The sequence below is a fragment of the Pipistrellus hanaki genome (genome assembly GCF_964339955.1).
Source record: "Pipistrellus hanaki genome assembly, chromosome: 10".
In the NCBI taxonomy this organism is placed as follows: Eukaryota; Metazoa; Chordata; class Mammalia; order Chiroptera; family Vespertilionidae; genus Pipistrellus; species Pipistrellus hanaki.
This window is the reverse complement of record NC_140512.1, coordinates 14,659,092-14,710,395: the sequence shown is the minus strand read 5'-3', so window position 1 is coordinate 14,710,395 and position 51,304 is coordinate 14,659,092. Positions and strand designations below refer to the sequence as shown.

The 51,304-nt window shown below is 40.9% G+C and overlaps 2 protein-coding genes across 2 annotated transcripts; one reads left to right on the top strand and one right to left on the bottom strand.

The window, feature by feature from the left end:
* Positions 1-4,359: 4,359 nt before the first annotated feature.
* Positions 4,360-16,674, bottom strand: SFRP4 (secreted frizzled related protein 4). Its single transcript, XM_084896812.1, has 6 exons — positions 15,974-16,674; positions 14,303-14,383; positions 14,138-14,203; positions 12,148-12,346; positions 7,969-8,032; positions 4,360-5,344 (listed from the first exon to the last, which is right to left on the bottom strand). Exons 1-6 carry the CDS (start codon positions 16,416-16,418, stop codon positions 5,159-5,161), a joined length of 1,041 nt encoding a protein of 346 aa, XP_084752938.1. The 5' UTR covers positions 16,419-16,674; the 3' UTR covers positions 4,360-5,158.
* Positions 16,675-19,098: 2,424 nt separating this feature from the next.
* Positions 19,099-38,462, top strand: EPDR1 (ependymin related 1). The gene is made up of 3 exons (XM_084897169.1): positions 19,099-19,633; positions 35,568-35,776; positions 36,942-38,462. The coding sequence occupies exons 1-3, from the start codon at positions 19,335-19,337 to the stop codon at positions 37,136-37,138; spliced, it is 705 nt and encodes a 234-aa protein (XP_084753295.1). The 5' UTR covers positions 19,099-19,334; the 3' UTR covers positions 37,139-38,462.
* Positions 38,463-51,304: the final 12,842 nt, after the last annotated feature.

The following is a 51,304-nucleotide window of genomic DNA, read 5'->3' as shown; positions in this document are numbered from 1 at the left end:
CAGCAGCATTATGCATAATATCCGAAAGGTAGAACGCCCCAGTGCTCATCGACAGAAGAATGGATGAACAAATATGGAATATACATATACACAATGGCCTATTATTTAGCCATGAAAGTGAATAAAGTATTGATACATGCTACAAAATGAATGCATCTTGAAATATGCTAAATGAAATAATCTAGACGCAAAGGACAAATATTGTATGATTCCTTTCATACGAGGTACTAGAATAGGCAAATACATAGGAACGGGAAGTATAGTAGAGGGAGGTAGATGTGGGAGAAGGGAGACATTGGGAGTTATTGCTTAATTGGTAAAGAGTTTTTTAGTAGGGTGATGAAAAATTTTGGAAATACATTGTATTATAAAATGTACAAAATCTAGTCAAGTGAATTATCAGTAAGGATGTTTCTCAAATTTTTAAAATTGCATTTTCTTCAGAAAGCATTTTTACAAAAAAACTAGGGTAAATGAACGATCAACTTTCTTTGGATTATGCAGAGGAGTAAGCATTGTGAAAATCTTCACCTTTTTTCACTTACTTCACATTCTGTACTCCTTCAAATCAAATACCCTCATCTGCTGTTTATATGCTTGAGAGAGTTTGGGTATCCATAATATAATTGTGTTTTTGGTACACTGGTCCAGAACTTCAAGTGTTAAAACAATAAGCTCTCTAAAAATTAATAATATACCTCACCAGCAGATGGCAGGCTTTACTCAGTTGTCTATATATGTGTACAGTCTGTTCAAAGATTTTATAAGCAAGATATTGAGAAAGGTTATTTCTTTTAGATTATAGAATTGGTCTTGAGGTAACTAGTAGAAATCTAATAATTAATAATCAAAGAGATATAGTTAATTACACTTGAGTTTTTGTTGATGTTGGTCTTAAGGGTATTGAATTTAATGGGTGGGACACTACAACATGAGGCAGGCCTATGAGGGCTGGGATTAATCATACCTGGAAATATCTCCTGGCCCTGGGAGAAAGGTTAGAAAAGGCTAGAAATTGTCAGGGCTCCAGCTAAAGGGGCCGATTTTGAATCTCAGCTGGACTTTAGGTAGAAAAACCACACGTGTTTTGGACTACTGTCACTGAGGTAATTGAGGACTGCAGTATCAGTGGGCACACAGGAGAGCTCTGAGATGAGTTTTGTAAGAATGACGAGAAGCATCTACTAGTGAGGAGATGGGTCCAAATACAAGGAGTAGCTCAGAAGGTAGGCCAATGGTATGCCTGTGAGGGAAGCACTTCAATCTCAACAGCCAAGCAGAGCTGTGTCTTCATGAATTTCACCATTCAGAACAGTCACCATTATGTAGTACAGGCTTAGACATGCGCCTTGACTCTGAAACCAGTGTCTTTGAGTGCCCCACTAAGCCCCTCTGGTGTCTTTCCAAGATAGGGCACCCGAAGCATTCCTGATTTGATACTCATACAATTCCCTCTCTGGATCCTGTTCCCTGTAGCGGATGCTCTGTAGAAAATGGAAACATTTCCTAAAACAGGCTATGACCTATTCTGTGGTCCTCTTTTTGGGCTCTCTTGATGCCCTTTCTTTTCCCTGGAAGGACCCCTGATTCGGATCGTTTCCTGAACTGCGTCTCAACTGGTTCACCCTTGGATGAACCTCGCAGCCAGTTATTGAAATGCTTTTAATAAAGAAATAAACTTTACTGGGCCATTTTCCACATGTTATTCAGCTGCTAAAACATTTCAATGACATAAGAAATGTTTGAAAATTTTAGAGGACTGAAAATTGAAGAAGAAGAAAAAAAGCCATCCATAAGATTCAACAACAGTATTTTAGATATTTCTCACTACCATCATGGAATTTTATTCATAATGGCATGTTTTGCTTAATGTCAGTTCTTTATACCGCATTGTATTATTCGTGTTGTTACAAGTTTGTGAGATTTGGTTTCAGCCCTCTGGTTGTGAGTCTGCTGTCAGCTAAATTTTATTGTTAATAAAGTATGATCTTTTCCCTCTCAAAGTATATCACCAATGTGATCCAAACTTCTAATTATAAAATGGCTCTCACCTAGATGTTGCAACTACATATATTAGCATTATTGGATTATAAAACTATTCTCATAGAAATATTGCAGCTAGGTATATTGGGTTTATGTTTATGTTACCTGAACAGGTAAAGGCAAACTTACACATCATAGTATTTCTTTCTTTTTTTTTTTTTAATATATTTTATTGATTTTTTACAGAGAGGAGGAGAGAGGGATAGAGCTAGAAACATCAATGAGAGAGAAACATCAACCAGCTGTCTCTTGCACACCCCTACCGGGGATGTGCCCGCAACCAATGTACATGCCCTTGACCGGAATTGAACCTGGGACCTTTCAGTTCGCAGACCGACGCTCTATCACTGAGCCAAACCGGTTTCGGCCACATCATAGTATTTCTTTCTTTCTTTCTTTCTTTCTTTTTTTCTTTCTTTCTTTCTTTCTTTCTTTCTTTCTTTCTTTCTTTCTTTCTTTCTTTTTTTTTTTATATATTTTATTGATTTTCTTACAGAGAGGAAGGGAGAGAGATAGAGAGCTAGAAACATCGATGAGAGAGAAACATCGACCAGCTGCCTCTTGCACACCTTCTATTGGGGATGTGCCCGCAACCAATGTACATGCCTCTGGCCGGAATCGAACCTGGGACCTTTCAGTCCGCAGACCAACGCTCTACCGCTGAGCCAAACCGGTTTTGGCATCATAGTATTTCTTATTGCCATTAAACACCTCTAAAATATTTGTGGATTTTTAAAAAATTTTTTTTTGCATTCTAGTATAAAGAAAACTTTCTTCGATAGAATAAATATGTAAAATCTGTAGTAATATTCAACACATTTTCTCTTCAATAAATTTGAAATCTATACTAATAAAAAGATAATATGCTAATTAGACCAGACATCTTCCAGATGTCCTTCTGGAAAAAACCATGGTGGCAGAGGTGGTTAGGGGTGATCAGTCTGGCAGGGAAGAGCAGTTAGGGGCAATCAGGCTGGCAGGCAGAGGCAGTTAGGAGCGATCAGGCAAGCAGGCAGGTGAGTAATTAGGATCCAATGGTTGTGATCCAGATTGTGAGAGAGATGTCCGGGATTGGAGAGAGTGCAGGCCTGCTGAGGGACACCCCGCCCCCAAGCAGGAATTTTGTGCACCAGGCCTCTAGTAAAATATAAGAGACATAAAAGTTTTTGAGGTTTAGGGATTTAAATAGTGTATTGATGACAATTACAAAAGTTGATGGAGGCATTTTGTTGCCTAACTCAACCACTTTATAGATTTTGCTGGAAATGTAGTGGCAAAATCTCAATATTTTTATCACTGTCATACTGTGATGGCCATGAGGTTGTGAGTCTAACACAGGGGCCATAATTATCCAAGTATCCGGACACCACAGTCTGAAATCTATTGCTACTTTGCATCAAGACCAGGCTGTCCCTGTCCCAGTCAATGACAGAGAAGTAGGATACAAAGGCAGAGCCATCATAGGAGATGAAGATGTTCCCAATAGACTTGCCAAACCATCTTTAATATCGAGGCAATCTGAAATGCTTCCTTTCCTCTTTCCAACTCAGCTCCTGCCTATTCTCTTTCAGTGTTTTCTCTAATAGAATCCTTTCACATGTAGTTTAATTCCCTTTTGATGTCTGCTTCTCTGATACATAGATTAACACATAATCAATGAAACAGTTTTCATGTTTGCATGTCTATGTAGCTTAAATTTATCTCTCTTATTTTTGTAGTATCTTCTATGCAGCAGAAACACTACCCTTTTGTGGGCCCATCTATTGGATTCCTTTAATTCCGTTGCCCTGGGGCAGCGGTGCAGGCACAGTCACACGCTCAGGAGGAGATGAGTGCCTGTCCTATCCTTCCACTCTCCCCTGGCTTACCCACACACCTCACTCCTGTGTCCCCATGGCTTCAGGTATGAAACAAAACAATTTCTTTAATTGTATTGTGTGACTGCAACGTGCACCTTATCCCTTCTTCTGAAAACCGGGGACCATGGCACATCCTTTAGAGGAGATTGAACTCTTAAGCTGAATCAGGTTGTTCTTTTACGTTCCTGAGGAGTGGATGGACAAGTGGCCTTTTCCAGGTGTGGAATTGGTGTGTGGCAGCAGTCTCTTGGCAGGCTGGCAACCCAAAGCTTTGGATCCTGACCCTCCCACCTCAGGCCCAAGGCCCTTGTAAACATCTGCAAGAGACTTGGCCTCAGAAAGCCTAGGATGTCCTGGGAAGGGAGACAAGTACCATACCCACAGGTAAAATATTTGGGGTTGGCTAGCTGGTACCTCAGAAAGAAACTCTGTTTCTGGTGCTACTTAAATTATGGATGAGAAGCATGAATGTAAAACCAGAACCTGCCCCCCCCACCATGGCATGGTAACCAGAGAACAAGGACCCAGACATTGTTTGCCCACCTTTCCTTTTTATTTACTCATCATCGTTGTTATTTTATTTTCTAGAGTTTATAGCTAACCACAGAGGAGAAAGACTTCTTTGTAAAAAACAAAAAACAAAAACCCCCCCCACACACACACGAAAAACAACACCACACATATAAAAATACTCATTACATTTTTCCATATCCTACTTTTCTAGATTGTTTAAAATTCCCCTTTTATTACAAAAATTCTTCCACAAACAATAAAGATCTTTTAAACATTCATTCCTCTTTTATTTTCAATCACATTTAAAAAAATTGCTAAGATTCTTACAACAGAAGTCAAAATGAAATAAAACATACTGTAAAAAAAAAAATTAGATGCCCTTTTTTTTTTTTTTCAATATGGCATTTATTTTACAATGCACCTAGTAGGTCACATGAAAAAACAAAAGCATATTTCCCTACCTGGACCTCTCATAGAATATGCACACAGGCTGTTCTGAACATGACACGCTTTCTTTGTGAGCAGCTTTCATAGACCTTCCATACCATAGGGCACACCTACCACCACGCTTGCAGTGGTGTAAAAAGAAAAACTGAAGCATATCACGAAGAAGAATGCTGCAAGATGTGCCTAGGAAGAGTACCTTCACCGTTGAGACGCGGGGTGTGTGGCCTTCCACGGGCTGTCTGGGCAATGCCGGGCCTCATCCTGAGAGGAAGTCTCCGTTTGGGAAAGCAGTTAGCTCACGCTCGTTTCGAGTTTGTTCTCCTTGGAGCGCTCCTCGCTTTAATGTTCTTCCTGGGGCTGGCTGGCCTGGGAGCAGGTGGCTTTCCCTTCGGCTTCGGAGGATGACTGCGACTGGTGCGCCCGGCTGTTCGCTTTTTGTCCTGGATGGATCTCTGCTGTTCCTGCAGCCTCTCTTCCCACTGCTGGGAGGTAATTGGTAAACATGACTGTCAAGTACATCTCACCCCTTTATGCTACTCCACTAATATCAGAACTAATGACATGTCCTTCCTCCCTCCCTCCCTCCCTCCCTCCCTCCCTCCCACTGTTACATACTAATCACGACAATTGTTACAATAGCTACCCTCATTGTTGAGCGCTTATTGTGTACCAGACACTTGTGATGAAGTTTGGACATGCATTCATTTCAACAGCCCTTCTAGGTGGGCACCATTGTCATGACCAGGATTCCACACACCCAGGTTATTTGCAGAAGGCCACACAGTTGATAAATGTCAGAGCTAGGATTCAAGTTCACCAGTCTCTCTCCAGAGCCCAAGGCCCTCTAAGGCAACATTCCTGCACAGCCAAACTTTCTAAAAATGGCAGCCCTGGCTAAGAGCAGAAATGTATCCAGCCTAACCAGCAATCAGGGGTTATGGGTTCACTTGTGGGTTCACTTAATTCTCTTCTATCCAATAGAAGACAGAAGCACCACCTACATCTAGCAATCCCCCTCAGTGTTAGCTAGCCAGAGATAAATGTGTCATTCTGAACCATCAAGTTTCCTTTATAGAAAAGGACTTACTACTTTTAATATAAATAAATACTATTTATTTCAACAGTGGCATAAAGAAAAATAATGAAAAAGTGAGGCCGCTTAAATTGACATTGCTTTCTATTTTAACACACATGTTGCAACTTTGTTAGAATATATTTCAATCAGCCAAGAGTTTGAGCACCACCATAGGCAGGCATTCTCCTAAGCACAAGAATTGCAATGAAGTGAACACCCTCCTAAGGTGTTCTAAAATAGTAAACTCTTTACTGTATGTTGCTATTATATGTTGGTATTTTCAAATTCTTACGGAAGTGTATTGTAAGCCTATCTAATAAAAGAGTAATATACAAATTGACCATCACTCCAACAAGCAAGATGGCTGCCCCCATGTGGTCAAAGATGGCTGCCCCATGTGGACACAAAATGGCTGCCACAAGATGACCAGCAGGGGATAACAGTTGGGAGGGAACAGGTCTGCAAGTTAGGGGCAACCAGGCCTCCAGGGAAGGGCAGTTGGTGGAGACCCAGACCTGCAGAAAAGCAGTTAGGAGTGACTGGGCCTACAGAAGAGGGCAGTTAGGGGCAATCAAGCTGGCAGGGGAGCAGTTAAGCATCAATCAGGCTTGCAAGGGAGTGGTTAGGAGGTGATCAGGCTGGCAGGCAGAAGCAGTTAGAGGCAATCAGGAAGGCAGGCAGGTGAGCAGTTGGGAGCCAGCAGTTCTGGATTGTGAGAGGGATGTCTGACTGCCCATTTAGGTGGGATAGGGCCTCAATGGGCAGTCAGACATCTCTTGAGGAATCCCAGATTGGAGAGGGTGCAGGTTAGGCTGAGGGACACATTCCCCCCTCCAACCCTGCACCCCCATGCACAAATTTCATGCACCTGGCTTCTAGTGTTTGTTACAAAAGTAAATGGTCCAAACAGCTGATTCTTGAAAGATTTTTTTCTCCTTCAGGTCCTCATGTTGGACTTACCTTCTACATTGGTGGTTCTAATCTACTGTACTCTTGGAAACCAGATAACTAATTCTTCCATAATTTTCTGTCCAGTAACACTCAGGCTTACTCCTGAGCAATTAATGAGATTTTAGCTCATATATAACAGTGGTGTTTGGTTCTTTTAGTCAGAAATGCACTGAGTAGAAGAGGCTGTGTTACATAAGTTAGTATTAATATCACTCTCCCCTTAATCAAGTATTTTATTAATGGAAACAAGGAAATCATAAGCAGTTGCAATACCTTTGTGAACCTTAAAACACAAATTTCCCTGAATACATCTAGACATATTTCAGGAGAACATATAGTTTAAAAATTTCAAACCAAAGACCTTATTTCTTTTTAAAAAATATATTTTTATTGATTTCAGATAGGAAGGGAGAGATAGAAACATCAATGATGAAAGAGAATAATTGATCTGCTGCCTCCTGCACCACCCCTAATGGGGATCAAACCCACAACCCAGGCAAGTGCCCTGACTATAAATTGAACTGTGACCTCCTGGTTCATAGGTCAACAAATAACCCTTGAGCAACACTGGCCAGGCTCAAAGACCTTATTTATTAGGTTCTAGTATGACTTTAGTTCTAGTCTGGGCAAAAAATTACCTCTTCTAATTGAATTACCAATATTTCTATGGCATTACCACTAAAATCACAAATAGTACAAAATACAAAATAATTAAGCACAAGGAAAAATATTATGCTTTGTATTGTGATAGGATGAGTTTTAGAACTCATCCTATCACACCTCTACATGTATATGTCTGCTTTAATCCCTCTGGATATAAACTATGCTCAAGTACCTGACTGTTTGCTAAAGCAATTACATGTAATACAATAAAGAAACAAAAAAATTCATTTAATTTGAAAATAACCAGTAGGTCAGTATTGGATGCAACCAAATTGTCTTTGAAGTAGAAGAGAGATTTATGATAAAAAGTCCAAGTGATAAATACCTATCCAAAAGAATGGGAAGAACCCCTAAATTCTACAGATTTCCTTTACATACACTTAAATTCATATTCCTAATATTGTTAATTATACTTACTATGGATCTTTTACTAAGCTGGTCTCTCCATTTTTCAACTAAACAATTTTCAAGAAGCATCATCCTGAAAAAGAGTAATTTATCTTACTAAGCAATTTCTTTTTATGAAATAGTTTAAAAATACAAAAAATTTAAAAAATGTTCTTCAATAACCTCACAATCCACCATTTATATTTTGTTGATTTTTTTCATTCCATATATATATATATATATATATATATATATATATATATATATATATATATATATTTTAGAGCACACAGTATATTTATATCATATAGTATATTTAATCATTATATTATGCTAGAAGCCCAATTCTCAAATTTGTGCACCAGTGGGATCCCTCGGCCTGACCTGCAGGATGAGGCCAAAACCAGCTCTCCAACATCCCCAAGGGGTCCGGGATTGAGAAAGGGCACAGTCTAGGTCAAGGGATCCCACCTGTGCACAATCAGGGCCAGGAAGGGATGAGGGAGGCTGGCCAGCCAGGGAGGGGCTGCAGGAGGGCTTGAGGGTGTGTCTGGCCTATCTTGCTCAGTCCTGATTGGCTGGATCTCAGAAGCAAGCTAACCTACTGGTGGTCAGTGCACGTCATAGTTAGTGGTTGAGCTACCTTAGCATATCATTAGCATATTATTCTTTGGTTGGTTGAATGGCCGACTAGATGACCAGACACTTAGCTGTTATTATATAGGATAGGGTGGGGCAAAATAGGTTTACAGTTGTGAGTATGCAAAACAGATTATTATTGTATAATTATTTATTAATTATTGTATTATTTTCCATACGAACAACTGTAAATTATTTTGCCCCACCCTGTATGCATTTTGTGATATAATTAGAATTCAAAAATATAATTTTAATAACCAAGTAATATCACAACTATAAGTATCTATAATATATTCTATTTCTCTCTCCCTCTCTCTCTCTATATATATATATGTGTGTGTGTGTGTGTGTGTATGTGTGTGTTTTTACAATGCATAGTGCCAAATTGTTGTCAAAATGATTAAACTTTCATTCAATTTACTAACATTAAGATTATGTAAATACTGAATCTTGTTTTATTTGGATTGGAGAATTAAGGAAATCATTTTTAAAATATGTTTTTACTCTTTGTATTTCTTCTGGATCTTGTCTCTATAGATTTAGGTACATATATGTCTATGTTGCAGGCTTACTGTTGAAATATTTTATGAACTCTTTAGAGAGTAAGGTTACTATTCCATTTTCATACCTGTTGTATTTTCTCAATTTTTACTTGCCTTTTTATTTGTGATTTTTATGTACATGTTAGTATGTGGTCAAATATGTGTACTGACATGATTCCTTGTAATTTTTCTACATTACTTTTATGTTTACAAAGTATTTTGCCATTCAAATAGCATACATTTATTTATTTAATTTTATCCTTTTTAAGTTTTTAAAATACACTGTTGGTGGGAATGCAGACTGGTGAGGCCATTTTGGAAAACAGTATGGAGTTTCCACAAAAAGATAAAAATGAAACTCATTTGATGCAGTGATCCCACTTGTAGGAATATATCCTAAGAATCCTGAAACACTAATCAGAAATAATGTATGCATCCCTATGTTCACAGCAGCACTATTTACAAAAGCTAAGTTATGGAAATAACCAAAGTGTCCAATAGTAGATGAGTGGATAAAAAAAGGTGAGTACATTTATACAATGGAATATTATGCAGCTCTACAAGAGAAGGAGCTCTTACCCTTTGGGACAGCATGGAGGGACTTGAAGAGTATTATGCTAAGTAAAATAAGCCAGTTAGAGAAAGACAAATATCACATGATCTCACTTATATATGGAAACTAATGAATAAAATAAAATGACAAACAAAATAGAGCTAGAAATGTGGAAGCATGGAATGGACTGATGAATCTCAGAGGGAAGGGGCGGGGGTGAGGAAAGAGATTAACCAAAGAACCTATATGCATATATGCATATCTCATAGCCACAGAAAGTAGTGCTGTGAAGGCCTGGTGTGGGAGTGGAAGAAGGGTGGAGGGAGTCAAGGGGAGGACAAAGGGGACATCTGTAATATTCAACTGTAAAGATAATGTAAAAAATGTATCTCTTTAATCCATTTGAAATATACTTTAGCGTAGATTATGAAGTGAACATATGTACTATTTTCCAAATAAAAATATTTGCAACTTTCACTAAATATTTTTATTTCTTATTGACTTGCCATATTTCTTACATAATGGGTTATTTTATGCATTAGAATCTATTTCCTCTGCTTTATTTATCTATTTATCTTTTTAAAAAAATATATTTTATTGATTTTTTACAGAGAGGAGGAGAGAGGGATAGAGAGCTAGAAACATCGATGAGAGAGAAACATCGACCAGCTGCCTCTTGCACACCCCCTATCAGGGATGTGCCCGCAACCAATGTACATGCCCTTGACCAGAATCGAACCTGGGACCTTTCAGTCCGCAGACCGACACTCTACCACTGAGCCAAACCGGTTTCGGCAATTTATCTATTTATCTTTATGTCGACTCTTATACCACATGATTTTGACATGTAGCATTCTATCAATTTGAATGTCTCATTAATCAGATTTCCTCTCCTCCCTCTTATTTTCAAAATAACATGCCCTTAGTAGTTCACTCTTCCAAATGATCATTAGCATTATTTGTGAATACATAAATTCCAATTGTCACAAAATTTTTACTCGGATTTTGATCAGAATTGCATTAAATTTACAAAGTAACTTGAGAAAGCTGACATGAAAACTCTTATCTAATTAACTAATAACTCATTCGTATATCTAAATAGAATTTAATGACTAGTAACATGGTACATCCCCAGAGCTGCACCTAATACTGTAGCAAATACAAACACCACGCAAGAGGTAAGCCTAGAAACATTCATTCAGCATTCACTCATTCAGCTTCTTTAGAGAGGCAAGATATAAGTAGAACAGCTTTGTGAGGAGGGTATCCAAGTACTGATAGAGTACAGAACAAGAAAGTTTTCAAGTGAGATCAAATTCAAGAGTTTTTTTTGTTTTTGTTTTTGTTTTTGTTTTTTAAGAAGTAGAGTCTTGAGCTGTGTCTAGAAGAAATAAACAGATAAGCATTAATGGCAGAGACTCACGGGGAAGACTTGTTATATAAAAATGAATAATTTTGCTGGAGAAGTATATTGCAGCAAGTTTGGGGCTCATCCTGAAATCTGTGCTGAAGTGTTTGACTTTTATGTTATAAGGAATATACTAATACACAAAAAGTCGCTAAGGAAAGAGATTAGGGGAGACACACTTCCAGCTGGAGATATGAGTGTGTGTGTGTGTGTGTGTGTGTGTATCTGTGTGTGTAATACTGCACCACAAATTGTAAACTAAGTGTATATAAGGGAAAAGTGTGGAACTGTAGTCTCAAATGGCCATCTTTATTTGATCTGTAAGTTATTAAAGAGACTTTAAAACATTCAGTATTTGCCATAGTAAGATTGATTTGAGTGACTTGAAATGAATTTCTTTTTTAAAGCATTTTATTTTTTTAAATGTATTTTTTTTTTATTTCAGAGAGAAAGGGAGAGGGACAGAAAGATAGAAACGTCAACGATAAAAGAGAATCATTAATAGGATGCCTCCTGCATGCCCCTAGTGGGGATCAAGCCTGCAACCTGGGCATGTGCTCTGACCAGGAATCAAACCCTGACCTCCTGGTTCATACCACATCAACCAGGCTGAAATGAATTGGTTTTACCCAAAGTAAGTTATCTGCCTTTAGATTTTTGAAATTATTTAATGAATTATGATATTGATTTTAAAGATCCTATTCAAATACTTATATTTTTATTTTTCCCTAATTCTATGAAGAATTACTTTATTATAATAAAAGCATAATATACTATTTAGACCGGATGTCATTGCGGACATCCTTCTGGATGACCTTCCGGATGCAACCAGGGCTGTGAGGAAAGCCCGGGTGCCAGAGGCTAGCCGGTGCCAGCAGCCAGGAGAAGGAAGGCCTACTCTTGCACGAATTTCATGCATTAGGCCTCTCGTAGTTACGTAATATCCCAAGGAAGATTCTATTAATATTGCTTTTTTAGAAGACTGGTGCCTTTTTTTTTTTAACCTACTAAATGTGACTCATGTTTACTTAAGCCATTTGCAGTTTCTTCTGCCCCTCTGTGCCTACCGTGAACGCCACTCATAACACATGATGAGAACATCTTGATGGGGCAGGATGTGAGGACACTGGCAGGAAGAATTCGTAATGAGTGGGACTTGAGTTCGAGGGATGGGTGATGAGGACTTGAAGATCTCTTTCACATCCACCACTGTCGTTACTTCATTACAGCCACTTCTCTGGACAGCTTTTATCTTGGCATGGATGACTGCAATTTAAAAATTGATATAAGTGTTGCTGAAGCCTTTGGAGAAAAATAGAAATGCTGTATTCATGCCAACTCCTGAGCTTCTCTTAAAGAGTCACTCCTGTAATTATGGTCATGTCCAAGTTGCCCAAATGCAGACAAAAAGCCCACAATCACATGCTAAATATAAGGCCTCCCATATTGTCAACATTGTCTGAAAAGTTCTGAATCATGCTCAAAATGTAAAAGTAAATTGACAAGCAGGCTTAATCTGGGTTCTGCCTTTGGGTCAGTGATTGCTCTTTGGGCTATAAATAGGGTTTCATCAGAGAATTCTGTAGATCTTTCTCAGCCCTACATTTCTATAGTTATATTGTAAAATTAGGTGTGTGGGGTATTTTTTGTCAAAAATATATCAGAAAATTTAGTCAATAAAAAATTTCATATAAGCAAATATTTGTTTATACTCTGCCTTGTGATGATCTGAAGTGAGGCTCATATATTCTTTGAATCAGAAGCCATTTTAAAGTTTGCATGGTTTAATATCCCATCTGAGGCTTGAACTTCCTCTGTCTAAGATTTTAGACTGGCAGGATTCTCTGAAGATCACTGCTTTCAATCCTTTAACTTCCTATGCTATCAAAGCTAGGTCTGAGTTGAGTAGAGGTAGAACTGTTATTACAGATGGTTGTTTAGGTTACTGTGTCTGGTCACACTTTATTACTGTGGACCTGCTTTGGAGTTCATCTGAGAAAGCTAGTTTATGAAGAAGCCAAAGGATTAAAATAGAAATGGTTTCATCATCAAAGTAGCATAGCATGAGAGAATAGACATGAGAGTAAAACTCAGCTGACAGACTAAGTAGATCATATTAAGACTTTATCTACATAGAACAGGTTTTAAATAAAACCTACTAAAAAAGGAAGTGTATATTTTTAGTTGAATTACCCACATTAGATATATATGATTCTCAAATCTGACAACTTATAAAAGGGTTCTTTTTTCACACTTTTATGTTGCAATTATCTTCTTTCTTTTATGTGTGTATATATTCTTATGATATACAATATCAGTTGAAAAACAAACTTAGCAATTAAAATGAATAATTTCTCCTAAAACAGTTTTTGTTATTTCAGCAGAAATAATTCAAGAAACCTAAAGAAACATTAAATTGCCCAAATAGATATTTAAAAAAAATTAAATTGAATTTACTTTCAAGTGATGATAGTAGAATTAAGTTGACTTAAAACATTCAAAATAGAATTATTGACTTATTCCTTGAAGAAAATGTTGTGTGTGTTTTTTCAAATAAGAGAGAAGAGGGCATTTGAGCTATGTCAATATTTACAGCAACGGAGTCCTGGGATTAACCTATTCCTACAACTTCTTTAAGATGTTCAATATTCATAGCTACTTATAAGATACATGAGTAGATCTTAATTATTGGGCCTACGGGCTTCAGATAATCAAATCCATGGATCACTCACCCACCCTCCGTGCAGCAATGAAATCTTACGAAAAGAACAAGTGAAGTGTGCCGTCCCAGCTGGGGAGGACTTCTCACCAAGACAAATAGGATCATGATGTCAAACTTGCAAACGGAGCCACATCCCTGTTTTCCTCTGAGTCATTGACTTTGTATTTATTTGATTTCCCCAGAAAAGCAAGAAGTTTTATGGTTGTTATGATACCATTTGAGACTCATACAGTTAACTAGAAAAATCACCAAACCTCTTCTTTACTTTATGGCCAGCAGACCTGGCTTTAGAAGGTGCCAAATTGCAAAGTGAATGCTCTCATTAGATGACTTACCGTAACTGTAGTTTTTGCTCAGATATGTTGCCAGAGTTGGCTTCACTTTTTTGCACTTGCACCGGTCTAAAGAAGGCAAGAGAGACACAAACATGTTGGAAGAGGATTCAGAGAAGTCATTCTGGGGAGAGAAAAAAAGCCGAGTCTTGAGGACAGAGAACTCACCGGGGCTTAGGCGTTTACAGTCGACGTCAAGAGGCCTTTCCTGTACCATCATGTCTGGTGTGATATCTACCCACTTTGCGTCTGAAACACACACAGGGTCACATGGGTGCGGTCAGTGGTTTTGGTCTGTCCGCCCAGCTGGAACAAGGAACCATCTAGAGACATAAACTAATGTAGCATCCCCCCACACACAAACACTAACTAGTAAAAATGGCATGCAATTGTGGACTATTCCTTTCACATAGACATCCCTGGGTTTAGGAAAGACTTTCCGGTGAGACTGCCTTATCCAGCACAAATTGATGTGAACACACATCCATTTAGCTTTCTGATACATACAGCCAACCCGGACAAATCATGCCATTCCTTTTCAAATCCATTTTAAAGTGTTGATCAGCTTATACTAAACAAAATAGCCCAAGTATTTCCAAATCCCCAGTGCAGAAATAGTCTATCGCTGCATCATCCAAAAACAAGCATCACCCTCTGTCACTTATATAATGTAAGCAAAAAAAGTAGTTTTTCCTTAAGCAGAATTAGAGAGGAGTTTTGATTTCTCCCTTTCACTTTACTTCCCTTCCTTCCTATTTTGGTCAGTGCTCTGAGGGGTATGCATAACCTGAGACACGAAAACATAATCTCTTTGAAGGTGCGGCAAGCTAGGTCAGGGGTAAGAAGAATGCAAAAATATCCTTAGGTTTTACTTCAACAAGTGGATTGAAACCTGCTTCTTCTTCTTCCTAGGAAAACAGCAAAAAGACCAAGACAGAAGACGGGCGTGGAAAATGAGACCCAGTGAACTCAGATGCCACACATGTCAGCTGGTGATGAAAGATCATTAGACAGACACCACTACTTCCCAGGGTGACTGAAGTGACAAGTGCACTACTGGTGGGAGTGATCCCTGGAAAGGCGTTTTCAGGGAGTGGCGCTTGGAAAGAAATGCTTCTTCAGAAAGAGCTTTCAAGAGCTTACATTAAGTGGAGAGTCCTGGTGGGATTGCTTTAAAGATGAGAGGAGCGCTAACTGCTTTGGCTCAGTGGATAGAGCCTTGGCCCACAGGACTGAAGAGTCCCGGTTTGGTTAAGATTCTGGTCAAGGGCACATACCTCGGTTGCAGGTTTGATCCCTGGCCCCGGTCTGGGCCCGGGAGGCAAGCAATTGATGTCTCTCTCCCACATCCATATTTCTCTCTGTGTCTCTCCCTTTCTCTCCCACTCTCTCTCAAAAAACAAAACAAACAAAAAACCAACGGAAAAATATCCTCTAGTGAGGATTAACAAAAACAAAACAAAACAAAAAATATTTTTTAGAAAAGATTAAAGGATGCGTGTAAGATGCTTAACTCTGGCTCAGACCCACCTTCAGACCTACCTTCCTTTTTACTTCTGCCCCTGTGACTATTTTGTTGTTACTGTAAATGAAACCGTCCCCAGGGGCGGCTCCCTTTGCAAGCAAAATTCGCCCCCCCCACCCCCCACCCCTCCCATGGGACAGGGTGTTCTGCTCTGAAATGCCCATGGAAAAATCAGACTCTTCTAGAAGTTAAGTCACCAGCCCTGCCCTGGGACGTGGGATGGGGAAGCTGCAGGTGCTGCAGATAGTCCTCCCAGGCCGCGACAGCCAAGGGTGTGTCTCCTCATCCCCCTCCATCCTTCCTCCCGGCCTCACCCTCCGGGAGGTCGGTGACGATGGCCTCGGGCGAGATGCACACGCCGCGGTCGTAGACGGGCAGGTCGTCGCAGGCCAGGCTCTCGGGCCAGCTGTGGTTGTACCGCTGCATGAGCGGCTCGCAGTCGTCGCGCGCGCGCCGGCACACGGACTTGCAGGGCCGGATGGGGTCGTGCAGGAACTCCAGGGCGCAGATGGGCGCGTACATGGCGCAGAGGAAGAAGCGCAGCACGGAGCTGCAGTTGGCGTCCACCAGCTCCTCGTACTGCTCGATGGCCAGCACGGCGTTCTCCTGCGTGCTGTGGTGCAGGTGGTTGGGCATCCGCGTGAGGTTCCAGGGCATGTGCCGGCACATGGGGATGCGCACCGCCTCGCACGGGGCGCCGCGCACGCCCAGCGCCAGGCGCAGCCCCAGGCACAGCGCGGCCAGCATGGAGAGGAGCATGGCACCGCGGCTTCCCACCACTCCCACCCTAGCTGCCTCCCTCCCCTCTCCGAGGAGGAGAAAGTCCTTGAGGGCGCAGGAAGGACCCCCAACTCCCTTCGGTATAGCAATGCGGGGCGCTGGGGCTGGCCGGGGGGTGTCCGCCCTCTGGAGCGCAGAGCCCGAGCGCAGCTGGACCTCAGCCTCCGGGGCGCGAACCCGCTCTGCCAGCTCCAGTCCCGGACGCCGCAGCTCCAGGCGCAGCCAGCCATGGCCGTGGCGGGACCCTATTTATCCCGACACCCCCCCTGCCGTGGGCTGGGAACGCTCCCTTGGCAGCAGCAGGCGCGGCGGGGCTCGCCCTCCGCCGCTCCACCCCCAGCCCTCTCGGTGCAGAAGCGGTGACATCATCTCCTCTAAGCCGCAGCCCTGGGTTGGAATCTGACATCGCCCCCAAAGCCCCTCCTTTTGGGCCTGGCCAGTCCTTTCTCTCCGGACCAAGAAAAAGAGCCTCTGGCTGTCGTTTTGGACACCGGATCCAAAAGAGTGCAGGAGAGGATTTCAAGAGAAAAAAAACAGCTCCTCTTTGGAGTCAAAGCTGAACTTTGCGCCTTATGCCTTATAGGTTCACCACGTACGCAGCTGGAGGGAAATAGGGACATCTGGGGCCGTTAATTCTGGAAAATACTTGCTTCCTCCAGTAGGGGGTAAGAGAAGCTCTGAGTAGGGAGACTGACAGTGTGTGGGATGGGAGGGCATAGTAGTAATTGTTGGCAAAGGCTGTAAACAAACTGCCCCCACTCCGCCCCACACTGAATGTAGTTTGTTTTGTTGTTGTTGTTGTAGTGGCTCATTGACACTAGTTTGGGCTCCGGTTTTTCCAGAATGGCATTTGGTCTCTACCAGCTCCAGTCACAAAACTGCCTAAGGGTTCCATATCATCTTCTAGTTTGAGAAACGTCTTCCATCTACCAACATCTCCCTTTCTTCTTCTAACTCCCCATTCCTCTCTCCAACGTGAAAGAAACCCAGGAGAAAACAAAGAAAATTATGGACACCGCAGTCTGATAGATCCCTCCCATCCTGCCCTCCTCCCCTCCCATGCCCCTCTCCCTCTCCCACTGCATGCCAAGTGATTCTAGTCCAGCAACCTAAAATCTTGATGTTTGATGTGTTTGGAAACTGTTTAAGTTGAGTAAGAAGCTATGTACTATGGAAAGCAAGTTTTGTTTTCTCTTTTATCTTATTTTTAAGAAAAGGTAGTATCAATAAAATAAACTGCTGGCTCAGCTATCCACAGAAAAGGTTGGCATTTTGCTGCAAGGGTACATAGATCTTCAGGCAGTAAGTTTGCTGGTATGTGTGTGTGTGTGTGTGTGTGTGTGTGTGTGTTTTCAACATTAGAAATGCAAACATGTTCTCTGAGTGTTAATGTTAAAATACATAATTTCACTGGAAATCTGAACTTAAGGCAGACAGATTTTTCTCTCCAAAACTTAGAACCACCAAATCAGTTTAGTTTTGACTGATCAGGACCGAGGACTTAAAATACCCAAGGAGCAAAAAGCACAACAGACATTTATTGAGCGTTTGCAATGGGCTAGGCAAGGTGCCAAGTGCTTTAAATGCATTATCTTATTGGGGGGGGGGGTGGGTACATGAATTAAACACATAAGTTTAAAGGATAAACGAGACAAATGCATTTCAGGATTTACCTCAGAAGTTTGGTTCCATTTAGGGCAGTGGTTCTCAAGCTTTCTACTGCCTCGACCCTTTAATACAGCTCCTCATGTTGTGGTGAACCCCCAACCATAAAATTATTTTCGTTGCTACTTCATCACTGCAATTTTGCTACTGTTATGAATCGTAATGTAAATTATTTGTGCTTTTTGATGGTCTAGGGTCTAGGGTCTCGATCCACAGGTTGAGAATCACTGCTATAGAGCCCCACCCCACTGTGACTGACCATCTAAACCTCTCCAGATGCTGCCAACTGCCCCCTGGGGGAGGGGCAAGGCCTCTCTGGGTGGAGAACCACTGATGTCCTCTTTGGCGTCAGTGACTACCTAGAAGCCAAGGGTTCACCATCCAGACCTCTCCCCTGGCTGGTCCCTGGAAGTGCTTATTCAACTGTCACTGGGCTGTTTCCACTTGTCTATCCCACAGTCACCTCAAAAGCAGCCAATTCTGACTGAACTTACCTTTCTAGCTCAGCACTATTCGAATCCCCAGTGGCCCAAACCAGAACCCTCTCTGAGTCTAAATACGTCTCCGTGGTTCCCAACTCTGTCCCACCCTCTGCACTCCCACCATCACCACTTCACCTCTGACAGCTTCCCTTGTCTGGGCTATTTCAGCATCTTCCTCCTCCTTCCCACCTTCTGCCTTGCCCTGCCTGTTAGCCACAGGGACCTGACTGAGCTCCCTAAGGCCTCAGCAAGGGACCCTTCTTTCCACTTCTCATTTGGAGGAAAGAGATGGCAGTTTTAGCAAGAGGAGCGAGGCCTGTGGGCAGAACAAGGGCAGCAGTACCGCGTTCCTGACCTTGACTTTGTCCCCCAGTGTGGCGGTACCTTGCTGAACAGTTGCATTAATGTGGCAACATATTCGTTTACACCGTGCCCTCCACCCCTCCACGTTTAAAACTTGGACGCCCTTCAGGGTGCTAGTGGCACCGCTGCCACTGCATTTCCTGTTGGCAGCAGAGAGCAAGTGAAATCCAAGGGCAGCGGCAGGCCTGGGCAGAAACAGCTCCTGCGCGCGATTCACCGGAGCCTTCCCGCCCCGGGTCCGACTCCCGCCCTCCAGCATCTCCATCTCCACAGCCCCAGCGGCCGTGCCAGGGACAAACAGCAACTTGGACAGGAGGACAGATCCTTGGGCACAGCGCAGAGGGCCAGTTGCTGCCGCGCGGGGTGCCGAGCCTGGTGGGCCGAGATGCCAGGGCGCGCTGCCCTCCGCGGGGCCGGGGGCGCCCTGGGCGCCTGGCTGCTGGGCGGCCTGTGGGTCTGGGTCCTGGGCGGCCTGGGCGGCCCCGGGGCGGGGGCGCTGCGGGCGGATCCCTGGGGGTCTCCGGGGACGCCGCGGCCTTGCCGGGCGCCGCAGCAGTGGGAAGGGCGCCAGGTGCTGTACCGGCAGAGCAGCGGGCGCAACAGCCGCGCCCTGCTCTCCTACGACGGCCTCCAGCAGCGCGTGCGGGTGCTGGACGAGAGGAAGGCGCTCATCCCCTGCAAGAGGTAAGCAGGCGGGCGGGGTGGGCGGCCCGATGGGGTCAGGCTTCGGGGGCTGCTCACTGAAGCTGGATTTCCAGCTGCTCACAGCGCCTCCTTCCTCCCAAACAGAAACTTTGCAAGGAGGACAGCTCCCATGGGGGTTGGGTGGAGGACTGGGTCCGCCTAGGGCTGCCTGCTGGAGGGCATTACATGAGACCCAGGGAGGCGGTGCCCGGTGAAAAGGGAGCCTGGCAGGAGCCAGATCATACCACCTGGCAGGCCCCAGGCTCTGGAGCCCATGCCTTCTGCCTAATTTCTTCCCGGAGCGATCTGCGAGGGAGGCACCCAGAGCGTATATTTTTAAAGAATAAGTCTTGACTTTTTTTTTTTTCTAATCCCCACCTGAGAATATGTTTTGATTGATTACTTATTTATTGTTATTATTATTTTTGAGAGAGAAACATCCATGGATCAATCGCTTCCCCTGTGCACCGTGACCCAGGTTTGCACCTGCAACCCGGGTCTGTGCCCTGACCCAGAATCCATCTACAACCTTTCGATACAGGACGATGCTCCAGCTAACTGAGCCGCCTGGCCAGCGAGAGTCTTTGCATTTTAAAGGATATGACCTTACAAACAGTGTGGGAAATCGACGGAAGAAAAACAATACCCAGGGATTCATCACCCTGTTACAAATATTAACATTTTGGTTTATTCGTTTACATTTTTTAAAGCAAATTTCACATCCTGTGATCAAAAACATGTATTTATTACCTGTATGTTTTTTTTTTATATATATAACATGAGGTCTTATGTGTTTTTATTTGCCACGTTAATAGTTGGCCCCCTATCTATTTTTAATGGCTGCACAATTCCATGAAAGGGCTGTGGCATCATTTCTTTTAAACCACTGGTCTATAGTAATTCACCTTGCCAAATCTGTGGTGATAAAAGACATCTCCTTCCTGAGACCTCGTCTTATTTATGACCCCTTTAATGAGTGGTTTCTATTTTGGGATCACCACCTGTCAATTCCACAGCCTTTCCTTTTCCCTGTGTGTTCCTCTCAGGGTTATGCTAGTTTTTCTGTACAGCATGGCATCATGAGGAGGTGCCATGTGACTGTCCATAGGCTAAGGCACCAGCGGAGAATACAATCTGTAGCAAATCTTGACGCCATTTCACTTAAAAGCTTTTGTTGGGTACTAGGCATCGTGGAGAAAGTATGGGATCCTTTCAAAGCAGTGCATTCAAGAGTGCAAGATAATGCATTATACAATGTAAAACGTAAGTGCTAGAAGGCCTGGAGCAGCCGAGTCATTGAAGGGCCTGGGAATAGAGCTGTGAGGTCTTTCCAGAACATGAACGTTTTTGGTTAGGTCTCCAAGGACATAGTAATAATAATAACAGCAACAACCAGCAGATGGAAAGTCCTATATACCAAGCTTGGTGCTGAGGAATTTCCATATTTTGTATGGTTTGGTTTGAATCTCTCAAGACCTTGACAATGTAAGATTTATGATACTTATTTTACAGATGGAGAAGCTGAGGTCTAGGGAGACAAAATACCTTTCTTAAGATCACACAACTGAACTTGAGGAAGCAGGGTTGGATTTTTACACCTGCGATACACATTTGTTTTTCATTTATTCACTTAATATACATGCATTTGTGTTTGTGTGTGTGTGTGGCGGGGGGGGGGGGCACTGTGTGTAAACAGGCTTCAGGGAGGTCTTAGTTTTGGGTGTCGCGTCACACAAATAAAAAATTTCCTTACAGGGAGAGGAGGGATGATTTGCATGATGAGAGTGCCTCAGATGGGCACCTAGCCCGGGTGTCCTGGAGAAGGTGAAATAGGAGTGAGTTCCAAAGCCCCAGTATAAGCTGATCAGAGCAGGTATGGAGGGAACAATGATTCAGGGGGATGCCAGTGAGTGTATTCCAGGTCCAGCTTGTGTGCCATGCTAGAGCAGACATGACTGAGCATATTCCAAGGACTGCAGGACAACACTATTAAGACTGAAGCACAGAGTATGATGAGAGGTTGGGGGTCCACTGAATGATTTTTAAACAGTGGAATGGCATGTTTGGATAATATTGAGATCATTAGATGCAAAGGTTGAGAATGAAGGAGAGCAAGAGTAAAAGCAAGAACATGCCCTAGGAGAGTTTTGTAGAGGTCCAGGTGAAAGACAAGTATTGGCAACAGTGACAGTGAGAAGTGGACACAGTAGGGAAGTATTAATGAGGTTTATTGGAGGACATGCAAATAATTAGACAGTGTGTGGCTACGGTGGTGATGGAGGAGGAAGCATCATTTGGCTTCTGAAGGTAACCATATGATGGCATGGAATGGTGATGCTGTTCACTGAGATAGGGTTTGACCTTCTGCGCTCTGGTTAAGATTGATTGCTACTCTTCATGTGCATTGATGTGAAGGCTGGTACAGAGTAATGAATAGTCATGTTGAAGATGAATTGTAGAAGCAGAGAAGAGTGTGGCCCAGAGAAGGATAAGATTTGCTCTGAAATCATATTTTAAAATTTTAAGAGATTAAGCTTTAGAGTCAGACAACTCTGGGTTTGAATTGAGATTCCTAATGTGGGTTTCTGGGTAAGTTACTAAAGCTTTCTTCGTCTTAGGCTCTTCATTTACAAAATGTAAATACTAATAATGCCAAATTTGTTGGATTATTGTGGGATTAAGAGTTCAAGTGTGTAAAGCACATAATGCAGTGTCTGACACAGAGGTTGCTCAGCACATGGTCGTGCTGTCCCTGTCACCACCATTATCATCACCACCCTGGTGAATTAACCATGGCACAGAGACTCACTGCCAGCCCAGTGGGCTCAGAAACCTGATCCCTCAGGGCACTCCAGGGCCCTTCCTTTCGGAGCTGAGTTGATTAAGCAAGCCCAAATGCTGAACTGTATATTTCAATGAGTGCTGTAGCCGGCATCGGGGCCAGGATTCTCAAATCCACAAGACTTGAGAATTCTCTTCCTGTAAGCAGACCTGTGCGGGAGCCAAATTATAATCAGGAGATTGTGAGCAAAGAGTTGGAACAAATTCATTGAATCTAATGATTGCCTGCTCTAGGCTAGGCTGTAAGCTCAATATAGAGTTTTCCATCATGAATAACACCAGCCAGCTCAGAGTAATCAGGCTAAGATAAAGTGGTGCATTCAATTTCACTATAGAGATGCTTTGTCACTGGTTCATTGCTAGTCCAGATTCCCCCCATCTGCACAGAGCCTTGGCAGGTCTTACTCAGGTCTGTCATAGCAACCTTTCTTCCTCTGTAACTCCATGATTGACGGATATGGTCTTTATGTGTGTGCGCTGTATCTTCAGTGGGGTCACAGCCAAATCTTGCTGGCCTGGAAACTTTTTGTTCCATGTGGTGATTTCTTATTTCCTGCCCTAACCCATCAAGTGTTGGTTTTACAGTTTAACTTTTAGAAGATAATTTATTTCCCCTCTTTCTAATTTCTTGGCAGGGTTCTATCTCACAGCCCCATCTCTGGCCCTGTGTAGGTTGTAGAAAAGAGTGTTTAGTGCATAAATACATTTTAAAGCTTTTTAAATGTAGATTGGTTGGAACAAACTCAGGAACTTTTTCATGTATTAGCAGTCTGGCCAAGAAACCAGATGTTATTTGAAGAAAATATGGATGGGTTGTCTCTTCATATTTATTAGTAAGTTGAGAAGTAAGTTTTAGAATTGGATCAACTTCTTAAGATTTTTATTTTGCATTCAGATAGTTATGGAAAATACTATTGACAGTTACTATTGAGTGACTAGGATTTTCCAGGCTCTCTTTACCCTGAGAGGGTGGAAAAGATTAAACAACTTTACAAGCTTCAGATAAGACAAAACTTAGAAAATGGGTAATGTTAGTATTTAATACTATTTTGTTATTTTTTTTATTCTGTCTCTTCTGACTCCTTGATTAAACTCATAAGTATTATATTTAAAGACTGAAAGAAAGCAAGAAGGTTATTTTCATAATCAGTCAACATGTTGAACTTTATGGAAGGAACAATGTAGAATTTATTTGGTTACCCATAACTTACTGTTCCCGCTTATAAATTGGTGCTTTAGAGTGTTACACATTGATGTTGCTATTCATGTAGAGTGAGCAGAGAAACATTAAGGTAATATGGATTGATAAGTGAGGGATACTATCTTAGAAGACTATTCAACAACTAATTGTAAAATGGGAAGAGGACCTGAACAGACATTTCTCCAAAGAGGACATACAAATGGCCAGTAGTCATATGAAAAGATGCTCAATATCACTAATCATCAGACAGCTGCAAAGTAAAATCACAATGATATGTCACCTCACATCTGTCAGAATGGCTATCATCAATAAATCAACAAACAACAGGTGTTATCGAGGATGTGGAAAAAAGGAAGCCCTTGTGTTCTGTTGGTGGGATTGCAAATTGGTGCAGCCACTATGGAAAACAGTAAGAAGACTCCTCAAAAAATTAAAAATAGAACTACCATATGACCTAGCAATCTCTCTTCTGGGTATTTATCTGAAGAAATCCAAAACACCATTTTTTTAAAAGATATATGCACCCCTATGTTCATTGCAGCATTATTTATAATAGCCAAAATATGGAAGCAGCCCAAGTACCCATCAACCGAATGGTGGATAAAAAAGAAGTGGTGCATATATACAATGGAATATTACTCTGCTATAAAAAAGACTAAAGTCTTACCATCTGCATCAACATGGATGGACGTAGAAGGTACTGTGTGAAGTGAAATAAGTCAGACTGAGGAAGACAAATGCCTATGACTTCACTTCCATGTGGAATCTAAAAACCAAAATAAATGAACAAACAGAAACAAACTCATAGATACAGGGAACATTTTAATGGTTGCCAGATAGAAAGGGATTTGGGGGCTGGATAAAAAAGATGAAGAGATTGAGAAGTGCAAATTGGTAGTTTCAGAATAGTCTGAATGGAAATGTAAAGTACAGTATAGGAAATATAATCAATAATATTGTAGTAATTATGTATGGTGAGGGTAGTAGACTCATTTACTTCATAAGTTATATAAATGTCTAATCACTATGCTGTACAACTGAAACTAATATAATATTGAATGCCAACTGTAATAGAAAAATTAAAAAACAAACAAAAAATCAATCCTATCTGTTTAGGGAGAGTGGAAGAAAGAGGGAAAGACAGAGAGAAACATCTATGTGAGGGAAACACTTTGATTGGTTGCCTCCTGTACATGCCTTGAGCAGGGCCTGGGCAGGGAAGAAGCCTGCAACCAAAGCATGTGTCTTTGGCCGGAATCAAACCAGGGACCCTTTGGTCCGAAAGCAGAGGCTCTATCCACGGACCTAAATGGGCTAGGGTGGATTTTAATGTCTTTTATCTATTTTTCCCCCCTAAAAATACCACCTAGTGTAGTGGGGAGAGGATGGGCATTCATTTAGACAGTTATGGGATAGTAAACCTTGCTTCTGATCTTGACTTCATCACAACAAGGTCCTTAACTTCTCAAAACATCAGTGTTTTCCATCTTTTAATTTAATGATACCTGCAATGTTGATACTAAATATTTAGGTCTTCTTTCTTAAGTTAGGTCCAGATAAGTTTAAATTATACCATAAAAGCATGCTTTTATTATATGAGGCTAATTTCTGTTTATATCATCATACAATGAATTTGAAATAGATTCAAAAAATTTTCTCGATACATTGATTTTAATCTTGTGTATGGTGTAAGTTGGTGATCCAGTTTCTTTCTTTTTTTTTTTCTTTTTTTTTTTTTTTTACATGTACTGTCCAATTTTCCCAACGCTGTTTATTGAAGAGACTGTACAGTATGCTCTTGTCTCATAAGTCATTATTCATTGACCATAAAGGCATGGGTTTATCTCTCTTTCTGTTCTGTTTCATTGATCTATGTGCTGGTTCTTATGCCAATATCAGGCTGTTTTAATTACAATGGCCTTGCACTAGTATAGTCTGATATCAAGTAGTGTTGATACCTCTAATTTTGTTCTTTTTTCTCAAAATTGCTGGGGCTATTTGGGTCTTTTTGGTTCCATATACCTTTTTGCTATATTTTTCTTGATCTGTGAAAAAAATTATTTGATCATAAACCTAGGTTTGCATAGATTGGGCTTTCATTTTATGAAATCATGATTTTTAGCGATTCAGGAGAATGACTCTTTTATTTATTTACTTACTTACTTATTTAAAAATATTTTTATTGATTTCAGAGAGGAAGGGAAAGAGACAAAAATATCAATGATGAAAGAAAATCCTTGATTGGTTGCCTCCTGCATTGCCTCACACTGGGAATTGAGCCCACAGCCTGGGCATGAGCCCTGATAACTTAAATCGAAGCATGACCTCCAGGCTCATAGATTGAGGCTCAACAACTGAGCTATGCTGGCCGGGCAAGAGAATGACTTTTTTAGACTTGACTTCCTCCTCTAGATCCCTGATGGCGAGAGGCAGCCTTTCCTTTCATTAGGCCAGACTGTTTGTGGCCTTTTGTTCCTTGAAAAATAAACCATACTGACTTGAAATACTGAATTTTTTCTTTAAGAATAAGATTTTGTTGGAAGCACATAAAGTTTGCTTTCGCAGTCTTAATTCTATGGGTCTGTTGTTGAAATGTGACAGTGAAGAACAAGAAGTTTCAAAGAAGATAAGCCCAGGAAAGTAAAGGAACTGGCCAGTGTAAGTAAGACTAACATAAATAAAAGCCAGAAGTAGTCACCATACTGCTCTGAAAACATATTTACTTCTTTCCATTAACTTTGAACTCTTTCTTCCCGATTCTGATCTCAAAGATGATGGTCAGAGGCAAAGTGCCCAAAGATCTGAAAATATTCCACCAATCAGTGGTTTGTTTTTCCTGGAATAAATGTGATAGTCTTATATTTCCCCAATTCCAGTAAAAATCTTCTATTCCCCCTTTATAATTTATTTTACCCATCTTTAAAAAAATTCCCCCCCCCCTCTTGATTCTATGGTACCAGCTGGAACCCCATTCTCCCCTTATATTGAAAGCAAATCTTAGGCTAATTTTAATTTCTTTCCTCTCATGCTCTCTTGAACTCCCTTCAATCAAACTTTCACCATCTCTACTGAAACTGCTGTGATCAAGAGCACTGTGCTCCATATTACTAATCAACTGATATTTTATCAGTCCTTGTTTTATTGTTGACCATTTCTTCCATCTTGATATACTTTCTTCATGTGGATTTTAGGATACTACACTCTTCTGGTTTCCTCTCCCACCTTATTTCTTCTCCTTCTCAGTCTCCTTTCTTTTTCTTCCTCTTCTCTCAGACCATTAATAGTAGAATGCCCCCGGGCTCGGCCCTTGACTTTTCAGTCTATTCTTCTCTCTTGTTGATTTTATCTAGGTCATGGCTTTAACTGCCATCTTTACATGGAAGACTCCACATGTATATCTGAAGCCTATAGCTCTCTCCTGAACTCTACACTGATATATCCAAATGCCTAGTTGAGTTCTTCATTTGGATCTCTAGTAGTCATCTCAAACTCAACATGTCCAGAATTAATGAGTGTTCTGCAAGCAAATAAACAAAAGTTCTTCCTCTTAATTTTTTTTTTTTATCCCAGTCTATAGCAACTCCAATTGCTTAGGATCAAATCTTGCCATAAGTAATCCATAAGCAAATCCTATTGACTCTAATTTCAGTATAGATTCAGAATCTGAACACAACTTTACTATCATCTTGGCCCAAACCTTCATCATTTTTGCAATAGCCTCTTTATGGGTTCTCTTACTTCTGCTATTACCCCTTGTTCTCAAGACAGGATCTTGAGTAATTTCACTAAAAATCTTGTATCATATCACTTGGCTGCTCAAAACCTCCTAATGCCTTGCTGTCTCTCAAAATAAATGTCCTTACAAGGTCTTCACCATCCTAAGGGACCTGCTCTCCCATCCCCTCTACACCTTGTGTCTGACCTCATCACTCCACCATCATCATTATCCCATCTCCAACTCACTCACTTCAGCCCAGGACCTCAGCATGCTTCTTACCCTTTGGCACTGTGTTGTTCTCTCTGCCAGAAAGACAATTTTCTTAAAAAGGTACATGACCCACTCCCAAATTAGGCTGTCTCTGTTCTTCACATTCTCATATTCCCCAATTCACTGCCTTATGTGTTCAAGATACCTAACCACTATCTAACATACTATTTAATACTTTTTAAGTCTTCCCCCAAATTCTATAAACTCATCCATACCAACTAGTCTCTTTCTATCATTTTCTACCATTGATGATTTGGGGGGTATACAATTCATAAGACAATGATAATTTTTTTCTTAACATTTTTTTTATGGCAGAGTGCTAGAAGTGAAGTTTGATACCAAAGTAATTTTAGTGTAGTTTTAATAATTTTTTTCTGCCCAAGTTTTCGTAGGTTATTTTTGTTACCCTTAAACTGTATTCATTAACGTCTCCAGGTTATGTCTAGCTCTAGGGAAATTTTACCTACTATTTCTGGAGCTTTAATACACTGTTTCCTTTCTTTATCCCATGTAGAATATCTCTCTACTCACATCTATTGGTTCTCTTAGATCTGTCCCCAAAATTTCTTACATTTTTATTAGCCTTTCATCACTTTATGCTTTCCCCTTAATTCTGGGATAATACCTTTAAATTTATTGCTTCTGTTTTTATTCCCCATAGCCAAATGTGCTCTACACTGCCTCCTTTGCATTTTCTATTTTGATAATCATGTTTTTCCTTAGAAAGCTATCCTTGTGGCCACACATTATTCCCTTTCTTAAATGCAACAATAACCCAAGTCCCAGTGAATATAAAAAATAAGATTTATATTTTAGTTTCATTAACTGGAAGTGTGTGTATGTGTGGTTATTTTCCAACATGAAGGGAACCTATATATTTCTACTGAAAAGCATAGCTCTGACTGTATGAACATGACTGTTCTTGTACCCTCCCAACCTCTTTAATACCCGCTGGTATGTATAATAGTTCTAGAAATCACTGTGTACCAGGGCAACAGGATATCTCAATACTAATGAGGTTGCCCTGTTAGTGGGGGAAAAAGGTCATGTTGAACTATTGTCTCATGAGGATTTTTTTTATTTTTATTATTTCCCATCAGATGAAAGAATCTATGCTTACACCTTGCCAGTATTCATCCAGATACGTTTTTGGAAAATAATATTTTCAATTTCTTGAGCACTGTTTTCCTCTTTTGAACTAGAATCCAAGTGGTGGCGACTCATCACCTTACAGCTTCTTAAATTCCTCACATAATCACTCTTTGATTTTACTTTTCCTAGGGCTGCATTCTCAAGTAGTTTTATTTTCCTTTTGTTGTATGTGGTTGGCATCAGCCTGCATAATGAGTTTGTGTCTAACACAACAATTTCAATATAGTGTTTTTCTTTTATGTCTGGTAATTACTGTAGGGTGTAACTCAGCCTTGCTTTAAGCCAGAATGGCAAGTGGCCGCAGCTCAATTCTTCCTGCTAAGAGTCAGAGAGCCGGCATGCATTACTAATCTATTACAGTGCATATTAAACAAGTCCGAAGTTTGTCCAATTTCTTTCATAAAAGCCAAAGTCCTTTTGTAATCACAATAGAATATTTGACAACTCCCTCTTCTGTAATTTAATATACCTTAGATAGCTAAGAAGTTCCATATGGATTGGAAGAATCACTCCTTCCCCCTGTGGAAGGAGGGAAGAAGCATGGTGTTGTGAATTAGAATGAGTCTTGTTGGAGAAAGACCTTGTGTTGAATCCTGGCATAATTATTTACTCTTAAGTTATGCTCTGAGCCTCATATAGTCTCTTATTTAAAAAAGAAAGAAACAGAGAAGGAAAGAAAGAAAGGAAAAAGCTAATAACATGTCAGTGAGTTGAATTTTCCTGTCCTTAGACTGTTGCTTCTTTTTTGGTTGTTGTTCTCTTATTTTTCCTGACAACCCTAATTCAGGACAGAAAAAACAATTGCCTCTTGGCTGTAAAGGCAGTAGCTGTTCAGGGTCATTTGTGCCCAGGTCAGGCTCTGGTATTTTGGGTTTGAGGACTTGCCAAATTCTTGGGCCCTGCTTATTCTGGAAGAGAGACTCCCATAGATTTGTAGATTTATTGCAAGGAACCCAATAAGTAATACCTTGTAAAGAAGTGGTTTTTTCTTATTTTATTTAAGATGCTTTCAGCTGCAGTAAAGCTGACTATTAAAGGCTTAACTATAAGAATGTTTGGTTTGTACTCCAAAATTCTGGTAATACATGTTTTTTAGGCTTGACTCAATAGTTTCATCCAGGCCACAGGTTCTTCTCCATCTATCTACTATGTCATTCTTAGAATGTTGGCTCTTAGTGGCAAGAGCATACTGACTTGTTGCCTCATCACTTAAAGGTGGCTGCCTCCACTCCATATGTCCTTACCCAACTATGTTCAAATTCACAAAATGAAGGAAGTGGGACATGACAAAAGCTCTCCTCTTATTCGTTTTGTTTTTTTCCCCCACTGATTTTTTTATAATTTAACTTTAAAAATTCAATTTATTATGGTAACATTGGTTAATAACATTACATAATGTTCAGGTATACAATTTTATAATATAACATCTTAAAGTCTGGAATAACCACATAATAACTTGGTTATCAAAGTTGGTAGCATTACTGGTGGGGTGGGACAGCACCTGTCTTCTGATGTGATGCAACATGAAGTGCACAGCCTTACCAATGACACATTTAATCTAGCCTTTAGATCTCATGTCTAGTTTACTTAAATGACACCATGAAGAACCTATCAAAGGAATCTTGAATATGTAATATTCGCAAACATAGAATCTTCAAAAAGTCAATGCCATGTTAAAAGAAAAAAAGATAGCTGGATTGTTCCAGATTTTTATAAAAAGAAGAAACTAACAACCAAATATAATGCTTGAATGATGATAGGATTCTGATAAAAAAAAAACAGTTTTGAAATATATTTTGGGAGACAATTGAATATGAGCACATATTAGCTGGTATTAGGGAATACATTTTAATTTCTTAGGTGTGACAATGGTATAGTGATCACGAGGCAGAAAGTTCTTGTTCTTGAGAAATATTTAGAAAATAAATATAACAAATATGACAAAAGGTAATAATTGTGTTGAATCTAGGTGGTAAATATTAAGGAAATTATTATATTAATCCCTCAACTCTTCTGCATGTTTAAAATATTTCATAATAAATTAGAGAAAAATAATTTCCTAGAGCTATATTTGACTTGGAAGTATATCAAGAACAAATTGTTAAATTTAAAATGCAGGTTATACTATGCTTAATTAATATTTGACAAAGGAGGCAAGGGCATACAATGGAGTCAAGCCAGGCTCTCCAGTAAATGGTGTAGGGAAAATTAGACAGATACAATAAACAAATGGGACTACATCAAAATAAAAAGCTTCTAAACAGCAAAAGAAACCATCAACAAAACAAGAAAGCCCACTGCATGGGAGATTATATTTGCCAATGTTATCTCCAATAAGGGTTTAATTTCCAACATTTACAGGGAATTCATACAACTTAACAAAAGGAAAATAAACAATCCAATAAAAAAAATGGACAATGGGCCTAAATAGATACTTTTCAAAAGACAACATACAAAAGGTCAAGAGACATATGAAAACATGCTCAAAGTCACTAATCTGATAGATGCACCCCTATGTTCATAGCAGCAAAATTTACAATAGCTAAGATTCGGAAACAGCCTCTCAAATAAATAAATAAATAAATAAATAAATAAATAAAATGAAAAAAAATGTACTCTGGTGAGGATTAACAACAAAAAAATGGTTATGGTGATAAATTTTATGTTATGTGTATTTTGCCACAATTAACACTAAAAATTAAAATGAAAAACTCAACATATGTTTCCAGAGTCATTTCTGTAAGTTAGGGTTTTGGACAATTTTTATTTCCTTTTCCATGTCTATATTGTTTGACATTTTTATATTAAACATGAATCAGCTGAAACCAGTTTGGCTCAGTGAATAGAGCGTCAGTCTGCGGACTGAAAGGTCCCCGGTTCAATTCCAGTCAAGGGCATGTATTGTACATCGGTTGTGGGTACATCCCTGGTAGGGGGTGTGCAGGAGGCAGCTGGTCGATGTTTCTCTCTCATCGACCTTTCTAGCTCTCTATCCTTCTTCCTTCCTCTCTGTGAAAAATCAATAAAATATATTAAAAAAACAAAACAAAACAAAAAAACATGAATCAGTTTTACAAAAGCTACAGACCTATTTTCAAAATATGAAGAACTGCAGGTCGTTAGTGTTTTAGAAAACATGGGAATGGTAGAGCATGTTTTCTCAGGAAAAGAAATTTTCAGGAAACAATAGAACTTGTCAATGTTAGCCAGAGGATTTTATCAAAAGCAAAATGGGCCACTGGCACCCTTGGCGGAGGTTGCAGTGGAGAGCTTGGCCTGCTGACTGGGGGCCAGACCCGGACAGCCTGATCTGGCTCACAGCTGACACCCGGTGGTGGGGCCTTCCAGAACCATATTGCCAGAGTCTGGCCAGCAAGGAGAAGTTTACATGCTGTTGTTGACCCAGGGCTGGTCCGCCTGCCTTGTTCTCCAATCCATTCCAGCACCTCACCTTACTTGACTGCACCCCAGGGGTACAGTTCCTGACAACTTCCTTCGCTTTGTTCTCACCTCCCAGAATCTAGTTTCTGTTGAAGTTGGTCAGTTCTTCGGGTCTGCAGTTATTATCCGCACAGCATCCCAGGCCGGTGACTCATTTCAACCTTGGCTGACCTCTGGATTTTGACCTTCTGGCTCTGTCAGATTCCAGGCCCTGTATCCTATTTGCGATGGAAAATCTGACAACTTAACTCTGCATATGTTCACAGAAACATACAAGACACTAGAGCATCAGGAAAGTCTTGTCCAAAACTTCGTTAAGAGCAGTACTCGCCTATATAGGCACATGGTATTTTGCAAAGCAAATTGTTACAGTTCTATTTTTTTCTCATCATTTGATTATTTTCTGTTTTACTTAAGGGACTGTTGACATAACTCAATATCACACTATGAACTCACTTAAAAATATGTTTATTTTGAAAAACAAAAGAGAACTTCATAACAAACACCTGTATTCAGACCACCCAGAATTAATAAATGTTAACATTTTGTAATGATTATTTTAAGCCTAGAATTCTCATTTTAAAATTAAATTGTACTTTTTGGTATAGGCAGAGCTGGCCTTAGGAAAACAGTGAAATTGGCTCTACTTCTCCTTCTGTCTCCTTCCCTTCCCTGGCAGGTGCCTGACCAGCCACTGGTGCCCTTGGTTCTACAGTGGCCCATCCTGTGCCTCTCTCACAACAGCTCTGCTGGCAGTTGTTACCTGGGACAGTGGAGTCTTCAACTATATTAGAAATGAGTTCCGAACAGAAAAAGGGAAGTTTACTAGAACAAAGGAGACTTATCATAACTTTCCAGGCACCGGGCCTCAGAAAAGAAACACACATAGGGACTGATCAGCTCTTGGAATCCCAGCTTGCTCATGCATTTCTCTGCTTCATTTTTTGCTCTTGTTCAGTCCACATGTTGTAAAACAGGCTCCTATGACTTCTGTGTTTACATATGACAGATCCTGAGACTGGCAGAACTTCTGCTACAATTCCACATGTCTGAGGGAGCGAAGCAGACTGTCCTGCCTACGTCAGATGCCCACCTCTGGTCCAGCAAGCCCCACTACCACGTTAATGAATGGACTATGCTCTAACATGGAGGTGCTTTTGCATTCCTTCCATGAATGTTTTGACCTTCATGCGCCAGGGACCTAACGAGAAAACGGTGGCATGAGGAAACAGTGACAATCTAACCCCAAACTTCTCCAAAGGGCTTATAGTTTGGTGTGAATCCTGCGTGCATATAAGGGGCTGATTCCATTTTTTTTTTTTTTTTTAGCAATATGGCATAAAGTGAACAGTTCCTTTTCTGTCTATGTACACTCTCATTTCCAAAGGCCTGTGGTTGAGTTTTACCCTTTTAAGCCATTTCAAATGTTTTCTGTAATAAGCAGGATAGATATGTCTAACTATATCAAATGAGGTCATGTATATATTATAGAAAAAAGAAGCATAATCCTCACAGTAATATTGTTTTAACCACATAGACAGTGATCATTTGTAATACCTCTGCCTGAAGAAAATACTGTGTAAGCTTAGACTTGAGATGGCGAACAGGCATTTTTATTGATTTTTTACAGAGAGCAAGAGAGAGGGATAGAGAGTTAGAAATATCAATGAGAGAGAAACATCAATCAGCTGCCTCTTGCACATCCCCTGCTGGGGATGTGCCCGCAACCAAGGTACATGCCCTTGACCGGAATCGAACCTGGGACCCTTGAGTCCGCAGGCCGATGCTCTATCCACTGAGCCAACCAGGTTTTGGCTACAAGTGTCACTTTTTGAGGTCACGGCTGCAACCTCACTCTGCATCAACCCGCAGCATGGCCTGGCTTTTGGATTGCCAAACGCACAAAAACTCAATGGGCATATGATCTCACTTATATGTGGAATCTAAAAAGCAAAATAAATAAATAAACAGATCAGAAACAGACTCATAGATACAGAGAACATTTTGGTGGTTGCCAGATGGGAGGGGGTTGAGGGGATGGGTGAAAAGGGTGAAGGGATTAAGAAGTACAGATTGGCGGTTACAGTCATGGAGATGTAAAGTACAGCAGAGGGAATATAGTCAATAATATTCTAACTATGTATGGTGTCAGATGGGTATGAAGTTTACTAGGGTGATTACTTAGTAAGTCATATAATGTATAATCATGGGGATGTATACCCAAAACTAACAGAATATTGTATGTCAACTGTAATAGAATATATATATATATATATTTTCCCCCCATTTATTTATTTAAAGTAAAACACACACACACACATGCACACACACACACACCAAAGAAAGTGGGCTTCACCTAAGATTGCCAGCTTTAAGCATGAAACAGGGCCCTGGCCGGGTGGCTGAACATCTTCCCATTCACCAAATGGTGGGGGGTTTGATTCCCTCTCAGGGCACACGCCTCGGTGGTAGGTTTGCTCCCCAGTGGGGGCACATAAGGGAGGCAGTTGATAGATGCTTCTCACATCAAGGCTTCTCTCTTTCTTTCTCTGTGCCTTCCTCTCTCACTAAAAATTAATAAAACATATCTTCTGGTGAGGAATTTTTTTAAAGAAAGGAATGGCACAGGATGGTTGACAACACAGTGTATAAAGTGATCCTGGGGTGGTCTGCTGACTCCAGGCCTAGCCTGGGAATAGGTGTGCACACGGGTGTGAGAGATGAGGCAGAGAGACAAACTGTGTGGGAAGCCATTCACGTTGGGGTCCCCCCAGCTTTTGTCCCTATTCATATCAACTTCCTCCGAGTATTCGAGGGGCATCCATTCTCATCAAAACCTTTTACTCGTGACTCACAGTCAAGACAATGGGGCTGAAGTGCCTGGTCCATCCTCAGCAAGTTCTTGTCATTCTGTATTCAGTATCTGTAATTCCCTGACTTAGTGCTATAAGGAGAGCTCAACCAAGCCAACGGTCAAACCCTCTTGTGACCCTGTGTCTAAAAGATAGGTCACAAATATCTGTTCATCAGACTCAGGTCTTTTTCATGTTTGTGTCCTAAGCACAGAGTTAGGCATATGGTGCTTGATAAGTAATTATCCAGTGAATATTCAGTTTTGAGCTAGGAACTTTATTTTATATTCAGATTGTTTGAATGTCTAGTGTTTAGAAATAAGTAAATGATTGCCTAAGAGCAAAACTATTTTCTGTTTTAAGAGTAATTTATATAAAAATCTTTTGGCCCGTGTGCTGATAAAAACCGTGATAATTGTCACTTAACGTTTTGACTTTCTCTTTTCCTCTGTCTTCCAGATTATTTGAATATATTTTGCTCTATAAAGATGGAGTGATGTTTCAGATTGAACAAGCCACCAAGGAATGTTCCAAGATGACCCTGGCAGACCCCTGGGACCCGCTTGACATTCCTCAGAATGCCACCTTTGAGGACCAGTACTCCATAGGGGGGCCCCAGGAGCAGATCACCGTTCAGGAGTGGTCCGACAGAAAGTCAGCCAGATCATGTAAGGGTGCAGAAAACCACGGGCGGGCTGCATCTCAGAGAGGATCCTGGGGCAAATGTTTAAGTCCACTAGGGAAGGCAGTTGTTAGGGAGATTTAAGAAAGTAATCAAATTGTTTACACTCCCCATTACCCCCCATTGAAGTGCCCACATGTACTCTGCTCATTGTGTAGCACCAGGATGTAAACATCATATTTGAAACACCTCAGCCTTATAGCCCCACTTGTACCTTTCTGCCACATGACCTCTCATGGACTTAGCCTTGACCCTAACATTTGATGATCCCCCTACCAAACCTCCCCAGACCAGTAACATGGAAGGTGTTTGTCTATGGCACAGATTACAGTTGGATGCCTCCTTTCCCTTCCCCCATATCACTTCCTAAAGTTTCAGCGATCAGATTTACTGCCAGTATTTTTAGTGTCGTCTGTTAGGCACATATATGAAGCACTTCTCTCTTCTGCTGTCAACATGCTGAGCCCAAGACTGTGTCAGAAATATGGGCCTTTATGCTGTGGAATACAGTATGGCAGTTTGCAAAAACAATAAGCATAGAATTACCATATGACCCAAAAATTCTACTTCTGATCATATACCCCAAAGACTTGAAAGAAATGACTCAGACATTTGAGCATTGATGCTTATAGCAGAATTATTCATAATTGTCAGAAGGTGGAAACAGACCCAAGTGCCAATCAGAAGATGAATGGATAAAAAAAGTGTGGTGTATTTGTATAATGGGATATCACTCAGCCTAAAAAGGAAGGAAATTCTGACACTACAACATGGGTGAACATTATGCTAAGTGAAATAAGCAGTCACTAAAGGACAAATACTGTATAATTCCCTTGATATAAGGTGCCAAGTAATCATGTTCATGGAGACAGAAAGAAAATGGTAATTGCCAGGGGCTAGGGGGAGGGGGAATGGGGAGTTAGCATTTAGTGGGCATAGAGTTACAATTGGGAAGATGAACAAGTACCAGAGATAGTGGTGGTGGTGGTGGTGGTGGTGGGGTATACAACAATGCGAATGTGCTCAATGCTACAGAACTGTACTTAAAAATGGTTGAAATGGTAGATTTTTATGTATAATTTACCACAACAACAAAAAAAATACAAGCACTTTGCCTGCTTTCTATATTAAAAGTCAACTTTCTCTTCTAGATGAAACTTGGATTGGCATTTATACGCTCAAGGATTGTTACCCGGTCCAGGAAACCTTCACCCAGAATTACAGTGTGATATTGTCCACGCGGTTTTTTGACATACAGCTGGGTATCAAAGACCCCTCAGTGTTTACCCCTCCAAGCACGTGCCAGACGGCCCGGCCGGAGAGGATGAGTGAGGACTGTTCCTGGTAAGCCTGTGAACGCAGGAGTCACAGCATCAGACACTGGCACAAAAGACACTGGCGGCCTTAGCGCAAAACCTATTGGAGCTTGAGCGATGAGACGCTTCTTTGGAGAAATACATGGGTGTCGGGTTTTTGCTTCGTTTTGTTTTGTTTTGTTTGTACATATGATGTTGGCTAGGATGGAGACGATGCGGTGATAGGAACTGAAGAGATGAACATGGGGACTTGGTGTGCCTATCGGCTCTGTGCTTTCTGCATGTGCAGGTGTATAGGAAGTGCAGTGGCGATCAGTAGGGGCAGTTTGCCTCGGCAGCGAAGAATGCTTTATTACTGCCTGAGAATCACCAGATTCCTGGCATGTGGTCATAATAATCAGCAGAACAATTTTGTTCAGTTTGTTATTAATGTTTAAGTTGCCCACAGATAATGTCCCCTTTATTGCCTCCACCAGGGAGGGGATGAATCCATTAGTATAAATATTTTGGAAAGAAATGAAAGGCTATAATACAAAGTAATTATTCCTCTAAAGAGACATTTTAAACAAGAGAGTTTAAAAACCCTAATGTCTACCCCTGGTAAGCATGAGCCACTTATGCTTCCTTTTTTCTATGCAAGAGTATTGATACTTGTGCCGAATTATCAAATACTGTCAGGAGACCTACAGAGACAGGTAGTACTCTAAAAATAGCCTTGAACTGGGAGTCCAGAGACTATTGTCTCCACATTCCAGGACTAGAATTCCCTTGTACTCTGATTCCTTTGATGAACAAAATGCACTATGCTTTCCCTCACCTTGGCCTTCCTGGGATACATTCTCTTTGTCTCCCTGACGTCTGCTCATCCTCATAAGTCAGCTCACACAGACCTTCAGAGAACTGCCCTCATGCCTGGATAGGATGCACCTTGCAGTGAAAGCATGCAATTCTCACAGGGCTTCTTTAGGCTGTGTGCCAACTTCCTGCTTACTGGACTGTCACACAGGAGCTTGGCTAGGAGCTCCTACGTATGGGTACTGTGTTCTATTAGCTTTTATATGCTCAGCAGCAAGTAAGTGCCTGGTACATGGTGAAAGCCCTAAAAATTTGTAGAGTGGAGAATGACAGCCTCTCTAGTGATTAGTTTCCTCATCTGTTATTGGGGCTGAATTTGCTGATCTCTTGGGAGACTCCCAGGAATAGAATGTATTATTCTAGATTATTCTTTTATTGTGTTGCTTCTGCTCATCTATTGTATTTATCTACTACCAGGAGAAATGTGTGACACCTATATTATGCTGACACAACTTGTATTACTCACTGTTTCTATTATTCCAATAAACGAATTTAATTGCATTTCAGAGTATTCTTTGATATATTTGCTTTTGTAATAAATATTAGTTATCTTGGTTATAAGGGAGTTAAAACTTCTCAATTGAATAAAGTTCATGTGATCTAAATGAAATTCATTCTCCTCTCTCAAAGTTTGCTCTGCTGCTTAAAGTCCAATTGTCTGGGTCAGAAGTATTAGAATTCCTCTGGACGCATTTTTCTCCTTCAGTCTTCACTGCTCACCAGTGTCCCGAGTCCTAGTTCTTAGAGTTGCATTCTCTTGTCCATCCCCTCAGCTACTGTTCAGGTCCAGGCTCTTAGCACACTAGCTTTACAGGACCTTCATACCCCTGGTCCTTTCCTAGATCTTTTCTTCTAGAAGCCATCTTCTGCTCATTCAGCCAATACTGCCACCCTGTAACCTCCATGACACATGCTGGTTGGTAGAGTCACAGAGCAGAGTGAAGCCGAGCCAAGCAATGCTCAGATGGAGACTTTCCCAGTGCCTTCAAGGTGGGCCGGTCTGATAAAGCCTTTGACAGTTTTGCCCCACTTCTTATCTCTCCACCCACAGGATGGCCTGCTGCTCTCCAGAGGGCTCATTCCCCTTTGGGGTGGATCTTTGCTGTGCCCACCCCAGTCCACATTCCTACTTAAAGGAGAAAGGAACTTCTTTTATTTAATTCAGGGACATACAGTGGTGCCTCGCATAAAGAACGCCTCGCACAGGGAACGCTGCACACAACGAACTTCATTTCATGATTCATACAACGAACTTCGTTTCACACAACGAAGTCGCCCGAGCTTCCACGATCGCTGCCAATGTATTGCATCCTTCCGCACAGGCACTGCAGGCAGTCGTTAGTCACTGCGCTTAACTTAAGCACGTATCGCGGCAATCGTTCTTCATTACGAATTAAATCACGCACGTATCACAGCATTCGTCCTTTTAAGTTAAACTCAATACACTGTATCCGGATTCAGCTGAAGCAAACAGGGTCAACGATCTTTACTCCGATACTCTTGTCCGTTATTTCCGGCAGATGTTGGAGAAAAGAGAAAAACAAACGACTTTGGACAGGTTTTTCATGAAACCATCGGCCAAAAAGCAGAAAATGGATGAAGATGTGCAAGATTCGGTAGACTCTACTTAGTCTGTCTTAAAATTAAAAAAATGTGTGTTTTTTTTTTAAAAAAATTATGTTTTTAGATGTATCTAAATAAAAATAATAACAAAAAATTTATCTTTTTTATGTCATCTTAGCATATTTTATGCTACAGAACGAATTATTTTTTTTTTAACATGTATTGTTATTGGAAAACACATTTCACATAACGAACTTTTCGCATAACAAACTTGCTCCTGGAACGAATTAAGTTCGTTGTGTGAGGCACCACTGTACATTTTCTTCAGCCGGCCTGTTTTTAGTAGTTAAGTCATTTCTCAGACATGAGTGGAAAGCCCCCCTTCCAGGAGGATTTGACACCTGGTGGGACCTCAATACACACCTGATGGTGCCCTGCTCCTGTGGTTCTTGGCGGTCTCCAAGTAAAGCAGAGTCTCCTTAGCACGGTGTCCTGATTCCTTTTCCAGCATCAGGACTTGGCACTGCCCTCTCTTTCCTAATAACCACAGACCTGAGGAGTGAGGCCTGGGTGGCCGGAGGATTTCCTTAGTCACCAGTCTTATGTAAAACTCTCTAATGGACATTACCATCAGGAAGAAGAAGGGATCTTCAATATTAATAAAGAAGAACATCCTCTGTCTCACTAACCTGCAGCCATGATACTACAGACAATGGGCCAGAACTAAGTATGGGTGCCATTTTGCACATACCCTGCCTCATGTATCTCTGAGTTTCTATGTTATGAAAGAGCAACTTTCTCACTTCTCCTAAGGTAAATTGCCAAGATCCCTGCAAGTGCTTGATTGTTCATTATCTTCCACCTTCAACCCTGCAGGCCCAACCCTGGGACAGAGCTGTCCTACCTTCTCTCCCATTGACCCAAAAGGCCCAGGCTTTTCTTCCCCCATTTGTGCTATTATCAGGGTTACTTTCTTAGAAGAAGCTTTGTTAAATGAGAGTGATCTGCGGATGGTTGCTACCTGTGCTGGGCTTGGAGGTGCTTTGCATAGGCCAAACTGCAAACTGAAGTAGGCTCCCACTAGTGGTAGGACTTGGGCCACTTAAAAAGAGGTGCAGGGTACGCCAAGGTCAACTGGTTTTTCTTTGAAAGATTTTAGGAAAGTCTACAACTCTACATCATGAGCCAAGAGAGGATGTTTATATGGAGAAGTCTGCTGGCTCTGTGTGGGAAGGGCTCAGCCAAGGAATAATGGCCTCGGCCAGCACTTCTATCTGGGATAAAGTTGCCCCTCCAGCCCTCACTCCAAAAGCAGACATTTCAACTACTCCTTGAACATCTCTAGTGACTTTTGAGCTGCTGCCTCAGTGCCGGAGCTCAAAGCAAGCAAATATTGGGTCGGCAGCTAAGTAATTGCGGATTTCATACATATATGGCTTCAGTTGAATTTTTAGGTTTGCAGACGTAGTACAAATGTAAAACACATTTTGTTATTTGATAGTTGGCTATTCAGCTGTTAATCAGTAAAAAAAGTTTTTTGATCTGTTTTGTAGTTTTCGTTTGGCGTTCGTTGAAAAATGGAAAATCAAAAGGAACATTTTCGTCATATTTTGCTTTTTTATTTCTGCAAAGGGAAAAACGCATCGCAAGCTCATAAAAAGTTATGTGCTGTTTATGGTGACGAAGCCTTAAAAGAACGGCAGTGTCAAAATTGGTTTGCCAAATTTCGTTCTGGTGATTTTTCACTCAAAGATGAAAAACGCTCTGGTCGTCCAGATGAAGTTGATGACGCCCTAATCAAAGCAATAATCAATTCGGACTGTCACAGTACAACACGTGAGATTGCAGAGAAGCTTCATGTATCACATACATGCATTGAAAATCACTTAAAACAACTTGGCTATGTTCAAAAACTCGATACATGGGTTCCTCACGAACTGAAAGAATCACAGTTAACGCAACGCATTAGCAGCTGCGATTTGCTAAAGAAACGTAATGAAAATGATCCATTTTTAAAACGACTGATAACTGGCAATGAAAAATGGGTTGTTTACAACAATATCAAGTGGAAAAGATCGTGGAGCAGGCCAGGTGAACCAACTCAAACAACATCAAAAGCTGATATTCATCAAAAGAAGGTTTTGTTATCAGTTTGGTGGGATTACAAAGGAATTGTCTACTTTGAACTCTTACCACCCAACCGAACGATCAATTCTGATGTCTACATTGAACAACTAACGAAATTAAACAATGCAGTTGAAGAAAAGCGGCCCGAATTGACAAATCAAAAAGGTGTTGTATTCCATCATGACAATGCAAGGCCACACACATCTTTGGTCACTCGGCAAAAATTAATGGAGCTTGGTTGGGATGTTTTGCCACATCCACCATATAGTCCTGACCTTGCACCATCTGATTACTTTTTGTTTCGATCTTTACAAAACTCCTTGAATGGTAAAAATTTCAATAATGATGATGATGTCAAATCGTACCTGATTCAATTTTTTGCTAATAAAAACCAGAAGTTTTTTGAACGTGGGATTATGATGCTGCCTGAAAGATGGCAAAAGGTCATTGATCAAAATGGGCAATACATTACAGAATAAAGTTATTTAGTTCCATGAAAAAATTGTCTTTGATTTTCTTTAAAAAATCCGCAATTACTTAGTTGCCGACCCAATAGAAGTATGTCCATGCACACCAAGCCTTTAAGAGAAATAACTGGGACTCCAGCAACCCTCCATCTCACTTAACCACAATCCCTGCTGGTTTTTACAGCCAGAATTATGGGGACTTCTCTTCCTGGCATTGGGACCCTGGACTGGGGTCCTAGATATCCCTCCTGATTCTTATTCACCTTACATGGATGTGGAACCAGCCTGTCCTGCATCTCCACCCCTCCTATTAGTTCTGATGTGGCTTCTTTTTTATATCCTTGTATGTAGGGCTTCTGTTCAGCTAGATTTCAGGTGATTCTTAATGATGGTTATTCTTTAAATTAGTTGTAATTTTGATGTAGTTGTACTCTATTTACCTATATAACCATCTTGACCAAAACTCCCTACCCATTTCTTTCAGAAAGAAAATCTAGTTGTAGTTTTTCCCATACCATGCACTGAATTAAATTGTAGTGCATTAAAGAGATAGATATGAAATAGTATAAAACTGCTATAGGATTTATTTAAGCCTACTAAAATAAAATACAGTAAAACATATCCTGATCTTGGATTTTAAAAATTTAAGCAAAAAATAAAATAAAAGATACTACCACATATATAATATCATAAGGGAGATTAAAAGGTAATTAATAAGTGGAGGAAGACATTTTACAATGTATTTCCTTTGTAATGTGACATTTTACTAATCAATTAATATTTATAGTTCATTGGAAAATAAACAAAAGACATAAACAGACAATTCATAAAGGAAGAAAATTTTCTAATAAACATTTTTAATGTCTAATCAAAGATATGCAAGTTAAACAACATTTCACCTTCATGGACTTGTAAATATTAAAACATTTATATTATTGACTGATGTTAAAGGATTGATGATGAAATAAGAACTCAGACACAGCTGCTGATCTGTATTTCTGAAAACCACTTCAGTGATATGAAATTGGGAAACTGATAATGTGTCTTAATTTACCATCTCCCACTCCCACCCCAAATGATTGAGACAAGCATGCAGCATCACCAACTTTAAATTTTCCAGATAAATTTTTTTGCAGTATGGCTGTGTACTGTAGAAATTTTAAGTTTTAATGAATCACTTGATCATTTCTTAGCATAGGCTCCACATTATTTTTTTCCACATTATTTTTTACAGAATGCATTGGTACTGTCTCTATTTACCATTGAGAGTTGGAGCGATTTTCTACCCATCAATTTTCTATTTTTGGTTAAAGGGTGTTAATTCAGTCTAATGGGCTATTAAAATCTTGATCTTCAATCAATTGGCCATGGATTCTTTGGATTCTCTCTTCAAATATGTCTTCACAGACATATTCGTGCAAAATACTCTGTCTTCCACAGGATTTTTAGCACAGTTTGGGACGGGGTAAGAGGAAAATTTCTAGAGCAGCGGTTCTCAAATTGTAGCATGAATTGGAATTACTGGAAAGAGTGGGCAAAACAGATTGTTGCTCCCTACACCCCAGAATCTCAGATTCAATAGATCTGGGCCAGGACTGAGAATATGCATTTCTGACGTGTTCCCAGGTGATGCTGCTGCTGCTGAAGAACCATTAGCCCAGAGGAAATTATTCCTAAGGTGAGCAGGACAAGAAAGCATATGATTTTTGGAGGGTGGTATAGGGCACAAAAGTGTGAATTAAAAAATTAAATTATGCCTAGCCTGTGTGGCTTGCTGGTGGGCGTTGGTCTGTGAGCCAGGAGGTCAGGGTTCAATCCCTGGTCAGGGCACATGCACAGGTTGCAGGCTTAGCAGTCCATCTCTAGTTCTTTCTCATCATTGATGTTTCTCTCTCCTCTTCTCCTTTCCTTTCTTAAATTAATATATATATATATATATATATATATATATATATATATATATATATTTTTTTTTAATTAAATTATGATGGACTGTTTTCAATCATGCTTCAGGCAGTATATGAGAAATAATTCGGTGTCATCATAATTTCCCAGCAAGACTCCAACAGTCACTTACTTCTTTAAATGTAAGATCAGTTCATGTTTCCCAGCTAGACTTCATTGTCCTCAAGAGCAAGACCCCATCTTCAACTTTTCTGTAAATCCCCATAGTGATCTGCACGATGATCAATATAAATTTGCTAATTGAACTGAATTCATGGACCACCAAACTCTGAGAAGAAAGAGCCTATGGAAAGTTCTGGGCCTGTAACCACAGCTACAACTTTGGATTCACACTTTGCCCGTTAAGGAATGTCACTAAATCCCTATCTTTTCGTTATCCTACTTGTAACCGAGGATAAGCTGAATAAACCTTGAGGTTGAAGATTTTAATGGCGATAAGCCTCCTCTAAAATTCTCTGGATGGGTTCTCCTTGAGTATGCCAGTAATAATGGTCGATAATCATGGGACAAAGATGGTATTATTCAGTTCATCCAGATTCTTAATAAAGTTGTGGGGAAACCAGAAGGGGTTTGAGAGATGTAAATAAAGGAATTAGCTCTTCCTGAAAAACAATTTTAAAAAACCAACATTTCTCAGATATCTGCTCTAGAGGTTTCTTACACACACCCACACATATTTTGACTAAGTCTCTACAAGTACACATGGAAGAGATAAGAAGGAAGCCCTCAAATGAACAGAATTTTCTGGAGTTTTTCTATGGTGGTGAGGCAGAGTGATATTTTTAAGTATTGCCTCCCTCACACCTCGTTGAAGCAGAACCAAAAATATTTAAAGGTTTTTAAAAGCATCAAAAACAGCAAAGTATATAGCATAAAGATTCTGTTGCAGGCTTCCAGAGCCTCTGCCGTCCCACAGCAAGCCCGCACAAGGTAAGCCTTGGCGAGCTCCACGCTGAGACAGAGTATGAGCTGACAGCCTGCCTTTGACAGACCTGGAGACTTGTGACCTTGTGTGAGACGATGAAAGAAAACAGCTCACCCGCTGACCAAGGAGGAATAAGTAAATTCTTTTTTTTTTTTTTTAAATATATTTTATTGATTTTTTACAGAGAGGAAGGGAGAGAGCTAGAGAGCTAGAAACATCGATGAGAGAGAAACATCAACCAGCTGCCTCTTGCACACCTCCTACTGGGGATTGTGCCCGCAACCCAGGTACATGCCCTTGACCGGAATCGAACCTGGGACCTTTCAGTATGCAGACCGACGCTCTACCACTGAGCCAAACCGGTTTTGGTGAGGAATAGGTAAATTCTGTTGAAAACTTGTGCATGGTCCCGGGAGGCTGTGGGCAAAGTGTCACTCCTGCACTTGTCATGGGGGAGCCCTTCTCAGGAGACAGGTGGGATACAAGGTGTGGTGTTTCAAATACCCCACCTGACAGTAACACAGGTCTCCACCAGGTCTTGCCTGCATTACTGGTATAAGAGCCAATGCTGGCCGGGGAACTATTCTAAGAGTATTGCATGAAATGTCTAATTTGGTCTTCACAGCGGCTCTTAATATCTCTTACTCTAAAGCAATGAAGACTCATAGAGATTAATTCACTTGTCTGATTCCCACAGTCAATAGTCCTCCCTCCTCTGTTGCCAATCTTTACCTCTTCTCATTGCTCTCTAGAGGAAGCTCACGTGGTTACTGAGAAGGTTTAGGTCCTGCACATCTCTCCAGTGTCATTACTTTTTTACCCCTCCCCACCCCACACTTAGGTTGTGGTGAATTGCATTCAGGTCTTCAAATGTTTTATTTTCTGTTCCCTCAGGACTGTTGCATATGGTTCCTCTGCCTGAAACAACCCCTCTCTTACCTTCCTGGGCCAGGATAACCACTACTCAGGCTTCAGAAAACTTAAACCGAGTTTTAACCCCAACTGAAAGTGGGTAGTTTCCCCACTATTTGCTATAGAGTAAACTTTTTTTTATTGTCACACAACCTTTACTTTATTGTATTGACAGATGTAACTGTTGATTTCCCCGTTTAGACTTAAGGCTCTATGTGGCCACACTGTGTCCAGAGAACATGGAGCCTGTCATTGAGTGGATGATCACTAAGTATTTCCTGATGAGTGAGAGATAAATTTTCCTTTGCTTTCTCATCCACATTACTCTCTCATTCCTAAAAATCCTATTAACAATTATTATCAGTATAACCTAACTAATTCTTTGTTGTCTCTATCCTTGCCTAGCAAGAGCAAAAATCCTTCTACGCCCAAATCCTTGTTCAAAAGACGTTATAATATTATGCAATGAAAGGAAAGTAGTCAAAGAAATGGCTTTTCTTTAATTTTTTTTAACTTAAAAAAAATTAGCTATTCTCCTGTTTCCCTCAAAGCCACTGACACATGCATAACCCTGGTCTCTCTGTAACCTCACAGCCCCGGAAACCACATATCATGTGCTTTGCATCTCACATATCACTCATGCACAGAAGCAGGGTAAGAATGGAAAAAGCCTTGGTTTCAGGGTAAAACAAGCTCAGGCCATACTCCCAGCTCCACCACCTCTAGATGTATAAATTAGCGCACCATATTAAATCCCTCAGAGTCTCAGATTTCCTCTTCTCTGAAATGCGGCTGGCTGCTAACATCTTCTTCGTGGAGTGGTTTTGAGGATTCCATAAAATAATTCACGTCAAGTGTCTAGACAAGGGCCAACCATGGAGCAAGCACACAGTTGCTGATGCCCAGTGTCTTCTCCCTCTTTTTTCTTTGCCCTTATCCTAGGGGATTTGGGTTCAGGAATTTTTAACCTGGGCTGCAGTGGCCCTGTGAACACCTTGAATTACATGCAGAGTTGTGTATGTCCATAAGAGCTTTTATTTCTAGAGAGAGAGAGAGCATCTGTATTAGTTTCCGGGGGCGTCCTTAACCAAGTACCACAAACTTGGTGGTTTAAACTATAGAAATGTATTGCCTCACAGATCTGGAGACTAGGAGTCAGAAATCAAGGTGTCAGCCGTGTTGGTGCTTTTGGTGGCCTCTGAGGGAGAATCTGTTCCAAGCCTCTTTCCTAGCTTCTGGTTGCTTCATCCATTCCACAAGATGACATTCTTTTTTTTTTTTTTTTTAATATAGTTTATTGATTTTTTACAGAGAGGAAGGGAGCGGGACAGAGAGTCAGAAACATCGATGAGAGAGAAACATTGATCAGCTGCCTCCTGCACACTCCCCACTGGATATGTGCCTGCAACAAAGGTACATGCCCTGACCGGAATCAAACCTGGGACCCTTGAGTCTGCAAGCTGATGCTCCATCCACTGAGCCAAACTGGTGAGGGCAATGGCATTGCTGTGTCTTCATATTGTCTCCCTCTGACCATGTCTGTCTCTGTCCAGATTACCCTTTCATATTAGGATATCAGTTATATTGGGGCTTACTCTAATGACCTCATCTTAAACTTGATCATCTGCAAAGACTCCATTTCCAAACAATATAACATTCACAGTTACTAATGGCTATAATTTCAGTGTATTTTTTTGGAGGGGACACAGCTCAACCATAACAATAGCCATTGCTTTCATTGAACTCTTAAAGGAGTTTTTAGCCCGCCAAAGATTAAGAGCTAGTGGCTAGAGAACCAGCTTTATGGATTGTCCTATATTAATGGAACAGGTGAGTTTATAAGCTTGAGATGTGACAGGCTGTGTCTTGAGTGCCAAATCATGAAGAAACTTCAATGTGATTTTGATGAGATTGGTTAGGCATGTCTAATGGGCAGAGAGTACACCAGACTTGATTCTGCTGGGTAACCATAGGTTTTGGGTTAAAATCCCAATGGCTGTTTTATTAATTTCTTGAGTCCAACTCATAAAGTTTACAATCCAGTGGGTGAGGCATTTTTTGAAATAGCACACATGAACATACAATCATAAATTGATATTAGTGTAGGATAGAAAGAAACATGATTTCTGCAAAGCAAAAAACGAAGAAATTTTTGGGACCTGGATCAGTTAGGAAAGGCTTTATGAGGAAATGATGCTTCATCTGAGATCAGAAAGTCAAGTTAAAGTGCACTTAAAGGGAAGATAATTTAGGGAGAAGAACAGCATATACATAGGACTTGTAGTAGGAGGGAACATGGTGCAGAAGAGGAACTAAAAGAAAGCCAGGGAGGCTGGAGCAGAGACTTGGAAGTGGGAGAATGAGAGAATGGTGTAAGATGAAGCTGAAAGAGATGTGGGCATTGTGAAAAATTTAGGATCTTATCCTAGGCAGATTGGGAAACCACGGAGAAGCTTCTCCATCGTACTCAACCTGCATGTCAACCCATACCCTTAGCCCCTATCCATCTTGACTTCCTGAAAGTTTTAGCCTTGCTTCTTTAGCGATATTCTCTTATTGCTATGGCTATGCCTTTTGAACGCCACTTTTCTGTCTGTTCATTAAATGGTGCATCCACTCTCTCCCTGAGCGATCTCATCCTGCTGCGTGGTTTCAGCTACCACTCGTCTGCAGATGCCTCCAAAACTTGTTCCCCAGACTCAAGTTGCCCTTTTCCTACACGTGTTCAAAATAAATATCATACAGTTTTGTCACATGAATGTCGATATGGTCTGCTTACACCCTATTTTGTAACTCTATGGGTAACTTCTTTGTAGAGGACGTTATCAAATTTATATCATTTCTATTAACAAAGATTTGCCATAGAGAAAAGGAGAATGAATAGCCTCCGGAGAAGTGTGAACAGTGATTGCCGGGATGCTCTCAGTAGGACCTCCCCAGTCAGCAGTGGAAAGAGTTGACAGATGGTTTGCCCTCTGGCTCTCTCCTGATGTATAAAACACATGTTTTGAGTTTGCTGAGGTTTCTGCTCATGTTCCCTATGGGACCCTGACTCAGGGTTACAATCACCCTCTGCTTACGTCCATGTGGGCATAGAGCATCACCCTCGTTGAGATGGTGTGGGAGGAAGCCAGCAGATTAATGCATTTCAAGGTCACTGTGGCAGGGTCTAGGTGAGTACCGAAAGTCGGACTTTATTGGAAGTCTTAGTGGCTCTGATGGTCAGGGAATGATGCTTCTAAGGTCTCTACTCTGAAAGATAAACAAGAGAAAGAGGAAGAAAGAGAGAAGGGAAGAAAGGAGGGATAGAAATAAAGCTTCAAACTAGTATTTGTTGAACACTGCATGATTTGCTTTCCATAGATAGACCTATTTGGTCCTCATAAACAGCCTAGCAAGGTGGGTATTTTGGGTAGGGAATCAATCATTTTTCTTTTGTAACTGATGTTCTTTCAACTATACATCAAATCCTAGGTCATGGATATGGTGAAGGAACCAGAACTTTTGACTTATACTGGTTTCTGTCATCCCATGAAGACTCGGCTACCATTGAATTCTCTAAGCTCTTTCCTTGAGATACCTTGTCCTGACTTATACATTGAAATGGAACCAACTCAGCCAAAACCTAAAAAAAACTTGGCTGACAGCAAGTACTTACAAGTCAGGGATGCAACAATTCTGAGACAATCACCTCTGTCCTATGCCCTAAATCTCTCCCAGGGCAGTTCTTCCTTACTTTTAGTCTAGGCTTTTTCTCCCGATTTGACTCATTTCATACTATTTGACATGTGATCTTGTTTTTTGCTGGCCTTAATTTATTCCTAATCGAGGACTTTTCTCTTGGTCATACTGGACTTATTTTGCGTTCTTGAATACGGCATGATTCTCTCTGAAAGCAAAATTCTCATCCTTGTCTATCTGGGTGATACAGTACATGCTCCAGTGCTCAATCCCTCTGGGGCAAGAGAGAGCTCAGAGAGGATTATGTAAGGCAGAATCTGGTTATGAGAAGGGCCTTTGGGCACTTCCAACAATAGCCTCCTTAAGTAGTTTCTACTCATACCATGTTATGTTAAGGAATTTGAAAGGGAGTTTGTCCAACAAGAACTCCCAGTTCTAATCATCATCAATGGACTATACTTGGCAAGTGCTCATTCAAATAATCCCCTGTATATTGGGAAAATTCTGTTCTGTTCAATTCAAATAGTTATTATTTCTTGGGACTCCAAACAGTTTTGTACAAACCTCCATTAGCAATATACAATAATCACTCCCCAACAGTGAATTCCTTTGTTGTATAATCCATATATGTGTCTCTACTTATAGATATCCCCCCCTTAATAACCAGAATTTTGTGCACTGTGAATTATTCTTGGACAGGCTTATAGTCTCATAACAACTTTCAGACATTGCTATATCATTATGTGCACTTGCTGTTATTTCTTATTATCCACATCTTGGCATTGATTGAGACATAGATCTATCCTTTGTCCAATATCTCCACAAACAAACAAGTTACTCAAGGTCTTTGCTGCAGTTTTAAGCAGATAGAAGGAGTTTACAAAAAGCACATAATGTATCGTAAGACTGAACAAGAAAATTCAAGATTCTCTTGGAAATTGCTTCATGTTGGTTGGACATTTATTTCAACAACTAGAGGCTCAGTGCACAAAATTCATACTCTGGGAGGGTCCCTCAGCCTGGCCTGCATCCTCTCACAGTCCAGGACCCCTCAGGGGATGTCTGCCTGCCAGCTTAGGACCACTCCCTGTGGGGATGGGACCTAAACCAGCAGACGGACATCCCTCTCGCAGTCTGGGACTCCTCACTCCTTACTGCCTGCCTGCTCACTGTTTTTTACTGCTCGGCTCGGCCCACTGCTCCTTGGAGCTGCCACAGAGGTGAGAAACTCTAGCCACCACTGCTGCACTCCCCAGCTTCTGGCTGAGCAGAGCTCCCAGTCTCACCCCCCTGTGGGAGCTCACTAACCACCAGGGGTCAGCTCCTGCATTGAGCATCTGCCCCCTGGTGGTCAGTGTGCATCATAGTCATTCTGCCATAATGGTTGCTTAGGCTTTTATTATATAGATTGCCTCTCCTTTCTTTTCTCCTCCCGATTCCCACATCCCTGTTCTTTTTTAATTCAGAGCATTTGAGTTATTTTACTTACTGTCCTGTTCTAATCCATGCTCTCATTGACTGTGCTACCCCAAGTAGCTTGTCCAGTAGTTTTGCTAAATTAATAAAGTTATTTTTAAAAGAGTCAGCTGCTGAGATGACAGTTGTTTTTAACAGAATATATACACAGAGCACTTCTTGTTATTAGAGGAATCATATACCCCTATGGCTGGGAATATAAACTTGCCAATGGGCAGATCCCGTAT

Coding starts and splice junctions, on each gene's coding strand:
- SFRP4 (XM_084896812.1), bottom strand. CDS start 16,418: ATGCTCCTCTCCATGCTGGCCGCGCTGTGCCTGGGGCTGCGCCTGGCG. Junction 14,204..14,302: donor CTGTAAACGCCTAAGCCCCG/GTGAGTTCTCTG, acceptor TGCCTTCTTTAG/ACCGGTGCAAGTGCAAAAAA. Junction 5,345..7,968: donor AGCTTAGTAAAAGATCCATA/GTAAGTATAATT, acceptor ATTACCTCCCAG/CAGTGGGAAGAGAGGCTGCA.
- EPDR1 (XM_084897169.1), top strand. CDS start 19,335: ATGCCAGGGCGCGCTGCCCTCCGCGGGGCCGGGGGCGCCCTGGGCGCC. Junction 19,634..35,567: donor GCGCTCATCCCCTGCAAGAG/GTAAGCAGGCGG, acceptor TCTGTCTTCCAG/ATTATTTGAATATATTTTGC. Junction 35,777..36,941: donor CAGAAAGTCAGCCAGATCAT/GTAAGGGTGCAG, acceptor TTTCTCTTCTAG/ATGAAACTTGGATTGGCATT.